Source organism: Rhyacophila brunnea, unplaced genomic scaffold (assembly GCF_057557595.1).
Source record: "Rhyacophila brunnea isolate RB1 unplaced genomic scaffold, BYU_Rbru_1.0 scaffold_19, whole genome shotgun sequence".
Lineage (NCBI taxonomy): Eukaryota > Metazoa > Arthropoda > Insecta > Trichoptera > Rhyacophilidae > Rhyacophila > Rhyacophila brunnea.
The window spans coordinates 4,926,209-4,984,425 of record NW_028232848.1 but is presented as its reverse complement, the minus strand read 5'-3'; the positions used below and the strand labels follow the sequence as shown (position 1 = coordinate 4,984,425).

General features: G+C 35.1%; 2 protein-coding genes across 2 annotated transcripts; one reads left to right on the top strand and one right to left on the bottom strand.

Annotated features, from left to right (window-relative positions):
* Positions 1-22,694: 22,694 nt before the first annotated feature.
* Positions 22,695-25,331, bottom strand: LOC147072665 (uncharacterized). Its single transcript, XM_085945930.1, has 3 exons — positions 24,942-25,331; positions 23,962-24,056; positions 22,695-23,077 (listed from the first exon to the last, which is right to left on the bottom strand). The coding sequence occupies exons 1-3, from the start codon at positions 25,276-25,278 to the stop codon at positions 22,730-22,732; spliced, it is 780 nt and encodes a 259-aa protein (XP_085802056.1). The 5' UTR covers positions 25,279-25,331; the 3' UTR covers positions 22,695-22,729.
* A 1,114-nt stretch (positions 25,332-26,445) lies between these two features.
* Aldh (Aldehyde dehydrogenase) lies at positions 26,446-57,498 on the top strand. The gene is made up of 11 exons (XM_085946203.1): positions 26,446-26,571; positions 28,864-29,012; positions 38,421-38,517; positions 44,414-44,582; positions 46,352-46,603; positions 47,469-47,648; positions 47,950-48,068; positions 49,907-50,071; positions 50,601-50,735; positions 54,920-56,672; positions 57,259-57,498. The coding sequence occupies exons 1-10, from the start codon at positions 26,476-26,478 to the stop codon at positions 55,088-55,090; spliced, it is 1,533 nt and encodes a 510-aa protein (XP_085802329.1). The 5' UTR covers positions 26,446-26,475; the 3' UTR covers positions 55,091-56,672; positions 57,259-57,498.
* Positions 57,499-58,217: the final 719 nt, after the last annotated feature.

Below are 58,217 nucleotides of genomic sequence, written 5' to 3'. Positions count from 1 at the left end.
AAATCCTCTTTCATCAGGACAATGCCCGTGTTCACACATGTTTACGATCAATGGCTAAAATTGAAGAATTGAAGTTCGAATTGGTCGACAACCCACCGTATTCGCCAGATTTAGCCCCCAGTGACTTTTTCCTTTTCCCAAACTTAAAAAAATGGCTAAGTGGACAACGTTTTTTTTCAAATGAAGAAGTCATCGATCGGACAAATGCTTATTTTGAGGACCTTCCGAAAACTTATTTTTCTGACGGTTTAAAAAAAATTGAGAAACGTCTAACCAAGTGTATTGAGCTCCAAGGAGATTATGTTGAGAAATAAAAAAAAAAATACAAAAATAAAAACTGTTTTAATGCTTTTTTCTAAGGAATTATTGACCCACCCTCGTATCTTATCTTAAAAATCTGCATTTCGTCACCGTTTTAGCAAAACCATCTATGTGTCACTTTTATCAAAAATGACTTTTAAATACCAAGTCATTCCTTATTTTTTTCTCTATAGGCCAGTAAAATGATCTATGTGTTGGGTAAACTCGCTCCGAAGTTATTTCAAAAAATAAAAAACAGCTATGTGTAAGGTTCAAAAACCACGGTTCACAAAAACAACTATGTGTACATTATAGTAACATATAGATGGTATTTTGATATCGAGAGTGTAATGTTTTTTTACAGTTTGGCTACACATAGTTTGTTTCTATGTTATATGCTATGCATTATGGTCTTGCATGACGGTTTGAAAGATGCTTTCTCAAAAAGAGAGGAAATATTCAATAATTTCTGGAAGATGCCTACATGGTCAATAGGGTATAGGCGAGAATTAATTTAAAAGTTGGATAAATAACTACAAACGTCTCGATGACAGTGGCCAATTGAAAGCAACAATGACAGGTAATAAGAATCTGACTGAAGATAAATAATTTGTAGTGCAACCAAAAATCAAAACGGAGAGATTTGTGGAAAAATGTTACATTATGGTTGGATCTAATTCCAAAGTTCCCAGCCATTATTGCAGAGAAAATACCTCCAGGGTGTATGTGGAATCGTGTTTCCGATCCAAAATACAAATGCATGATGAATATAAAAAATGGTCTCTGGAAATGGTCATAAAGCAGCAGAATATACTCCAGTATATTTACCACCAAAAAATCAGTATCCACCAACCACGTAAAGATCAGTGTGCCATCACTGCCATCTGCTGTAGTTATAAAATGAAGAATGTTTCAGAAATGAAATACAATAGCCACATTATTAAAAAAAAAAAGATGCTAGAAGACCAAAAATGAAATGAAGGAGAGTACCAGAAGTATTACTGGACGGTTAGTAATCACAATGGATCTCCAAAGTATGCTGCTATGTCCAAAACACAGGCACACATGTATTATAAACAAAAGCTGCAACTACACAATTTCACCATATACATTCTTCATAATGTATCTTCTAATGAATTTGTCTCATCTCATCGAAAGCAGGACAATACAATGAAATAATTCTAATATCGGATGGGTGTGGATATCAAAACCGAAATAAATTATTCGCTACTGCTCTAAGTTATATCTTTAGAGAAAAAAAACATCGAGATTCAACAGCTTTTTCTGGAAAAAGGCCACACCATGATAGAGGCCGATAGTGCACATGCCACCTAAGAAAAGTATTTTAAGCCTCCAATATATTCACCATCTGATTATATAGCAAGACCAAAACAACCTTATAAAATTAATGTCATTGATTTTAAATTTTTAAGAATTATGGATAAGATTAAATCTGGATTAAGTTCAATCAGACCAGGAAAACGAATCGGAGATCCTGTTGTATATGATATTAAAATGTTACAGTATCTACCAGATGGAACAATCTTTTACAAACTCAACTTTATCAGTGCAACCGTTTGACTGCCTTTGTAATATATATATAATGAATCATTGCCAACATCGCAGTCGAAATACATACATCTTCAGGAATTAAAAAGTGTAATAGAGAAAGATCACCACTATTTCTACGATAACCTAACATTTAAACCTGCTAATAGAAAGTAAACGAACTTATAAATATAATATCATCTCACTATTGCATTAATAATTAATAAAATGATATTGCAATTTATCACTAACGCACTATGTATATTTCAACTATTATTTATGTAACAGTTTTTCATGAATTTATTATTATTCACATGTTGATGAATAAATTAAACTATGTGTATTTACAAAACGGTCAAAACAACTTATGTGACATCACAAACTGTATATTTATTATTTTTGTATTAAAAATAAAAGATTTTTGTAAACAAAATAATAATCTTAGACCATTTTCTGATTATAATAAAGCATTCTTCATAATTTTAATGTTTAAATGTAACATTATTTTTTTATTCAGTTTTATCCTTCTCCTGCACAATTTGAGAAAGTGCACATAGATGGTTTTGCTAAAACGGTGACGATTTAAAGATTTCGTAACTGACTAGAATTTGTCAAATGCGACATATAAAAATTATGAGTTAAATACACCACATTGTAAATTGTATTATTATAGTATTTAGCCCTTTTTTGTTGATTATTTTTGGATTTTGATAATAATTTATTATGGAATATTTAGTTCTACCTGTCCATATTGTATTCATGTTTATCTTGATTTTAACATTGTTATAATGTACTAATAACTTCTTTGGCCTCAGTAGCAATTTTTAATTGATTTGTTTTTTTTATTTTGTTAATAATAATTAATTATACCGTGAATATTTAGGTAGTCATTCTCAATAATATTTCTACAAACTGTATTAAAATGTCTGTTTATAATTACCTTTATTACTTGTTTATATCCATTAAAAATTTGATAAAATAACATTTTATTGTTTTATTATAAATTAGATGAATTTAAATAAATAAAATATTTAAATGAATAGTTGATGAATGAACGTGGTAGTAAAGAGAATCTGGATGTTTCAATGCCCGGAAAAATATGAAGCTTGCAATTTGAGATTTTTTTTTTAATGTAAAGAAGATAAACTTACAATTGTAATATAATTTGAATTCGTTACAGGGTCACATCTTATTATTACATTATATTTTATGGTCATATTTGTTATTAAAATTTAGTTTATTAAATTTTCAATTTTTCGTCGTTTAGATTTTTGACTAATTCATCGTTTTAATATTTTTTATATTTATTTTATAAAAAATAAACTAATTTTTATAATAAATATGACCATAAAATATAATGTAAATAATAAGATCTGACCCTGCAACGAATTCAAATTTTTCTACATTTTTTTACAATAATTGTAAGTTTATCTTTAAATTTAAAAAAAATATCTTTTTAATGTTTTCAGATACATATTTATTAATTAATACAGTTAAGATTGTAAATTATCAAAAAAAATCTCAAATTGCAAGCTTCGTATTTTTCCGCTAGGTTCTCTGCTGACATGCCTCTCCCCCTTAAGTACCTCTTCCGATTGTAAATGCTTAGCGGCGAATTCAAAAATTAATTTAATTTAATCAAAGCCGAGGACTTTTTTGATGAACTTTTTTTCTAGGCTCGCCAATTTTTTTTTCCATTATGAAAGTATAGAACCCAATTTTTAATACGGAAATTACGAAATTATAGTAGATACTTTTAGCGTATTTTTTAAGATCGAACTTAAACCTTTAAGAAAAGAATACTTACATTTTTTCCGATATTGAAAATTATAGTATTTTGGACGTACTATACCTTTTTCATATCGTACATAGTACGCGGCCCAAAATTATATTACAAATACTATAATTATTATAGTATTAATTGTACAATAATTTTGGTCCGCGTACCATGTACGATATAAAACAGGTATAGTACGCCCAAAATACTATAATTTTGAATATCGGAAAAAATATGTAAAAAGTACTAAAATTTCGATATTTTCATTCGATAAATTGGTGAAAAGTACTATAATTTCGCAATATAAGAAGATTTTGAGTACTTGGAAAAAAATTGCTCGAAAAACGTAAAAAAACCCTTGACTGGTTTAAAATGAAATTTCTTGAATTCTTCGGTAAGCATTTTTGGCCGGAAGAGGTACCTAAATAAAAAGGGGTCTCGGAGTTTCTCAAATTCTCCGTTATTTTTTTCTGAGAAACTAAAAACCTATAGTCTATACATTTTCAACACTATGACAACGCGTACTATATTAGTTCTCTAAACTATAATTCCACTTTGAAAAGATAGCAACACTGACGGTTGGTAACACTGGACTAGGTATAAAATTTAACCCGGCGAAAGCTGAACTTCGTCATATAAAATTGAAACTACCTATGCGGTGTTATTTCTCGGCTTTTTTGCCGTATAGGATTGAATAGGCTAGGTAGTTAAAATATAAACTCTGTATTTATTGGAGGCTAAAATTATAAAGATTCCGTGAAAACATTAAAATATGCAGTTATATATCAAGTACTGTCATAATAATAAGTGACAGTATTTAACCGCTTGTAGGTAGTTATAAAAGTTATGTTAAGTAAAAGTATCTATGTTATATTATTATGATTCGTTTTATTTAGGCACAAGTTCGCATACCTACAACAGTTGTAGGTAGGTATATGAAGTACCATGTAATATGTTTGGTTAGTGCAACGGGCGCTAAAAAATCTTGCTAAACTCCTGTGAAAACATTACCTATTTTAGCATGTCATTACGGAGAAACTTGATTGTACCATTTAAACACACGAAAGTAGGTAAGTATACAAAATATAAATACACTATTACCATTTAGTGCTGCCGATTATTAATTGTATAATCGGCAATATATTCTGTATCCGAACATGTCTATCTTTGGCAACAGTGTCTGCAGTCTGCAATAACGGAAAAGGCCATGGACACAATCCTTTGCTACCTGCCTTCGCTGGCTTCAAACAAAACACCATCCCTTCGACTCATACAATCCACTGTTGCCCGTGCACACCTACTTGTATTCGCGCATAAAACTTTACATTATCTTGTATTATTTTCAGGCTTCAATTATGAACTAAAATCATTGAGTTTACCTTCGGAAACAGGCTAATAATGTGTACCTTTCCATTCTAATCTCTTTTTTCTTTCAATCTATCAATTGAGCTAGGTACCTACTTACCTGTAAGTACATAAAAACTTCACTTTAGTAGGTACCTACCTAAATGATTTGCTCATAACTTTTGTAATTAAATGGAAATAACGGTAATTTTTGCAGCACTAACCAATACTAATGTAGCACTAACGATTGGCTATGTTGGATTTAGAATTTTATTTGTTTTTCAAAAGTGGGCACTCCAACTAGACGCTTGTCATAATTTGATTTGCCCATAACTTTTTTAATTTAATGACAATTACAATAATTTTTGCAGCACTAACCAATACTAATGTAGCACTAACGATTGGTTATTTTGGATTTTGAATTTTATTTGTTTTTCAAAAGTGGGCACTCCAACTAGACGCTTGTCATGATTTGATTTGCCCATAACTTTTTTAATTTAATGACAATTACGATAATTTTTACAGCACTAACTAACACTAACGTAGCACTAACGATTGGCTATTTTGGATTTGGAATTTTATTCGTTTTTAAAAAGTGGGCAGTCCAACTTGACGTTTTTTATAATTTGATTTGCCCATAACTTTTGCAATTTAATGGCAATAACGATAATTTTTGCAGCACTAACCAATACTAATGTAGCACTAACGATTGGTTATTTTGGATTTTGAATTTTATTTGTTTTTCAAAAGTAGGCACTCCAACTAGACGCTTGTCATAATTTGATTTGTCCATAACTTTTTTAATTTAATGACAATTACGATAATTTTTACAGCACTAACTAACACTAACGTAGCACTAACGATTGGCTATTTTGGATTTGGAATTTTATTCGTTTTTAAAAAGTGGGCAGTCCAACTTGACGTTTTTTATGCCCATAACTTTTGCAATTTAATGGCAATAACGATAATTTTTGCAGCACTAACCAATACTAATGTAGCACTAACGATTGGCTATTTTGGATTTTGAATTTTATTTGTTTTTACAAAGTGGGCAGTCCAACTTGACGTCAAGTTGGACTGCCCACATTGAATTGCCTATAACTTTTTTAATATAACAGCACTAACGATGATATTGCAGCACTAACGACTGGCTATTTCAAAATTTTGAATTTCAAAAGTGGGCAGTCCAACTTGACGTACTTAAGCTTTGTTAGTCATACGTATTTGTTTTCATTGAAATAAGACAACAATTTACAGATGGTGTTGGTTAGTTTATAAAATTCAATTAAACGCTGCGAAAACCAAGCCAAAATAGATAATAGTCAAAAAATACTAATTGTCTATCTATAAAATATCTGAAATTACGCAATTAATCAAATCATACAAAAGTTTGGATATCTATATAAATATAATAATATTTTTTATTTATTACATTACTTTGGTTTAGGCAGGGCTTAATGAATTTAAAAAATGAACTAACGGTATGTGAAATATATTATTATTCTTAATCCAACGAATGAATGAAAAAGTCTGCATAATTTTGTCATATTGCCCAAAGTAGACGAAAACTATTATGGTTTGGTTTAAGCAGGGCTTAAATTGATTTTTAAAAACTAACCCAACACCATCTGTAAATTGTAGTCTTGGTTCAATAAAAACAAATACGTATGACTGACAAAGATTAATGTGCATTATATATGGGAGATTTTAAGAGCGTACCTCCACCCTTCGCTACTGGTAAGTACAATACTTAGGTAGTACATAAGAATATTATCCATCATGTTAAAAATAACAAAACAACTTTTTAAAAATGCTTACTTATTTTATTCATATCGTCGTGGTAAATGCAATAGGTCGTATGTCAAAGATACCAAACTTTTCAGGAGAGACAAAAAACTATCCCATCTTAACCCCAATGCACCGATTTTTTTCACAAATTTATTTACTTAGTAGAATTTGTTCCCTGTTAAGACTGTTATCATCATTTTGATGTAAGATGAATAATAAGAAAGTTAGGTTGACATACAACTATTTGATCGTCAATGTTGGCCACTTTTGTTGACATAAGTCCAATTTTTATGCAAACATACTTAAATTGAAAACACTAAAATTAGGTATTTATAATGAAACAAAATATAATATTATATTAATATAGACATATTATTATACACTTGTACATAAACGTTTAAAAAGTAAGCTTAAACTAATGAAAAAGTTTTTTTTTATTATAAATCTCTGTTTAATTAGGCACTTGTATAAAAACGATTTCAATGTTTAAAAGAAAAGATTAAAAGTTAATATTCAAAATAACACACAATAATTTTTAAAAAGATTTATTTAAAAATATCATAGTTTAATTATGTATTTGCATAAAACAGAGCAGGTAAATACCTACTTAAAAGAAAAAAGAACAGTTTTAAAAGAATACTTTTTTTTAGAAAAGTAATTTTTTTATTTAAACGGTAGGTAGTATTATTTTGTTTTCTTCCAAAAATTTGTGAATAGCAAGCTGCGTTGTTCATCACTGATTGTATCGCACTTAAAGGCTATTTTTGGCCCACCCTTTTGAGCATGTCACTATGCCCACCACAACGTGGACCTATGGTCATAGAATCTTTTTTAGACGTCTGTCTATACTTGCCGCCCTTGCCGGACTCTTCATGCTTCTCAAAACCCGCATAAGACTTGCCTAGCAATCGCAGTTGAGCTGATTGAGTTGAGTTGAGCAGTTGAGATGTATCTATAGTCTAAGCAGTTGAGAGTTTTTTTTGCCTCTTCCACTCTTTACAATTATTGCTTTGCCCTTTTCGTTTTCTTTGATTGACTTGCTCAGTAGGTTCGTCACCATGGGTGTCAGACTGCATAGCAAACTCCTCTAAGTCTTCTGATGAGTTTGATTGATTTGATTCAGGTTGATACAGAGCTTCAGAGTCACTACTGATATCAGATAGTAAATGTTCAGGGCCACTTAGATGTTCAGTCATCGTCATATCACAATCTATATTTTATCTCAGGGATGATTGTGTTGATACAATGTTCTCTGCTATCTTTATGTCCGAAGGTTGCCTCAGCAATGATTCTGCTTGTTCTAAAATTGGAGTTTTGATAGTCAAAGTATTATTAACCTCAGCGAAATCGAGTTCTATTTCTGAACCAATATTTTGAAAAGTGATTTCAAATGGATGCTCTAAGACTAAGATTTCGAGTTCCGCTGCATTCCCAGGTTCAACTTGTAACGCCATATAGTCAGTGGTTCTTACGACTTCACAGGTTATTTGAGGTCCTGAAGAAAATAATCATTTTTAAATTTGATAATCGTTAATGCATCTCAGCAAAATATCATCTCCACTCCACATTTGTGGCGACATAATCTTATTTATTCTTACCATTAGTATCCGGTGAAGTAATGTTGCTGACTGCTAAAGATACCAAGTACCGCCCACACCTTCCATTAATCATTTTAATAGCTTTTTACTAAATAATTTTTAACTAAATAAACAGTGTCTTATTAAAACTGTCAATCGTGATTGGTGAACAAATAATTACTTTGACAATAAATAAATGAGACAAAAAGTCATCATCATCAGGGGCACGACAACCCGGTGTGGGTCTTGGCCTCCTCCAACAGCTCCCTCCACCTGTCCCTATCCAGTGTGGCCGCTTTCCAATTTGGTACCCCTAGAACACGGCAGTCATTGGCAGCTCCATCCAACCAGCGAATCTTTGGCCTGCCTCTTCTTCTACGCCCGATTGGATTGCCGGACATCATACGTACGTACATTCATACGGTGCACATGACCTAGCCATCGCAGTCCCCCAATCTTAATTGATTGAACTGCGCTGCAATCTTCGTATAGCCCGTAGAGCTCAGCAATATATCTTCTTCTCCAATTGGTGCTGTCCCTGATCGGTCCATATATACGTCGGAGAATTTTTCTTTAGTTTGAGACAAAAAGTAATGTTAGATTATCTGTAGAAAGAATCTTGAAAATTTTACTAAATCTGACAACAATAATGTAATTATAAAGTAGATTTTAAAAAACAGTGATTGGTAAATTACTTACATCGTATTATTTGACGAATTCTTTAGTATAAAGTCAAGAACGAGGAATAAAAATAAACAAAAACATTACTATCATTATGATGAGCTCTGACATACGACTGTTTGGCGTGACCAATATCAATGACGTGTCGGTTCGTCTTATTGCAAGTGTTGGGATAGTCGACTTCTTATTGGTCTAACGACATAAGACCTATTGGAGATGGTGTAGATGACTGGGCTGGTCACTATGGTGCAATAAAACAAAATTGAAATTTTTTTGACATACGACCTATTGCATTTACCACGACGATATGTACCTATTTTATTCAACAAATATATAAAAATACAATCAAGACCAGGGACATTCCTCTTGGATGAAACCAGTCTTGTGTTGTAAATTTGCCTACTATAACAGTTTGATACTATGACATGAGTGTTTGAAGTGTGTGCTAATAGTGTATGTTTGTTGAGTGGTGCACAATCTTTTGCTTGTAAATACATCCCATCAGCATCTTGATTATTCTGCCACAGATGCGAATGCAGCCGGGTTGTTGACTGGACCATGGGTGGATCACCGTCTGTTCTCATCATGCTGGCCCTTTCTGCGCTGGTAGCCCTCCAATAATTGCACCTCATGCTAGCCCAGCATGACTCGAGCATATTGGTAGTTCGCTAGAATAATTATGTTCATTGACTTAGTATCTTATTCTTCTTCCACCCTGTCACGTCCTAACATTGGGGCATAGGGCAAGCACAAGTTGGCGCCACTTCCCTCGGTTCATCGCCAACTCCTGCGCCTCCCGCCATGTCAGACCTGCAGCACGTAGGTCGCTTTTGTAGCACCGCTGCAGGGTGAGGGAGGGCCGGCCACGGCGACGGAACCCTTGAGGCTGTGCCACAAGGGTACGAAGTGCCGCACTCTTTGGCAGCATCCGGAATACGTGTCCCAGCCACGTAAATCGTCTCTTCGTGATAACTTCAATCATGACATAGTATATGGTTCTAGAAATAGAAAATCTAACAAATAAAGCAGTTTTATGACCAATCGTTAAATATATTTACTTCTGTAATACATCGCCACCATACCATTAAGTCCAATATTATGGAAAAATTAAGTTTGTTCGACAAAATTTAAACAAGAAAACAAGGTAATTGTGCCGCAGATACCGTCATGAGCTATTATGATTTTTTTTACGAAAACAGTTTATTCCATGTAGACAATTATAATAAATACCTTTTTCTGTCGGCACATAGGATTTTCAATCCAATAATAGTTAATAAAAATTTGAAATTTTCATGCATCATTATCACAAACTAAGATTATATTAGGTTGGGGTAGGTTAGGTTAGGTTTGGTCTAAAAATAAAGTTATAAAATCTCATGACGGCATCTGCGGCACATTTACCGAAAACATTTTAAATCATATCAAAACCTCGGTTCTCTAGACTAGTATGCTGTTCATCTATCGACAAATTTTAAAAACTCGTAGGTCTCGTGGTTTCAAACATGGAATTAAAACCTCGTATTTCACAACCAGTGTTAGCAGATTCATCGTTTAGAGAGGTATTTAAAATATTGTTTTTATTACGTTTTTTCCTTCCCCTCAACATTCTTTTCATAGATTTTCGAGGATTTAATAGTAAGTTGATGATGTGTATTATTCATGGAAATGAAATTATGACATTTTAAATAACTACCTAACTACGGCCTGTCTCCGGCAACCACAAGGCAGAAGGAAACCATTGTTTACACGATACCAGTTGACCAGTGCGTAAGATGACCATAAGATAGTCATGACATTACCTTCTATTGAAATATAGCCCAATCTATAGTATAATTACTTACCGAAGATTCTTGGCTTCTGCTATTAAATTCAGCCTTTATTTTGACCCTAGTGGCACGCTTTCGCCCATTTCAAATGCCATTTTTGATTTTGAAATACATCCATCCACGTGCTACAGCCTTTTGTTTGTTTAATAAAGAACATCAATATTAAATTTGTCATTTGACATTGACAGTCCAATCAGTGTTGCCATCTTTTCAAAGTGGAATTATAGTACAGAGCCTCCAAAATTATAGCATTTGGGGGGAAAATATAGTACGCGTTGTCATCTGTTGAAAATGTATATATTAGGTTTTTTGTTTCTCAGAAAAAAAATAACGGAGAATTTGAGAAACTCCAAGACCCCTTTTTATTTAGGTAGGTACCTCTTCCGACCAAAAATGCTTCCCGGAGAATTCAAGAATTTTTTTTTTAAGCCAGTCACGGGATTTTTTCAGTTTTTAAAGCATTTTTTTTTCAAGTTCTTCAAATCTTTGAGATACCCGGGGTTCCAGCGGCTAGCTCAGGTGTTCATCGAACCCCGGATTCACAAAAAAAAGAGTTAAACGATTGGAGTGTAAATAAAACACGGCCTTTCGTGCTCGTAACGTGGTCTTCTTATATTTTCTTAATTTTTAGTTTTACAAATTATATTTGGGATTTTTACAGTTGTAGTCGTCAGGTCCGTACGATTTGAAAACCAGACGCTCACTCAGTGTTGCCAAGTCAAAATTTTTAATTTCAGTAGAATGTGTAAAAAAAATTCAGTAGATTCGACAAAATATCAGTAGATTTCTGTTTTAGGAAAAAATTTCGCCGCGGGCCGCAGGTTCCCGGATTTTCATAGTCGGCTTGTTTTTTTAGGAAAAATGTTTCGCCGCGGGCCGCAGGTTCCCGGATTTTCATAGTCGGCTTGTTTTTTTTAGGAAAAATATTTCGTCGCGGGCCGCAGGTTCCCGGATTTTCATAGTCGGCTTGTTTTTTTTAGGAAAAATAATATTTCGCCGCGGGCCGCAGGTTCCCTATTTTTCATGGTCGGCTCGTTTTTTTAGGAGAAAAAATTTCTCCGCTGGCCGCAGATTCCCAAGTTTTCAAAAATGGCTAGTTTTTTTCCCGGCTGGTGGGAATTTTGTAAAATGAAGAAATATCAGTAGATTTCAGAAAATATCAGTAGATTCAGTATATTGCCAAAAATATCAGTAGATCTACTGAAATTTCAGTAGACATGGCAACGCTGCGCTCACTAACTTTTTCTCTTTTTCAAATTTCGCGTACCCACGCCGTCCAGCAAAAAGGACTCTCGTGATTGGCCAAATTTTATAGCGTGATGCTTTTGATTTGACGACAATCACGAGGACCACCCCGGCGCAGGCGCGTGGAAATTTGAACGTTGCCGGCAAGCGCGGCAAAATTTATTATATATGAATACTTATATTTAGTCTTAAAATTATCTCTCTCATCCATCATCATTTATACTTTTTTAAGTCAAATTAAATTTATTTTAATTACACCTCCGCCCAGTATATGATTTTCACACACTGGACGAAGGCCTTTACTTATGAATAAAAAAAAAACGTAGTTGAGCAAGGAATCAGATTAGATGTTTTATGAAGCCGTTTCTAGAGGTCAGGGTTACGTTTCGACTTATGACTACTAAATGATTATTTTACACCGGGAGAAGCCCGCCTGTAACAGGGGTGTATCATCTTCTTATATTGTGAAATTATAGTACTTTGCACCAATTTATCGAACGGAAATATCGAAATTTTAGTTCGTTGTGCATATTTTTTCCGATATTCAAAATTATAGTATTTTGGGCGTACTATAACTGTTTTATATCGTACATAGTACGCGGACTAAACTTATAGTACAAATACTATAATTATAGTACGGTTGGCAGCACTGAGTCCAATACTGAATACTCTTTTGTTTTTTAAGTTTACAATGTTGACATTAAAATGAAAGTATTGTACTTGTATTGCCATTTTGAAAACATGTACTGGTAATACTTTATCCGTTCGAGCTATAGAATTATTAATAAATGTGATAAAATAACTAATAAATCATTATTTAAAGTATATATTGACTATCGGTCTATAATTGTAAATTTCATATACTACCGTTCGCACATTTTCACACCTCTTGACAATTTCAAAATTTAAAATTAATTAGGTATCGGAAATCGAAAATGAAAAGTTGGCCATGATAATGATATTATCATGATCCGATAGGACGTCACTATCTAACAGTGTAGCTACTGTCATTGTATTTCCGTTTATGCATATAAATTGATACCATTTAGATTGAAGATATCTACGCCATTGAATGTAAGCGGACATTTTTTTATAAAATATTCCAATACAATGTTATACCATAATATGGCCTAGCCCTAGACTGGACTAGTCTTTATTGTTTTCTTTTTACTCATATTATTAGTTGTTACTACATCGTGTTCAATCAATATTATTCGAATTTGACTTTGAAGTCCTTGAGATAGGGTTTGCTCTTCCTTCTTCGCGTGAGGCTATATTCTACTAATTTATTTTCCTTTTTTTGTCGTTGGTCATTCCTCTCTTTTTATTTACTGGTCATACCCGCGCGTCCCTTTTTTATGTAGGGAGTTTGGGACTCCTTTGTCATTCTGGATTTGGCTTCCTTATGGTTTAGATGTAGCGTCTGACATTTCGTTCTAACTATCAAAACACAATATATTGGACGAACGTTAAGTGATCAGTGATTATGGCGCAACATCTGGATGACCCTGAGGAGAATATTCTAAAAGTAATGGACACTAGACGGCGAAGCAGAACTGTTACAGGAGGAAAAGTTCAACGTACGCGCATCGATTAAGATGCTGATGTTTGAGGTATCCTCGTTACGTACCATATTTCACCAGGGGGACCGGCAAGGAGTGGCACAACGCCCAAAAACAATTCTTGGCGCCCCTACGTTCGTAGAGTTAGGGCTCAATGACTAGTTGCGTCGGTACGACCACTCGTCATCAGCTAACCATCTGGCGGAGAGGATCATCGCGGCCCTCCAGAATGCGATGTTTACCCAACGGGACACCTTCTGGAAGGGTATGCAAGGGTTAGTAGATTGGGCAACCAATTCTTAAAACATCATAACAGCGATGGGCCTGTATAAAAAAATCGAAGAAGGTTTTGGGGACAACGCATAATAAAATTTGCGTGGACATGACTCAGATCCTCACCGGGAAACGCGCCGAGATTATACAAGCTCGGCGTTAGGTGATTTTGTCCTCAGTGAAGGGTACCTTCACTCGGGAGGCACTATCAAGGATTCTTCTGAGCTCAGAGTCTCTCGAACTCACATTATGGCCGGGGACTCCCAAGGGGCGACGTTCTGTGGGAAGGGAGTTCTCCAGGGGAGGTAGGGGCTCCACCAGGGGTCCGTACTCCAAACAGAGGTGACCGCATCTTGACGACCAACATTGGGGGTCGCCTAAGAGACTTTCTGGGGGTCTGGATGGCGGAGGGTGCCCCCCCCCCAACATTGGTAAAAATTATAGCCGGAGCTTGCATACCTTTTGTGCGGAAACCACCATTGGTAAGTCCTCTTTACTTTTACGGAAAGAATTTAAAACTCGAATTTTAAAATAAATTAATTCAGTACATACCTAGTCCTGTACCACAGGTTTTCAGTAGGTAGCTCAAAAAAATATCCAACACTATATTATGTAACTTAACGCCCCTCCAAACATAGCATCAGCCTTTACTTTATTTATATAATATATAACCATATACTTACTTATAAATTTAATTCCAGAAAGCACGATCCGAGCGCCCGATAAATAAATATTCCATACATACCTACCTACAAAAATAATCGTCAGTTCAACAACCTTACAGCCTTCAAAAAAATAATTTATTCATAAAAGTCTTCGCTCCAAACACAAAGTTACAAATTCTCAGAACTGCAGCCCTTAAATCAATCTTTTTTTACCTACCTAATAACAATATCTTGAAACAAATTGGTTTTATATTCTTCATTTCAAAACAAACCTGTTTGGTGGTAATTATTATCAACGACGATTATTGCTATTGTGATGTTCTGAGGGAATTGAGTTAGCAATGCTAGTAACTTGTAATAATAAAATTAATAGTACCTACCAACGTATGCTCTAATAACGTTTAGTCACGCTTAGTAACGCCTGTCTACCTACCTACCCTAAATCGCAGCGTTGCTAAATTGATTTGATCCAATTGCTTATTTTGGAATAAATTTGTTAAAGTAGGTAACGTCTTGTTATTTTGTTCTAAAATGGGTAAAAAATCACCTGTTAAATCTGCCGAGGGCTCAACGATTGATTCCACTTCTCAAAAGACGCCTCCGTCGCTGACGATAGTGACCGTGACAGCCGTTACGTTTTTGGTAACCAACATCACATAGGTCACGAAGGCTTCCGCAGAACTGGAAGCCCTCAAAAATGTCAGTCGGTCAGCGAAGGAGTCGATATCGAATAGTCTGGGCGTAATCAGGCTCGCGTGTCAGGCTGCAGAGCTGGAAAAACGCGAGCTTGAGAGCGCCCTAATCAAATCGAAGGCGCGTGCTGAGGCGACCAGAGATCTGCTTAATCAAGAAAAGCGTCACACAACGCAGCTCTCAATTGATCGCCGGCCTGTCACACGAATCTTTAGCGGAGCACCTGCGCACATGGAGAGTGAGGTGTTACAGGCCGCAGATAGCTACGCTGCAAACAAAAGTTCAAATGTCAATCAACAGCGACCAGGTTTGTTTAAGACGTCCAAGGCTAACTGGATAGATTTTGGCCTTGCACTTACTTCCCAGATTCAGGATCGCGGCATCACTATAGATGGGTTGGATAGCGTCACAGACGCTCATTAGCTCGAAGACATTGTCAAAGAATGGTCATTGGCGAACGAGTCGGCATGCGAGAGCACGATGGTGCGCACTTCGGGCGAAGGATTCCAAAGAAAAGGTAATCCATGGTGGAGTCCTAAACTGGAAACACTGAAGACGGCTTTTAGAGTAGCAAGGACAAAATTTTGCAATTCAGGCGTGGTTCGACGGCTGTTCACTCGACAGATTTTTGAAACCGCAAAGAGTAAGTATGAAACTGCGATTGCGGAAGCGAAATTAGTAAGCTGGAAAAGCCATTGCTCGGCTCAGGAAAAAGAGAATGTATGGTCTAGTCTTCAGAGAATGCTCAAAAGTAAGGCGTTCAAACCGCTTGAAACTCTGACAATCAACGGTCGCATGACCTCTTCGGCTCTCGAATCTGCAGAGGCTCTTCTTGCGTATTTTTTTCCAGATGACAATATTGCAAACGAAACGGAGCAACAGACATTGATCCGAAATGCCACCTCGATTCCTTCAAAGGAAGATGACGACGAGAACTTCACTCTCGAGGAGGTCGAAAGAACAATGAGGCTGTTCAATACAGCTAAAGCTCCGGGTCACGACAGCTTCACGGCGGATATCTGTCTCAATTCCTTCTTAACTGTTCCTAGCATGGTTGTCGCTCTTTATAATGCTTGCTTGCGAATTGGTCATTTTCAAAAATCTGGAAGGTAGCTAGAGTGGTGGTCATTCCCAAGCCGGGAAAGGACGACTGCGCTAACGTCTCGTCATATCGGCCCATCGGATTGCTGCCCGTGTTCGGCAAAGTACTCGAAAAATTATTTATTAATCGAGTTTCCTGGAAACTTCAGACTAAATACCTGCTCAGCGAATACCAGTACTGTTTCACCCCTCAAAAGAGTACTGAAGACGCGCTTTATGCAGCAATTGATAGAATCAGGGGAGCTAACCGCGATGGTCAGCTCGTAGCGGTGGTATATCTTGATATCAAAGACGCGTTTGACAACGCATGGTGGCCATATCTTCTTCAACAGTTGAAATCTAAAAATTGTCCCGCTAACATTTTCAAGCTCATCAAAAACTATCTATCCGACCGAGAAGTCTTCGTCGAATATGCTGGAGCATCTGCTACCAAAGAGACATCAAAGGGGTGCATACAAGGTTCGTATTGCGGCCCTGTTCTGTGGAACATAGTTCTCGACGATCTTAGAAACCATGACTAACAGCGTGTTGGAGAGCGTCGAGGCCTGGGGAAGGAAGGTCAAACTGTCTTTCTCCGCGGAGAAAACGAAGGCCTTATTCTTTACTAGGAAGCGCGTTTCTCCGCCTTCGCTGTTGATGAATGGGCAACCTCTATCTTTTTCTAGGGATTTTAAACTTTTAGGTTTAGGTTAGGTCATCGGTAGTAATCGATGACAAACTAAATTGGTCAAAGCACGCGGACAGCATCTGCAAAAGAGCAGCGGTGACTTCGCTCAAACTAGCAAGAATGGCCAAACTCACATGGGGTGTATCTTCTGAAGCTCTTCGAATTCTCTACACTTGTGCTATTGAGCCTATGATCACGTATGCGGCCAGCACATGGTATGAAGCTGCCAAACGGAAAAACATAGCAAAAAACTCAATACGGTTCAGTGAGCACTAGAGATACAAATATGCAGAGCTTACCGCACGGCTTCGCTAAATTCAAAGCAAGCTCTAGCACAGGGGGGGGGGGGGCAAACTGCGGCCCGCGGGCCGCATGTGGCCCGCCTGGTATTTTTTTGCGGCCCACCACCATTAATTGTACTTCTGATTACGAATAACTTTTTTATCATTTTTTAAAAAATATTGACAATAGATTAAAATTTGAAGAATTATTATTCGTAAATGTATTATCTCAGTACGTCTTCCTCGCGTCTCGTCTCACACTATGTAACTACTATTTTCTATGTTGAACATCAATTTCAAAAGATATTGATAGTATGCCGACAGAGCTACAACTTGAGATTATTAATCTGTACTGTGACACTGCTTTAAGAGACTTGCATCGTCGTGAAGAAATCTCAAAATTTTACATTGCCCTTAATTCAGACAAATTCGACCAACTTAAAGATTATGCAAGAAAAATGTTCGTTATTTTTGGATCAACCTATATAAATGTGAACAAACATTTTCGATCATGAACCTCAATAAAAATTCTTTACGTTCAAATATCTCCGATGCCCATTTACATGCAGTTTTGAGAATATCAACTACAAAATTAGCACCTGGATTTAAAAAAATGTTCAAAAATGTACAACAGTTTCATTCTTCTCATTATTTTTTTTTGTAATGTTTATTTTTCGTCATAATAAATAGTGTATATCTAAAAATGGTATTTTACTTGCGGCCCGCCGCTTATTTTTAATTCTAGAATTTGGCCCTCCATCCAAAAAGTTTGCCCCCCCCCCCTGCAGTCTAGCAGGACTTATGCCTCTAGATTTACGTTTAAAACAAATCGCTCTCACTTACAGAGCTAAGAAGGGCGAGGAGGGCTTCGCAGGTTTTTTGCCTGATGATAGGCTTTATAAAAAACCGGTGGAGTATAGAAGGCTGCCACACCCAGCTAGACTATTTTCTGAAGTGGTTTCTTATCCTACAAAGTTAGAAAGCAACGAATGCAATAACATGCCGATTTTCACGGATGGGAGCAAAATTGATGACAGTACTGGTGCAGAGTTTGTAGCATACATTAATGGCGGTGGACAGCGGCTCGTAAGTACCGCCTTGCCAGTTATTGTACGGTAATGCAGGCCGAACTCTATGCCATCCAATGCGCTCTGGAGTGGGCAGGCTCAGATCCAATCCAACGAAAGCTCACCGAAAAGCATAATATTTGTATTTATTCGGACTCCAAAAGCTCAATCCAAGCAATTGGAGATCCCTTGTCTACTAATCCGATTGTCTTTTCTATTCACAGCGAGTCCGCAATACTGAGACGGCGCCACCCCGAGGTGCACTTCAAGTGGATAAGGGGACACACCGGGATAGAAGGAAATGAAAGAGCCAACAAATTGGCTCGGCATGGTGCTCTGAACCTAAGACCGCGATAGCTTATGACAAATTTCCTCTGAGCTACGCGAAAATTACAATTTCAGATATGCTGAAAAACGAATGGAACTCACGATACATAAACTCATCGCCAGGGGAGTTGACCCGAAAGTTTTTACCTTCGATTTCAGCAGCACGAGACGTCAGGGTGCATAAGGGGCTGTGTTTTGAGATGACTCAGATTCTTACAGGTCACGGAGTCATGCGAGCATAACTGCACCGGTTTAAAATAACATCTGATGGAAAGTGTCCATACGACGACGGAAGCGACCAGGACGTCCTACATTTCCTCTTAGATTGTCAAATCTTTAGCAAGGAGCGGCACAACCTGAACTTTTTATTACAGATGGCAGATGCGGACATTCGATACCTTCCGGGGACCATGGCAAACGAGGCCGGAAGAGATGCACTTTTTAATTTCTGTATTGATGTACCTAATAAAAAGAATAAAAATAATAAATGGTGGCATGTAATGATGATTCATGCCTTTCAGATCCAGTGACTGCAATCATATAAAATAGGATAAGTATATGCTCAGAATATCAGTCCTATGCGACATTTCTTTTACCACGGGAAAAAACTGGACAACAAGTCGCAGTCCTCAGTTCCCAATGAATACGACAAAATATTCATCAGAATCACCACCGCCTTGCGCTACAAAGAATTTTCCAGGGTTTTTGCAAGGTAGTTTCATAGGCCCTAGCAATACCCGATGCGGGTAGAAGAATAGTTTTCAATAAGGCATATTCTCTCAGCTGGCACAATTTTCATTATTTGACTAGCATCAAGTAGAGTAGTTTGCGTGCCAAAGTTCTTAAGAAACCTCGATAGTAAATGCGAGGTATCCATAAAGGCATCTAGAAAAAAAAATAGCTCTCAACCATAGACTATAGATACATCCTCTCAACCAATTGAATTGGCCATATACTTAGGCTACTTGCACAACATGGAGGGTTTGTCATACAACACCATCCTAGTGAATAAGTCAGCCATAGCCACATTTTGCAAACCGATGATCATTGGAGATATCAGCAGAAACGTGGTAGTACCTACAACACAATATGTTAAAAGCAATTTCAGTACATAAATCCAAGCCCGTCAAACCACCGAGACGAGTGGTAGATCATCTTAGGAAAACAGCACCGATAGGAGTACAACCAGGGCTCGAAATGGACTGGAGCGCACCGGAGCGCCGTTCCGGTTCGTGAACTCGGTAAAATTATCTCTCCGTCTCGTGGAAAAAATAATTTGACCGTTTGAGCTAGATAGGCTAGGTACATAACTTTTATAAAGTACACATACAATTTGATACCTAATTTGATGTAAATATCTTCAGAAAATTGTCGAGCGCTCCGGTTCGTAAACTTTTCCATTTCGAGCGCTGAGTACAACCTATACGAAACGTCTCGCAGGACAGCTACTTTGCTGCTTCTCGCATCGTGACGAAGGGTTCATGATCTCACACTACTCAGTAATAGTAGACAAAGGATCAGTGGATAAAGGTGAGCACATATTTATATGGCCAATGTTTGGCGCAAAGACAGATACCGCCAAGCATCGTCAATCGGAATAGAAGCTAAGCACTTCCACGTGTCAGAACATCGACCCAGTATTCTGGTTACGGAAACTCGTCTGCGTGTCAAACCCAAAGAGAGAGGAAGGAGGGAATATTTCGGATTTATTTATATCTTCAAGAGGACCACCAAAACCAGCCACCAGGGCTGTTATATGGAATTAGATAAGGTCAGTACTGTTAGAAGCAGGGGTCTAAGAACCACCAGGCAGTGTCCGATCAGCGGAGGCTTCCTTAAACTGTAAAAATACCCGATAGATGATATCTTAGAGAGACGTAACTGGCGTAGTGAGTCGACATTTTTCACGACTGCTACCAGAGAACGATGGACACACCACCATCAAAAGGAGAAAGGAACCCATTAACTTCTCTATTCAACCCTATATATTGAACGGCACGATGGTCTATTCCTCGTCAATGAATCATTGTCACATACAGGAATTTTTGGCATTCCGAACACCAGGTGATAACAAACAGATAAGTATCTCATTATCTCAAGGACTTCAAAGTCAAATTCGAATAATGAAAGGAGTTTTACCTACCAATAAAACTCTTATTATTCATGTTGACTTTGAAGTCTAGGTGTCCAGGTAACTTCTACCTGGTTCCTTGAGCCATATCATAATGACAAAGGAGTCCAAACTCCCTACATAAAAAAGGGACGCGCGGGTGTGACCAGTTAATAAAAAGGGAGGAATGACCAACGACAAGAAAAAGGAAAATAAATTAGTAGAATACAACCTCACGCGAAGAAGGAAGAGCAAACCCTATATCAAGGACTTCAAAGTCAACATGAATAATAAGAGTTTTATTGGTAGGTAAAACTCCTTTCATTATAGCGACTGTCATTGTATTTTCGTTTATGCATATAAATTGATGCCATTTAGATTGAAGATAACGCACCCGGGGAATAATAGTGGCACAAGTCGAAAAACCTGTTTTTTCAGGAGAGCAGTTTGAATATTTTATGTTTGTGTGTTAAATCAGTTTATTATAAATTTCAAAATATTTTTGCATCAAAATGTGGAAACTAGGTATTAGATTAGGTTACAAATCTGAATTTTTTAAATTTCAAGGGTATATAAGACAAAATTCGAGTTTGTGCCATTGTTATTGCCAAAATATTTTCAAAATTTTCACTTGTGCCTCTGAACAATATAATTATGAAACATGATGTTGTTAAAATATAATATAAATAAAAGCCAATTTGTAAACATTTTTATTTAAACCAAATAACTATAAACAAATTAAAAATAAACCTTTTTTCTTATTACAAAATTGCTTACGACACGCTTATGCCAGCGCTCCATTGGCGAGCCAAAAGTCCGACGACAATAAGTCTTCAGATTTTTCTACGTTCTGCTACTGGCCAACAGACGTTCAACGAAACGAGTATATAATTAATTTGACGAGTAAAACAGTCGACTTTGACAGCATAGATAATATACGTATATCTGACAGTTAAATCGTGATGGCGTTAAATGATACCGACGTTTTATGTTTTTTGGGTTATTGGGTGGCAGATAATGTAATAACGAAGCAAAGGGTACACAAATACTGGGTGAAACATTGGATAAGGAAACGAACGACATTATCCCACACAAATTTAATACGAGAATTGCGTTTGCAACCGAGCGATTTCCGCAATTATTTGCGAATGTCGGAGGATGTATACACAGAACTGTATAATTTGGTCTCCCCATTTATTAAAAAAAAAAATACTATGATGAGGGAAGCTATTTCTCCTCATGATAGATTATGTGCAACCCTGCGATTTTTGGCTGCCGGCGGAACATTCACTGACTTGCATTATAGAACTGCGATTGGAAGACAAACTCTGGGCAAGATAATTCCCGAAACTTGCCAAGTCATCATTGACGTTTTGAAAGGAGAATATTTCAAGGTGTGTATTATATTATACGTCATCTAATAAAGTTGGGCAAATTTACAAATATATCATTAACAAGTAGACATTGGTTGGTCTTATAAAGTGAACGCTTAGTGGATTGTTTTACCTATATAAATCATAGACGGCAACATCATAAGAATGGCAGACAAGATGCATTTGAGATAGGTATATATATAGTCACAAATAAGGCCATCGTTGACATGCTAAATATTCAATAGACGATTAGAATGCTGTACCTAGCCAGGACTCTCCATATAGGCTGTAAGCAAGCTGCTTAATTATTCCTGTTGAATGTATTGTAATACTAGTCATATTCTTCGAAAAGCAAGCATGGGATTTGATTTCTAAATGAGGCCACATAATAATATAGGTTTGCTAACATAGCTCAAATACTTACCATTTGTTGTATCGCTTAAGCTAAGGTTTATAGGCATAAAAACAAACAAAAAAACAAATATTTTTACAAGATATTTATTCATACAAAAAACATTAATTTATTATACCGGCTTTTGTACATTTTTGCTTAATATACGATAAACTGGTTGAGTATGAACAGTAGTTGCTGGCATTATTTTGTCACTTTGTCCCATAAAGGCAACTTCATGCATCAGCTTCTCGGCCAGCAATCTTTGTCCCTGTGACATCGATCGTAGTTTCATGGCCATCATTTTGCCAAAAACATCAAATTCATCTTCAGTCTTGCTTAGTTTGTCGGTGATTAATTCTAACACTTTGTTGGCGCTATCATTCGATTTTTTTCGTTTGAACGATGGGGGTTCTGGTGCTCTATTGAGATTCGACCTTGGAGTAGTCGACAACGTGGATGTTGAAGGCGAATATTCTATCTGTAAATAAAATGTTGATTATTTTTTGTTGCAGTTCCCTGATACGCACGAAGAAATGGAGACGATTGCAGAAGAATTTAATAGTAAATGGCAATTTCCAAATTGCCTGGGCGCAGTTGATGGGAAACACATTGCAATCGTGCCACCTGCAGGCGCCGGCTCCCACTTTTATAATTACAAACATTTCCACAGCATTGTTTTGATGGCGATTGCAAATGCTAATTATGAATTTATTTATGTTGATGTTGGAACAAATGGACGTATTTCTGATGGAGGCGTACTGAGAAAATCTGATTTTTTCAAACGTTTAGACGAAGGCAGATTAAAAATACCTGCACCAAAAAAACCTACTGCTAATTCTGATGCACTGCCATTTGTTTATATTGGCGATGAAGCCTTTGCATTACGTAACGATTTCATAAAGCCGTATTCACAAAGGCAATTAAATCACAGTAAAAGAATATATAATTCTCGGACATGCAGAGCCAGGCGAATTATAGAAAATGTTTTTGGCATTTTAGCTGCTAGATTCCGCATTTTTCAAGCTCCAATAAACATGAAAATTGAAAATATCAATACAGTTGTATTAACTTGCTGTGTGCTGCACAACTTTCTTCGTCGCAAATCAACACATACTTATACTCCTTCTCATGACCTTGATAGGGAAAATCCTGAGACAGGTTTAATAGAGCTCGGACTGAGGTCACAGGACACCTTAGCGCCTTTGGAAGCAACGACTAATCGGAACTCGACTGCCAATGCTAAGAAAGCGCGAGGAGATTTCGAAAAATATTTTAATACTACCGGGGCTGTCACATGGCAAGAAAGTATGATAAGCAATAGATAAATTAAACCAATGTAACAATTTAGTTAAAATGTTTTACCTCAATACAATCTTCGTTGTTTAACGAGTTGGAGTAACTCTCATCAGGAGACATGTTTTCCAAATCGTCCACCATGCTGGATATTGAGCTCGATTCTGTAAAACAAAATGTAAATTGTTAAAATACAACATAATACTCAAAATTGTTTTTTATTATCTCTCCCCTAAGTACCCATTCCTTCATACGGTTAATATTGATATTGGTATAATTGGTGTAATCCAGTATATCGGGTATTTTCAAAATGTGTTTTCCGCTGTATTCTTCATAACCAAACTGTACCATTAATTTTGATTGATGATTGACGATTTATTGATTGTCTCTGAAGGAACCTAACTCGAGCGATTTTTGATTTTATGATCATTTCTTTTCTTCTTCTTTCGACCATGTCCGATCATAATATGGACCTCCACGGAGTGGAGGTTTGTATTGACAGATTTTGTTTTTACGAGAAATGGATGTCAGCCACTTGCTCAACATATTAGGTCCATACTCTGACTCATACACAAATTGAAATTCAATGTGTACTTGTCAGACCCAGGATTTGAACCTGGGACCCGACCACGACTCAATAAGCCGCGCTTCCACCGCCATGATCGTACCTATATATTATTATTTCTTACCTACCTCAGCAAAGAATAAATAATTTTATTGTGACTAGAAATGATTCATAGCTGTATGTTTTAATTGCTTAATAGTAGCTAATCTAATGCGATGTCACTTTCAGAGATACGACAATGTCATAGTCTGCACGTGTATAATAAATAGCTTTAAAGCATTCCCTCGTACCTATATATTATTATTATTTATTACCTACCTCGGCAAAGAATAAGAAATTTTATTGTGACTAGAAATGATTCATAGCTGTATGTTTTAATTGCTTAATAGTAGCTAATCTAATGCGATGTCACTTTCAGAGCTAGGTACGACAATTTCATAATCTGCACGTGTATAATAAATAGCTTTAAAGCATTCCTACGTACCTTCCATTTGGTCGTTCAAGAACTCCAAATTTTTATAGTACCACAGTTTGGGTAGATAAACTGCGTCTGTGCCGGCTCCGCTTCGATATGATGTCCTTACTTTATTTCTCTCCTTTCTGTAACCCGACCTCAATGTCTGTATTTTCTTTTTAACATCGTCGACCCTTGCCTGCGGCTCCACCTTGATTAAAATCTCCAAAAGTTCCGCATACGCCAAGGACTTGGCATCACGATTCTTGTATAGTGGGCTGGTCGTCTTCCACAACGATGGGTTGTCTTTAAAACAACTAATAAAATCTTCCAAGAAACTTTTCGAATGCACTCGTAGATCTACCATTGTTGTTATCGATGTGAGATGTCCGAACACTTTGAATGACAGTAAAATAATGATGGCGCTGTCGTCCGTCGGCATAGATATAAATAATGTGACGGTAAAGCGTGGTGAACGTACGAATTTCAGCGGCTCGGCGAGTAAAATATCAAACATGTTTGAAATCCAACGAGCCTGGTCTGCGGATTAAAAAGTCCGCAGACCTGGGGTGCTCCACGCGAAAAAAAAGTCCGAAGACTGTAAATCGTCTGACTTGCGTGCCAATGGAGCGCCGGCATTATAAATTAAAAATTGTCATTGAAAATTATTATTGAAACTAGTAGGTACGTAAGTCATCAGCATAATTTCAAAATAGCTGGAGAAACATTTTAATTATAAGAAACAATAGTTTATACTAATAAACCACAACATTGAAAAAAATATAGAATAAAGTCAATAATACATAAACAAAATAGCGAGGAAATCAATTATCATCAAGAATATTATCAACCCTATCAGCATCGGTAGTAGTGGAAGCCTTAAATTTTTTGTAAAACTGATGATAGTGACTTGTAATGAGTTGTGCTTCGAATAAAGACCATATATTTTAAAAGACATTCGCAAGAATAGAGGCACAACTTTATATAAGCGTGAAGTTAGCAGACTTGCGTCATCTGATTTTGAATTTTATCCGCAATAACAATGGCACAATGATCATTGTGCCACTATTTCTGTTTGAATTTAAGTAAAATTTTATAATATAATAATGATAAAATTGCTTTTAAGGTCACCATTATATTTTTAAGAATAATTATGCCGCTGTTTGTGCGTATAGAAATGATATCTAGGAACATTTCTGCATACTTAACTAAAAAATGACAAATTGGACTTCTACCACTATTATTCCCCGAGTGCGATAATATCTTCGACATTGAATATAAGCGGACATTTTTTTTATAAAATATTACAATATAATGGCCAAAATATGGCCTAGCCCTAGACTGGACTAGTCTTTATTGTTTTCTTTTTACTCATATTATTAGTTGTTACTATGTCTTGTTCAACCAATATTATTTTAAATTCAGGAAACCATTTTTGACAGTATAGCAACACCGCTTTGTTGACGTTTCTGATAGGTACCACCGGTACATGTACTTATCAAGTTCGAAATTATTATTTTTATCATTTATTTTTATTCGCACTCGTCAGCACGCCGCGTCCACAATGTTGCGCGTTTTGTCAAATGTGGTTAGACAACAAAAGGCAGGATTTTCTTCTTTTCCGGCACCCCAGCTCAAACCTGAAATCTTATACAGTGGGGTAAGTAAAACACTGAACATAATAACAATATTATTAAGTTTTATAAACTTTGTCAAAATGTCAATCTTGGCTTGTTGATGCTATTTTAAGGTAATTTTTATTTAATTGATACTGGCTAATATCACACAACTATAAAATTACCATAATTCTGACGTTTTTCATGTTCGAAAATTTAAAAAAATACCTATGTCAGAAACAAATGACAATCAGAAAATAATGACAGAACAGCGGCTCAATATAATATCGCCTTATAATATATGACTACTAATTCTGTGGGTAATTCATCCCTTAAATAATCATTATGCCGGATTATATATATTTGACAAACATTTTAATTTAAGAAATTCATTTTTGCATGTAATGTCAGACAATTTCTGATGGTCGATCAATTAATAGATAACATCTGGTCTTTTGTAATAATATTGTACCCGTTTTGCTCATTGTGTTTGTTTACAATGACCTTGCATTGCTACTGTAATGTATATTTTATGTTAATCGGAATAGAATAATAATAATAATATCCGTACGAAAAGTTTGACTTAAATTTACATTAAATAAAGTAAAATTAACATACTTAATATTTATGAATGTAGCTATTTTTGGATGTTAATAGTACGAAAACAGGTTGATAGTATTCCATAATGTTTGAAATACATATATAATTTCCGAGACACAGAATATAGACCGCTTAGCCGGCTCGCACATCACGACTCGCCTCGTGTGCCTGACTGCCATAAATCAAAACTTCCGAGAACGGGCGGCCAGTGTTGCATGACACAACCTCGCACATCTATCTAGCGTGTAGCCTTCGAAACGTATTAACATTTTATGCTGGTGATCGGTGAGCCGGTATAGGAATGACCAATTCGTAGGTGTTTCTTTGTGACTTCGACCCTCCGACTCGGAGCCCGAGAAAGATGCAACATGTCGAATGCAACAGCCAGGTGTTTTTTTCAGACGAAACAGTTGTATTCGATCATTCCAATCAATCTACGAAGCTCCATTTGGCAACACGTGTTATGTTGTTTCGTTAAATAACGATGACGTCACATCAACGTATTCAACGCATTTTTAGGCGAGACGAGTTCCAATGTGTGAGCCGACTTAATCCGCAAACCAGCCAACTGCACTTTTGACCAAAAATGAGATTTTCATGGCATTTTGTTATAAAGCATGTTTTCTATGCTCACACAAAATTTCAAACTCCTAAACCTATAAATAAATGCATTATCGTCCTTCACACGAAACAGCAAACTGCATGTGCCAAATTTCCAATATCGTAAATGTGGAACAACTCCGCTCTTTATATAAATTTTCTTTGTATATAAAAGGGAAGAATAAAATAGTATAATATAAATAATATTCTCCAAGTGTTTTTTTGGAATTGTTAAATTCCGTTCGATAGTTGAATTATTAAGTGTTTTCTCCTTCGTGAATAATTTGTCCAAGTGGAGTTAGCCGGTTTGTAGATTAAGCAGTCGATATGTACCTCAACAGTGTGACATCGAAGAAACTTACTTACTTAATCTGGCGCTACAGATCATTCAGGTCCTGAGCTCTCTCTCTTCAGTCGGTTACACTCAGCCTCTCTGCGTCCCTCTTGACGTTATTCGCTCATCTCCTCCTGGGCGGCCCAGGGGACGAGTGCCTACTGGGGTTCCTTCATAAACTCTAGATCCATCGCATCAAATAACGTAACCGGCCCATACTTATTTGTTTTCATTGAACTAAGAATACAATTTGCAAATGGTGCTGATTAGTTTTTAAAAATCAATTAACAAAGCTATGGGCGATTCACGCAAATATGTAGTGCTCACTTTTTCAGTCATATTTATTTGTTTTCGTTGAATTAAGAATACATATTACAGATGATGTTGGTTAGTTTTTTAAAATTCATTAAGCCCTGCTGAACCAAACCATAATCGATAAAAAATATTTTTCTATCTATAAAATATTTAAAATTATGTATGGTTTAATGGCACAATTTTAGTTATTTTATAGATAAACGAATATTTTTTAACTATTATCTACTATGGCTTGAATTAGGAAGGGTTTAATTGACTTTTCAAAACTAGCAAACACTATCTGCACATTGTAGTAATTAGTTCAATGAAAACAAATCTGTTTGACTGACAAAGTTTAGTGCACACTATTTATGTCAGATCTTAGCAGCCTACCTCCACCCTTCGCCACTGTTGCACATAGACATTTGACGTAACCGTACCTTAATCTGAACTGAACGACACTAAGCATAGTTTACGTCAAGATTAAAAATACCTCTGTTTCTTTCAGATCTTCATCAACAATGAGTGGCACAAGTCAGTATCGGGAAAGACATTTCCGACTGTGAATCCGTCGACTGGTGAAATCATCGCTGATGTCCAGGAAGGCGATAAAGCTGATGTCGATAAGGCCGTCAAAGCTGCCAAGGACGCCTTCAGGTGATTGCTTTAAATGCTTATCCATTTTTGATCCAATTATAACGTATACAAACATATACACACATAATATACACAATCATTTTAAACTAATAAAGAGGGAGCTTATCAACATTTTTGTATTACAATACTTGATGGCGATTTCACAAGGTTTTTTAGTTGTTTCATTGTTGGATTGGTGACTGTAGAAATGTTGAGATTACATATCTGATCCTAGGTAATTTTTGATAGTATCATACTCAGTTTTCTGGGGTTTTTTCAGGGTTTCCCAAACTTTTCCTGCGATGGAACACTTTGAAAATCCTGAAATCTTAACGGAATACCTTGTTTATTCTGTAGAGTTGGTAAATAATACATAATCAATAAATTTAAACAGAAATGAGAACAAACAATAATTATTATTTATTTACTAATTATTTTTAAAACATAACACATAATAATTACAAGATAAAAAGAACTTTTTATATACAACGTTTTTAAATTTTCTGTTGTATCATATAAACTTGACTTGACTAGCTTATACGATTAAAAAAATTTGTACTTGATAGGAATAATATTGAAATGTCATATTGGTTTCCATAGTAATGCACGTGTATAATATTAATATTAACTAGCAGAGCCGGCTGGCGGTCGCCAGTTTGTCTCGCTAGGTCTTGCAGACGGCTTGGCGGTGTTGGATATTAATATAATTGTGAAGTATGCATAGACTGCGCCATAGTTTTTCCTTCGGGATGGATTTTCATTCACCTCAGACATTTTGCTGATTTGTCAGTTTTACGATTTGCAAGTCGTCACTGTCAATATAAATTTGGGATCATATTATGCGTAGTCTATTCTGGAGTCTGGCCTTCACAATATCGTCTGACACCACTTCAGACTGATAGGCCAAGCAGAACAGCTGGCAATCGCCGATTGCTACCACTGACATTTTAATAGAATATACCTAATATGTTTAAATATTGCACTTTTTCATTCATACTTATTTGTTTTCGTTGAACCAAGAAAACATATTACACATATTGTCGGTTAGTTTTTTATAATTCATTAAACCCTGCCTTAACCGAACAACAGTAGTAAACAATATTATTCTATCTATATCCAAAATGATGTATGATTTAATGGCATAATTTTAAATATTTTATAGACAGATGCATATTATGGCTTGGTTTCCCAGGGTTTAATTGAATTTTAAAAACTAACCAACGCCATCAGCTATAAATTGTAGTCGTATTTCAATGTAAACAAATACGTATTACTGACAAAGCTTAGTCTGTACTATCTATGGTGGATCCACCCTACCTCCATCCATCGCCACAGCAGGATCAGTGGCGCACCCAGGATTTAATATTGGGGGGGGCCCAAGGAGGAGAAAGTAAATTAGTCCCATAGGCTCTTTTTCTTCTTCACAGCCTAATTTCTCGTTGTCTATTGCACTCGGTGTACCTACACCATGGTCCCCACATCCTGAAACGGGCCCTCAGGCTAGGATATTTGGCGGGCCCCCTACCTACCGCTAAGATTAAAGGCAGTGTGAAACACTACATTAACGTTTTTCAAATTGTGTTTTAGTTGAAATTAAGGGTAGTTACACAGTGAATTATTGGCGATTTTAAATACATCCACATTAATAATGAAGCTGTCAAGTATCGACACATAATAATCAAAAAATATATTGCACAATTATATAAGTAATTGAAAATTTTCATGGCTATGAAATATAATAGCGGCGCCGCAGGCGACTTTTTTTACTATTAAAGCTAATTATTTGTGATGTGTGTTTATCTCACTTATCTGGTCAACCCGACCCGCCGGGCCCTCCACAGCCCGGGCCCCCAGGCTAGAGCCCTGTCAGCCCTCCCTATCCATGACCTACACCACTCCGGAATTCGAGTGGACACCGAGAATTTTTTTGACAGTTCCATTAGGGATTGGGTTTCTAAAAAAACTTGACATTAGTGTTTCGAAATTAAAATCTAAGAAATTGTTCTAAAAAGGGTGCTGGAGAATTACAAATCATTTTTTTGCCAGTGTTTTTATTTGTTTAAGCCAGCGGTTTCCAACCTAGGAGGCGCGCCTCCCAGGGGAGGCGCGATCTATTGCCAGGGGAGGCGCCAAAATTTTTGAATAAATTATTTTTTATACCATAATATCTACAAATAAATAAAAGTTCATATCTTAACGTAACAGTGAAAATTCAGTGCATGAATGTTTATTTTAATATATAATACAAATATTTAAATCCTATTAAAAAAATATTTGGAGCGGAGAAATTTAAAAATGGCGCTTTTGCAAACGCTCTGTTTCGGTAATGCACAAAACGACCGCTGGTTGCATGAAAACAATAACCTCAAATTTAAATGTCACTCGTAGCTAAAGTGTCAACTGAAGCGTGTAGGCAGGGTGTGATATTTTTTTTTTAAATTGTTTTTGACGTGATTTCTTTAATATAATATAACAATAATACATGTCTCCACTTTTAAATGATTTCTACGCCAGATATATTGAAGCAAACAAAAATCTATTTCCTGAGTTCTTGGTTAGTTTGCTAATGCATTTTTCATATAATTTTATTAATAGTAAAAAAAGTCGCCTGCGGCGCTGCTTTGTTTCAGGGCTATTAAATATTTTAATATATGGGTGAAAGATCCTGGCCTGTGGGCCCTATTCACTATGTGGAGCTCATGATAGAATCCATTAATTTTTGTCAATGAACGATGATGAATTTGGTTGACTTCTTTTAAAATTGATTGTGGTAATAAACAAGCTCATTCGTCGCATGAAAAAAAAATTAATTAAAAAATGAATTTGATATAAGTAAGTAGTAAAAACTTGTGTGTTAAAAAAGTGTCTGTATTATTTAATGAAATAAAGGGGGGGGAGGCGCCAAGATTAGATTTTTTTTAAAGGGAGGCGTAGTAACATAAAGGTTGGAGACCACTGGTTTAAGCCCAAAGGTTTATTGGTTTTCAATTTCAATGGTTAAAATCATTCTGATAATTTTCATGTTTGGGTGGTGTCAGGGCCCCTTGCCCCCCCCCCCTGGGTGCGCCACTTTAACCACCTCACTTCAGTGTGAAAAATCAAACATTCGTACTTAGCTTCCATAGAAAATAAATGCAAAGTTTTTTTTAAAAATGCCTGTTTTTAAAGGTCTGGATTTGATATATTGGTCTATTACAGGTTTTAGCACTGCGGTAATAAAACTATAGATTCCCTGTGTAAATAAAACAGTGCGTAGATATTATAATGTTAGGGTTTCTTGTCTTTGCGAGGGTAACAAATCCTTTTAATGAGCCTAACATTGACGGAGCACCATCCATACAAATTCCTCCATGATATTTTAGATTTTTCTAAATATGAAGAAATAGAATCAAAAACATCTTGTCATGTCGTACGCTCGGTGAGTTCTTTGCAGCATAGATATTGATCCACTATTTTGTTTTCATTTATGAAACGAAAACCTGTGAGGCCAACGGTAGACGCGTGCGATCGATTCGGCAACATCGAAATCACATTAGATCTTTCATCGGCTTTCATAATTTCATGAAGGACTTTTTCGGTTTTCGCTATTTCGCGGATTTTTCTGTTTTTATCACTATTTTCGCGATGCACTTGCAACAAGCCAGCGGTGCACCGGTTAAGAACCACTGGTCTAGAGCCACAATATTTATGCTGAATTCCACCGAAAAAAATGTTTTTTTTTAATTTACACCACCACCGACTGTGGTGGGCATGGCCCCCACATCATGAATGTTTGGCGGGCCCCCTTACCCATCACCAGGGTTAAGGGGAATGTGATGTTCTACAGTAGTGTTCCCAAATGGTATTCCGTGGATTTAACTATATTGTTAAATAATTCCCTTGAATTCTTGATTTGTCGGACCTCATATCATATTATCGATCGTTATCATACTATGAACCACTGGTCGCGACCCTCTCTTGTGGTAGCCAAGTAGCATTCGACCCTTCGATATTGGATAAATAACCATTTTTATTTTTATAGAAACACTAAAAATAATTGTAATATAAAAAGATACACGTGAATTATTATCATGTAGTTACGTATATCATATTTTCATCATACTTCATATTTTTTATGTTAATTTTGATGAAGTACTGAAGTAGTATAGCGCCACATGCGATTTTTTTTATAATATAACAAATTTCTGGTGTGTGTTTATCTCACAATTAGACGAGCCGCCACGCCGGGCCCTCTTAAGCCCGGGCCCCCAGGCTGTAGCCCTGTCAGCCCATGGTGGTGGGTGTAGTCGTACTTTTCGCCGAATTTGTATCGTCGATTTTGGGTTTTTTAATAGTGAAGTTCCAAAATATTAATTGAAAATGGAAAAAAAAGTATTATTGCATTTAACTTATAGGTACACAAACCTACCCAACAGAACACAGCCTAATTTCTCGTTTATCGCACTTTTGTCTATTGCACTCGGTGTACACCACTCCGGAATTCGGATGGACACCGATAATTTTTTGACGTTTCCATTAGAGATTGAGTTTCTAAAAAAACCCGACATTAGTGTTTCGAAATTTTTGTGTTAGAAATTAAAATCTAAGAAATTTTTCTAGAGGGTGCGGGAGAATTTAAAATCATTTTTTGCCGTGTTTTTATTTGTCTAATCTATTGGCTTTCAATTTCAATGTTTTTGGGGGGGGCCAAGGCCCCTTGGCCCCCCCCCTGGGTGCGCTACTGAGCAGGATAGTCTAATTTTTCATATATTTATGTTATGGCGTTACAATACGTTTTATTTATTCAATGGGGGAAGATCCCATTAGATTGAGAAAATGTAAAAACTATCTCTCGTAATAAGTTTTTTAAGATATACTCATAATTACCACTCTGAAAGGGTGTGTCCACATGCTTTGCTTAGGAGCAAAATGGTATTTTATTTTATAATTAGTAGGTTCCTAATAATACTACTGAATAAATCCCAACATGCTTAATTTATTATTTAAGGAGGGACATGCTCGTCGAAGGTCAAAATTGATTTTTTATTGTATTTTCAAACCATGATCCTGGACACTCCTTAAACGTTGTAGATGATCTATTTATAGAATTTTGAAGCCTTATTATCCTTTATAGTTATTTTAAACATTTGATGACTGCATGAAGTATTTTTGTTACATAAAATAGTATTCTTTTAAACCTCTCGCTCTAATATTTTAGAATATAGTCATATTTCGGTACATAACTGTGCAGATTGCAAGATTTGTACCAGACAAAGAACCACCGGACAAATAAGAATACGAGCTAAGAAAAACGTTGTAATATAAGTGAATGATTGCAAATGTTCTCAATGTCAGACACAATATTAGAAAATTGTATTCGTATATCTGGTAAAATACTGCTAAAATATGTCATTAGTAAACGAAGTAAAACAATAATAGCTTGTTCTGACCATTAGGGTACGCTTCTGAAAAATTCGCAGAACACCTATTCATGTTCGGGGAACACTGGTGAAACACAGTTTGGCATAGACAATTGAAGTTTTTAGATGAGTTTAGACCAGGGGTCCGTAAAGTGTGTCCCGCGAGATTTATGTTAAATCTGTATTATTTTTTATTCTTCATATTGAATATTAGAAATTATACTTAAAATTAAATATCCTCTGGCAAGAAACAATTATTTAAATAGTATTTTTTAGTGTATTAACAATTTATTTACGGGCCGCACAAAATTGTGTTTTTGCTAATTGCTTTTCAAATGCAAATTAACACGTTAATTATAAAATTAATTAAAAGGGCCTGTAAGCATTGTGTTAATAAGAGTAATAATAATGTATATTTAGTTAAAAATATAAGTTTACAGTGTTTACACAATGAAATGTTTTTTAAAAACAAGATATTTACAAAAGAAAAGTTTTTGATTTAAAAATTGTCCCTTTGACGAAAAAGTATGTGAACCCCTAGTTTAGACAATCTGCAAAACTCGTGAATTTGCTATAAATAAATGAACAGTTACCAGTGAAGATGACATGTTAGATTATTCCAGATACATATCTTTATCATTAACTAAGAATCACAAGAGAAACTTTTGTGTACTCTGGTCAAACTTTTTATCATTTTTAGATATAAAAGTAGTGTCCATCTTGATAATGTAATAATTGCTTAAAATGTTGTGTATTACATTATATGTATTTGGCGGCTGGTCTAACATCATTCAAGTGCACTGCACTGCTTGCATTGCTATGAAACATCGTTCAAAATCGTAAATCATATTTTTCTTCTTAGGTTTTTAATATTATCGCTCACTTATTGTAATGCAAACCATAAATCGATGTGCCATATTGCCAATCGGCGATAATACAGGCACTATGCACCGTATACGTCATCCTCACTGAAATCGTTTGCGCCCTGGCAATATATTTTGTTTACTTAAAATGAACCCAAAGCTTAGTATGAACTAAAGCCTTAAAAAACAACTTAAACCGTGCTAATAGTTTTCGCCATGCGTAAGTTCCAGAATATCGTGCGCCGACCGGGTAAAATGACATCATATTGTTCTGAGTAGAGAGCAATTACAGATTTGAATTATGGTTTATTATTATGGACGCTGCGACTTACTGTTCACGCTCAATTTATGTTTAGTATCATATTTAGCAATCTCGTATGTAAAATGCCTGTTAAACTAAAAACAATAGAATTCAGTATTTACTAAATTTAAAATGGGTAAGAAATATACAATGTCGGTAAGATATTTTGATTTATGTGTACTGCAAATTAAATCAGTGAAGATAAAAATAATTTTGGTACCTACCGCATTTTTGGAAAATTAATATTTCATTATCCTGTGTGTTGACTAAACACGAAATGATGTCGGTTAATTATAATAGATATAGAAAATTATTAATTCATGAATTCTAGTGATAATCTAATAAATCTTAATACTATTTCACATAGTGCAGTTTCATAATAATCATTATTGATACAGTGTACAAATTGCTAAAGACAATGTACTTATATCGAATAAGATGGCTTACGTTAAAAGCAAGAGGTATTTATCTATTATAAGAGATGCAATCGTTTCTTAAAACTAATCCAATAAAGATTTAAGTAACTCGCAATATGTTTTATTAAAAATATAAAATATACAGGTAATTTCCCAAATGTCAATAACGTTCTGTCAAATCAAAAATAACGCCGAATTGTAAGTTTCCAGCACACCCTCAAAAATTACAATCCAAAAAATCACCAGCCGCCACTGGCCATGTCTATTCAACATCTTTGGGTGTGTCTTATAAACGGTGCAATATAGTATATAAATTGTTGTATTTCAAAAAATCATTCATAGGTAAGTATGTACTTCAGGTTACATATGAATTGAATGTTGTCATCTAATCTAAACACTTAATTAATAAAATCAATCAATTGAAATCAGTACCATTAAAATTGATGTAAAAATTTATCATTAACAGTGATTGATGAGTATGTATACTATCAATCATTGGAATTGAAGATTATCATGTTTGATAAATTAAAATATAATTACATTGTTAATTATATTCCTATGCAAATTGAAATTTTGATAACAAAATCCACTTATGTCTGGTACTTAAATGGTTTTATAAATAAAATTATTGATAGTAATTTGATAAAAGTAAACAATAGGAATTTATTGAACATACATAATTTTGAAAAACAGTTCTGAGAAAATATATTATAGCCAATAGAAAAAATCTTTTTGAAAAAAGTAAGACGCCCGGCAGGAATCAAACCTGCATCTCTTGGGTTTACGCCCCGCCCCGTCCGCGCATTGTCCACTATGCTACTAGGTGACATACTAATTATTACAAATTTTACCTATTGGCCTTTTCATACCTGTTCATCAGCGCTCTTCCAAATCAAGCTTACTATTGGCAATCGGTTTTTGTTTATTAAATCAAAGTAGGTACCTACTACTTCAATTACTAATCGACGTCACGGATCTCTCCAATATTTTATGATGTAACGTACTCGAACTTGCTAATCATTTTTAATTAAATATTTGTACAAGGCATAAACCCAAGAGATGCAGGTACAATTCCTGCCGGGTGTCTTACTTTTTTCAAAAAGATTTTTTCTATTGGTTACAATATATTTTCTCAGAAGTGTTTTTCAAAATTATGTGTGTTCAATAATTGGAATGGTACATTCTTAAATCTTGTGAATTATTCATTGAATAAAAGAAATAGTTAATTAAAAATAGGACTTTACTTTGAAATAAAATAAAATTTGACTTTGAATTTAATTTGTGAACATTAAGGTGCTTTTAAACAATCACTTTTGCTGTCCTATCAGTCTCCGTTTCAGTCGAGCTGTCAGTTAAACTGATGTGTAAATGCAAAACTGGAACCGAAAACAGAGACGAGACAGGATCAGTTTTCCATGAGTTATCGTATCCGTTTTTAGAGTCGCCAGCTAAATTGACGTGTAAATTACTATGTTGCCATATTTATCATACTACTTTTCTAATTTTGATTGAAATATTATTATTTCTTTAAATATAGGTAGAGTTGGGTATTTCCCGAAAAAATCTCAATCTCGAGATTCGGGATTTCCAGAAAAGAATTCTCGGGAATTTTCGAGATATCGGGATATTTAAAAAAAACCTGTAAAAATCATAAAATCAGTGAAAAACAGACAATACAGAAAGAATTAAAAACATTACATTAAAATGAAATTTCAAAAAATACAGACTGTTAACCGCTGCGTCTGACAATCGCGTACGCTTTTGAGATAAGATATTCCCTGATGTTGCAAAAATTGTGCCCTTTTTGAGTCGACGTTGGCTTAATTGTGTGAAATACCCCGATCAGTCTTTGAACGTTTTGTGTTTTCTGTCCACTTTTTTTATATAGAAAATCGTTTTTTCAATTAATATTTGATAATAAAGAAATCCCGAATCCCGAGAAAAGATTCTCGAGATCCGAGATTTTCCGAAATGTTAAAAATTTCTTTTCTCGAGATTTGGGATGGAAAATTTCGAAAATTTATCGAGATTTCCCGTCGGGAAATTCCCGAAACCCAACTCTAAATATAGGTACTGCATTATACCAACCACTATGTTTAGAAAGTAATTATAAAAATAATAAATATTGTTTAGTGGATATAAAATACGTAAATATACATCGCTGTTTCCCAACTGAGACTGAACGGACAACTAAACTGATTGTCTAAATACACCGCCATTTCAAATCTGAACGGACCAAAACAAAAACCTCGACTGAACGGACAACAGAACTGACGTCTAAAAGGACCTTTATGTAAACATAATCTGTGTCAGTTTTATATTTATCATTGTGCCTGAAGATGCTGAAAGGCAAAACCGCGGTTGCTAAAAATGATTCATACTGAATAGTACAAAACTAGCATCGATAATAATTATAAACACATAAGTAACGCAATTATTGCATTTGACAGATTGGGATCACCATGGCGCAGGATGGATGCATCAGACCGTGGCAGATTGCTGTACAAGTTGGCCGACCTCATCGAGAGAGACCACGTTTATCTGGCGGTGAGTATTATTACGATGTCGTTACCGCTGTTATCACGCCCAATATGTAAAGGTCAATATTTTATCACTCTTCAGGACTTTTAAGTTGAATAAAATCAATTCCCTCTCGTTTTTTTTTTTTTTTAAATTATACCAATCGTCTGCTTCTCTAATATATCAAGCGTCTATTTTCAAAAACCGATAAGTATTGCAATTATTTAAAACAGTGATTCCCAACTTTTTGCGTTTGGCAGAACCATTGAGGCAGTTTGTAAAATCTCGGGACTCAGGGGTCCCAATATTATTTTTATCAGTAGCATATTTAAAGCCAAAATTGGAATGGCGTGCAATTTTTTTTCCCAATGAAACTTACATAACTTGGACAGAGAATTTGATAAATAAATATTACTCACGGACCGCTGCTATAGTGGAACAATTAAACCTTGAATTTGATTTATTCTACTGCGCACAAATTATTTTTCTTTTTCTTTTGACCATGTCCGATCCTAATAGGATCACATGGGCCTCCACAGAGTGGAGGTTTGTATTAACAGATTTTATTTTTACGAGAAATAGATGTCAGCCACTTGCTCAACCTATTAGGACCATACTCTGACTCATGCACAAAGTGAAAAACAATATGTGAACTTGCCAGACCCAGGATTCGACCCTGGGACCCTGGACACTATAGACCGGCGCTTAATCCACGCGGTCATCGTGGGTGTTATATAGGGTAAATTAAATTATTGTTATCGTTATTATTCCCGACTGCTCTTACATGAAGCTTATTCCATCATTTTCTCTCGCTCGGCGTCGCTCTGACTACGTCATATTTTCTGTCAAAACTATCGAACTTCATGCTAATGTGGTATGTTTACCTCATCCTTCCATCTGTGCACCCGAGAATTTTCTTTTTTGTCTTCTTCATCTGACCACATCCTCAATTTCCTGAGTGTGTCGGATGTGCTTATTTAGTTATGTGATCTATTCTCAATAATAATAATTAATTTATTCCTATGATTTATAGGTTTTTCCGAAAATATCAAGGCTCTGAAATACTGTCAAGTTTTTATATTATATTTATTAGATAAGTAACGTTTATTACCTCATTGATAATAATAAATATTGTGTAATAAGTATGTGTGAACAGCGTAGGATTGTGAGATTGTTTTTAATATCTTCGACTTGTCGGTAGTTCTCAAACTAGGGGACCGTACAGGTCTATTTCAACGTGGCATTTAACCCCGAAATCATTAATAATAGTGATTGAAATACTGTAATATATTGAAAGGATTATGAAACATGACAACTAACGTTTATTAACAGCGGCCCCACCAACGGTGTTAATTAGATAGAGACCGGCAAGTATTACTTGAAGTTCGGCGGTTGGGACAACTAACTAACTCAATACTATACTGGGTGCCACTGTTGCGCCTCAAGTTATAATAATTGTCACCATATAAGCTCCATATAATGTTGTGATCAAATTGAGGTGCATGTCGCCTACTGTCACGGCAACAAATTTAGTCTATGGTTTTATCATTTTGCAGAATATTTAAACGATCACCATCTCTGTAAATTCACTGAAGAATGACACTGATGAAGAGTGCCAACTATAATGTATTAGTAATTTGAATTATTATTAATTATTCATGCTAATTTCAATTAATTTTTTCTACGTGTGCGTATGTTAAAATTACTTGCGACATTATATCTATAGATAATATTTTGAACAGAACCCAACCTGCAGACCATAGATAACAGACAACATTCTTATAGAAAAGACATAGTGCTAAAAACAAAAAAACCTGATTTTGACATGATTCGAAAAGTGTAGACATGTGTAATATGATAAAAACATTCAAAACGTCATGCAGGTGTCGATGCAGTGCGGTTCAACGTGAGGTGACCTCATTGTTGTTTTGATGATTTCGGCAGATTTTGCCAACCGTTTCAGTTTGCCAGTTCGTTCAAAGGTTTAAAATGTACTATAGGGTGGGAGCATCAGTCTGATAACATTTTAAACAACGAGAAAAACGGCGTTATACACTTTTTTCCAGTAGCGGCAGCTTATTGTATGTTACGTGATAGTAGGCGACATGCACCTCAATTTGATCAGAACTGAAGTGTTTGATTTTTATGCCACTTAGATTTCAGAGGATATAATATGGAGTTCGAGAAGTACTGATTTGTCGATTAAGTGGATTGTCAGATTGTAAGATTGGTACGAGATTATTTTTAATACCTTGTACTTATGTCATTTAGGGAATTAAGTTTTGTTAATATTATCAATCGCTTTCACAATTTGTTTGCTTTAAGATTATCAGCTATCACGTAGGTGAATGATATCACAGAAAGATATAATAATAGAGTGTACGTGTAATACTTTTAAACCCTGCGAAAACCATGCCATAACATATCTAAAATTATGGAATTTTTGATATTTTATAGATTAATATTTTTGATGTATTATAGTTTTGTTTAGGCATGGCTTAATGAATTTAAAAAAATGAACCAAAAATGTGTGTAATATGTATTCTTAATCCAGCGAAAACAAATAAGTATGAATGAAAAAGAGTGCACATTTTTATCGTATCGCCCAATGTATACCAAAACTATTATGGTTTGGTTTAGGCAGGGTTTAATTGATTTTTAAAAACTAACCAACACCATCTATAAATTGTAGTCTTAGTTTAATTAAAATAAATACTTATAACTAACAAAGTATAATGTGCACTATTTATGGCGAATTTTAACAGTTAACTTGTTATCAAATAAATGTTCAGAGGTAGGTATATTTAAAAGCCATATCGAACGAAGTAACAAAGAAATGGTCCTTTCATACGTACTATATCGTAATGATATTGTACCATCCATGAAACTATTTAATTTTTCGTTACTATCTAAACCAGTTTGACATTTGTGTGCATAAATGTCAACCATATTGTAATGTTGCAATGTTTGCAATTCGAGTATTTATCCAATCCCTTTTGGGGATACTGTACTACAACTGATAAAGCAAGTGTTAAATTGTTTATTCTAACTGTTCAATACTAATGGTAAAGCTTATTAAAATCATAGATTGCATAGAGAATTACATGGGAGAATTTATATATTATTATAGTTACACAATAAAAACAATGAGAAAGGGTGTAAAATTAAATTATATAAGCACATACATGTTATAAAGTATTATTTGATATCGTAGGTAGAGTTGGGTATTTCCCGAGAAAATCTCAATCTCGAGATTCGGGATTTCCCGAAATGATGAAATTTTGAATTCTCGAGATTCAGGATTTCCCGAAAAGAATTCTTGAGATATCGGGTAATTTAAAAAAAACTTTTTTTTTATTTATGTAAGAAGACAAACAAAATAAAATTAGGAAAACAAAAATATTTCAAAACATTACTTTTTTTTTACATTAGGTTTCCTTTAGTATAATAAATATCTCCTTATGTCCCTTGGATAGCTTAAGAGCATACATAAGTGAAACGGCAAATAATTTTCAACAATAGGTGGGACGAAATTTCGCACTCATCAGCGAGTGGCGGTCGAGGTGAGCACGTCAACTTGTTTTGTGATGGCGTCGGAGGAATATATTCTTATATCGTGTAAAGATGACTAAAAAACGTTATGCATGTTGTACTCGAAAAAGAAAACATTTCAATGAATACATTATTGTTATTACTAATATCACAATAAACATAACACTAAATGGACGGATGTTGAATTTATATGACAAATTATGTTTCGTTCGGCACGCGTCATCTGCACAATCCATGCGTCGCACAGTTACAATCTTTTTAGACCATGCCTCAGCTGAGGTATAGCCTTAAGAGTAGGTACCCAAAACAGTGATTGTGTTAGCTCTTTGGATTTCTATGCTTATTCGCTGTCTCAGGTATTCAATTGAATGACACACACCTGTTTTATTAGTCAGTGACGACCAATCTCAGCCACCGTTTTCGAAGCCTTTCTCCAAGAAGTTTTCTCCAGGGTACACCCGATATATAATATAGTCACGATTAAGGAATGCGTGGTACGTGTTTAGGAAGAATGCATACCCAATAACTTGCGATCAGCTATTTATTACTGTATGCAACAATTGAATAATGCCCTGACTGTAGATTATTCAACTGTCGCGTTGCTGCAATCTCACGGTGTTTGCACTTTACATTCCAGTCTGTTGCTTGCATTCCTTACCTTATAAGGTAATGTTCGATGCATGTAGTTCGACTGGTGTTTGCTGACAAGGTTAGGGTTGTTGACTACCACAGATGTATAGAAAGGATGACTGACCCCATAACTGTAAATTCTAATTATTATAAATTTATATTATCTAGACATTTTATGACTAAACTGTAACCTTGACAGATAGACAATTGTTTGTCCGACATATTTGTTATTTATTTTCATGTATCATTGTTCAAACACGGATTTCGAAATAAGCAACACTTGACAACGGCAGTGCTATCTTGTGTACACAGAACAAAATAAACTCTCGAGTTTATTTCCAATCACAGTTTCATTTCTATCATATTAAAATATATTCTCATGGCAGTGATTTTAAAACTTTTCCATTTCATGGCACCCTAAAAAATACCAGCCAATGAAATGGGTGAGTATGTTATAACAAACTCCGTCTGAAATTTGTTTTCATTTAATGGAATAATTATTATCAGTAAGTATATTGTAACAGGCATGTACAACGCGTCGATCGATAAAAAAAATACAATTTGAAATATTTTATACATATAATAATATTTTTATCTGGGTATTATGGACAGGATTTAATTGAATTTTAAAAACTAACGAACACCATCTACAATTTTATTTTTAATTCAATGAAAACAAATTGTCTCTGTTCTGGCAGAACACACTAACTGGAGAATACAAGTTTTGAGTAATTTGACTTTGAAGTTGTTAAAATGTTTGAAATGGTCTATCATGTGAGTTTATTAAGTAATCGTAAAAAGTATGACTAAATGAAGACTGTTTATTTATTAAGAAGGTTTCCAGACCGTAAAGCTTAAAATAAGGAACATTTTGGTATAACTAACTCAATATGTCATTATTTCGAATTAGTGTCTTCTGCTAGAACAGTGACGAAATAAGACATGCCTGACAAAGTTTAACGTGCATTATTTATGTCGAACATTCACAGCATACCTCCACTCTTCGCCACTGATGCAGGATATGTTATTATTATACATTGTATTTTCCCATGCTATAAATTAACGTTTCGTGATCAGGTGAAATATAATAAAATCATAAAAAATGTATTATTGTAAAGTTTACACTAATGCATCAGTTTTACAATATATTTACAATGTAAACCACAGTTTCTCAATGAACAGAATTATTGTGGATTAATATAATAGTAAATTATATTCAAAGTAGTGGTAGATGGTGCTGGAATTAATCTACAGAAATGAGAAATTTTCCGTGGGCATATTCGCACTATATATTTCGTATTATATAGAGGTACTTATATAAAAAATATTCTATTTTTTTGGAATGAGATAGTTAAAAAACCAAACATCCTTGGGTGGAGCATTAAATATTTTTTCCTCTAGCCATTTCTATATGTGTAGTGAGCTCTCTTTGTGAAGTGCCATAACTATAGTGGAACAACTTAACTTGTGCAGACTGCGATTTCTTCTACTGTGCACGAATTACATAGGGTAAATTTATTATTGCTACTTTTATTATTTCTGACTGCTCTTACAATAAGCCTATTGCCTCTCTTCATTGTTTTCTCTTGCTCAGCATCGCTATAACTATGTCATTTTCTGTCAAAACTATCGAACTTCACGCTTATGTGGTTTATAGTGCATCCCCAGCTATATAAATCTGTCCTTGTTCAAACCTTAGTCGGTGCAATTTCGGTAATCGGTGGATTTTGTATTCTTTCAGAGCTTGGAGACATTGGATAATGGAAAGCCTTACCTGATGGCTCACCAGGCTGACTTGTTGGGAACAATCAAGAGTCTCCGCTATCATGCCGGGTGGGCGGATAAGAATCATGGCTTCACCGTACCGATGGATGGAGACTACATGGGCTATACCAGGCTGGAGCCAGTCGGTAATAATCTTTTTTAAATACACACTCCAGCAGGCTTATTCTAACATATCACTTAACATCGAAAAAGAGCTAATTGTGATAAATATATCACAATTATCACTTTACATATCCCGGCAATTAATTATGTAAAAAAGTTAACCGTCTGAACTGTCAAAAGGTTATATCTTTTAACTGCGCCTCTGTTGGGCATGCTAACGTGAGAACGAGACAGAGGATGTCAACTTTACATATTGAGAATTGAGATGCAAGATGTTTCGAAAAATAATTACGTCAAAAACTTCATGTCCGGCTGATATGACTGGCAAAATTATAGGTTATGTTGACTGTTTGAGGTTTAAAGGTTTAATGTTTATTGAAAAAACTTTGCGCATTTCGACGTTTGGGAACCAAAACCATATGACATGACTAATAAAATTGTAGGTTATGTTGATATGTCAATACAAAATTCGGTACAGTTCGGTTATGAGGAATACTGCGGAAAACACATTTTGAAAATAGTCGATATACTGGATTATTTGTTAGGTTAACCAAACCTAACCTAACCTAACCTAACCCAACCTAACCTAACCTAACCCAACCTAACCTAACCTAAACTAACCCAAACTAACAAATAATCCAGTATATCGTGTATTTTCAAAATGTGTTTTCCGCTGTATTCCTCATAACCGAACTGTACCCAAAATTCTTGTGTTCGGCCAGCGTCATCTTTAGTATAGTAATAGAGTCTGCTGTGGTTCAGAGCATTACCGATTAGATGGCGTTAGTTCAGCTTTATACGCTCGTGTTCGGTCTTATCGGCTTGGGTTCAGACGTACGAAACATATTCGAATTTGACCAACATGTCTACCAAGAATTAAAGATAGCCGGTCGGTAACCGGTTTATCACGTTTAGTGTAAAGAATTCCTAACGTGTTAATTTTGATCAATGATAATAACGGAAACATGCTAAAGTGATAACTGTTAAGAATAGACCTGCTGGTGGTTCTACTCAGAAACTCTTGGATATACAGTAAAACCTCGTTAATACAAATTCCACGTGACCGAAAATCGAAAAAAAAAATAATTACAAAATATGAAATGTATGGGGGAAAAATATAAAAATATTGAAATTTTTTATTTTTATTAATTTCGTTTACGGTTATAGATGTGTCTACGAAATTTCCGATTCCGTGTGTGTTAATGGGTCATAAAATGTCAAATGACAATTTTCAATGACTGGCCCATGAAATAGTGTACTTTATTACGATTTATTGAATATTTTTGTATGCCAGGACTCAAATTAAAGGTACGGTTTTATATGAAAATAATGTTCAAGGGACTTTTTTTTTGCAAAAATTTCGAATTACGGCGAATTTCGAATTATCCATGTTCTTATTAACGAGGTTTTACTGTATACCAAGGCGTGTACCAAGTAGATGGACAATAGTGGGAAAACACTTATTGGAATCGATAGGAATGAAGAAATATCAATATTTTTTCATGGAATTACAGTAATGCATCATTTGAAAACAAGACCTCATTTACACTTTCTTGGAAACAGTTAGATATGTAGAATTTACAAACATATATATAACTTTGATGTCGATTGGTTACCATTGCAATTAGATTATTTTAATTCTCTGCTTCTCAAATTATTTATCATAGATACAGTACAGCTACTGTGGATCCTGTGCTAGAATTTAGTCTAGCCCATAACCATTTCCAGGTCTCTACCGTATCGTGTATTTTGTTATGAATTCGAACAGTATAAAATGTGTCTTAAATCTCAGGTGTGTGCGGTCAAATAATCCCATGGAACTTCCCTCTCCTGATGGCGGCGTGGAAAATCGGACCCGCGCTCGCCACCGGCAACACGGTGGTTCTCAAGCCGGCGGAACAGACCAGTCTGACAGCGCTCTACTTGGCTCAGCTGATCAAGGAAGCCGGCTTTCCACCAGGGACTGTGAACGTTGTGCCCGGTTTCGCCGCGGCTGGACAAGCCCTGCTGCATCATAACGATGTTGACAAGATTGCTTTTACTGGTAAGAACAACTATATAAGTTCCATGTTTATTTAGAAAAAGTATTTTGACATAATGGTGATTGTCCGTCATCGTAATTATCAAACTAATATTCACCTTTGAGATAGAACAACGAGGTTATGCTCTCATGAAACCACGTCTTTAGATTCTTTAGCTATTATATTGACCTTCAGTTAGAACTTCATTTTCCTGGGGTTGAATAGTTGTATATAGGTACAGTACACTCTCAGTAATCCGCCACACGAAAAACCAGACAAGTGTCTAATTAGTGAAAGTGGCGGATTATAAAGTGCATACATACAAAATATGGTAAAAATTAAAACAGGTATTTCGTAAAAATAGTTTTTTTGAGAAATCTGTACTAGCAAATTACGGTTTTATTTATAATCAAAATCAAGAATTTACTAAGTTATACATATTTATCAAATAAGTTTATTAACTAAATATTAAAAAGTAAATCACTTGACACAACCAGTAGTTCAGTGAGGCAGATATTCTTGAATGGCTTAGGATTCCTGGTTTCCCTATGACCAAAATCTTCAGTTTGTGTATCCCGGTTGCATGGCCCCCACAAAGGGGGGGCCGACAAGGCTCTAGCCTGGGGGCCCGGGCTCACGAAGGGCGCGGCGTGACGAGTCGACCAGATAAGTGAGATAAACACAGATCACAAATTTGCCCTAATAGTAAAAAAAGGCGCCTGCGCCGCTATTTTGCCTCAATATTATTAATTTAAAAAATTGGTTTTACGATGCAATTTTTAACTGTGTCCTGTGTCATTTCTTATCATGTCTTTCAGATCCAGATATTTAAAATTTACATCTACATGTGCGTCCAGAACTATATTTCTTTTTCTTGTAAATCCAAAGGTTCTACAGAGGTGGGCAAAATCATTCAACAAGGCTCGGCAGTGAACGGACTGAAGAGGACCACCTTGGAACTGGGCGGGAAGTCTCCGAACATCATCTTCGCCGATGTTGATATCGAGCAGGCCGTTGAGCAGGCCCACTTTGGACTCTTCTTCAACATGGGGCAGTGCTGTTGCGCAGGTAATTAAAATGTATCTTTAATTCAGTCAGGCTTCACCGCTGTTTATTTTCTCAAATGTAGAAATGTGTCGCAGTGGACGAGTCGTTACATGTCCATTTCACCCAATTCCTTTCTCGTGTAATAGGCTCCCTCTTCAGAAGTCCAAACTCTAGATAAATATCATACTTCTTCACTGCTGACACACTCCGTACATATTTAGGTTTTTGCTTTAATTCAGACTCCGGGTTCATACACACGGAATGAAAAAATTACCACAAATTAGTTTTCAGTTATAAAAAAATAACACATACTTTCTTCAAGGTTCACGTACATATGTGGAAGACAAAATCTACGATGAGTTTGTCGAACGGAGTGCGGAGAGAGCAAAGAAACGAGTTCTTGGAAGTCCCTATGAACTCACCACAGAACAAGGACCTCAGGTAGATTTTTAATTTTGTTATGTCTCTGAAATATTCTTTCTCTTGACATATTGACAAGTAGAGACACCGAATGAATGTTTATGTTCTTATATTAATTTAAATTTAAACCACAAACAACCTCAATTTATTACTTATTATCTATGTAACAGCTTATGAAACTATTTGTATATATTATATAAAAAAAATCGATTTATCTTTGATTTGATTTTAAGTATTTGATTTCCCATTTTTATTATGTGCCGACTTACCTCTTTTTACACAGTTATTTTTTGCATGGTAGCTTCTGAGAATTGGGTGTGCATCATTTTTGCGTCTTGATTATCTCTTGATGGTGTCAGTATCAGCTGCAAGCATCTGTTTCTTGTTAAGGGGGGACATGCTCGTCGAAGGTCAAAATTGAGTTTTTATTGTATATTCAAACCATGATCCTGGACACTCCTTAAACGTTGTAGATGATCTATTTATATAATTTTGAAGCCTTATTATCCTTTATAGTTATTTTAAACATTTGATGACTGCATGAAGTATTTTTGTTACATAAAATAGTATTCTTTTAAACATCTCGCTCTAATGTTTTAGAATATAGTCATATTTCGGTACATAACTGTGCAGTGGTGTTAAGATTTTTTACATTTATTAATTTTTAAACGCATTTATAAAACCATTAGCATAATTTATAACGAGATAATTTTTGTAAAATATTCACGATAAAAAATTATATTGATAATCTCTGTGATCCCAAATTTGACAAGAATTAGGCATTTTATTATTCAAAAAATCGGCAAGATTAACACATTTGAAGATGATTCTAAAGATACTTATTATAAGCTATGTCTTTGACCATTCAAGTGTGATAAAAATCTTATGAATAATGATTGCTTTATAATAATTATTGACCTAAGAATAAGGTAGTGTTTTTTTGAAATACGCCATTTCTTTTGTCATTCCCTAGTGATTAAGCTACAACATACGGCCGTAGCCATAAATTGACAAACTATAATTGAAGTAGGGAGTAAAATGATATTGACGCGCGTGTTTGAACATGTACCGTTTAAAAAAAAATAAAAAAAAATTCGGTTAAGTACATGTTCAAACACGCGCGTTAACATAATTTTACTCCCTACTTTAATTATAGTTTGTCATTTTATGGCTACGGCCGTATGTTGTAGCTTAACCACTAGGGAATGACAAAAGAAATGGCGTATTTCAAAAAAACACTACCTTATTCTTAGGTCAATAATTATTATAAAGCAATCATTATTCATAAGATTTTTATCACACTTGAATGGTCAAAAACATAGCTTATAATAAGTATCTTTAGATTCATCTTCAAATGTGTTAATCTTGCCGATTTTTTGAATAATAAAATGCCTAATTCTTGTCAAATTTGGGATCACAGAGATTATCAAAATAATTTTTTATCGTGAATATTTTACAAAAATTATCTCGTAATAAATTATACTAATGGTTTTATAAATGCGTTCAAAAATTAATAAATGTAAAAAATCTTAACACCACTGCACAGTTCTGTACCGAAATATGACTATATTCTAAAACATTAGAGCGAGAGGTTTAAAAGAATACTATTTTATGTAACAAAAATACTTCATGCAGTCATCAAATGTTTAAAATAACTATAAAGGATAATAAGGCTTCAAAATTATATAAATAGATTATCTACAACGTTTAAGGAGTGTCCAGGATCATGGTTTGAAAATACAATAAAAACTCAATTTTGACCTTCGACGAGCATGTCCCCCCTTAAGGCACCGTAAAGCAGCATCGTTACAATGTAAATATTAAACTCTTGAGTTGATAGAATAATGTTTGTTTGACAGATCGATGAAGAACAACGCACCAAGATCATGTCTCTGATCGAATCCGGTAAAAAGCAAGGTGCTCGCATTGTGAGCGGTGGAAAGACTTGGGGAGACAAAGGATTCTACGTGGAACCGACTGTCTTTGCTGATGTAAAGGATAACATGGATATTTCTCGACAGGAGGTAATCTTTTTTGATGATTTTTCTGACGGTTTTCTTATTTATACAAGGTTATCAAAATCGTGGTACGAATTTCACAGTCCTGTCATTTGTTACGTGCATGTTTTTTGACATGTCAGTTGAAAGTCTACCTATCATTTAACTCAATGGGTTTTTTTCTCTACCGCACAACGCATAAAAATCGTTTAATGAAACTACGAAAATGGCAAATCTTTGACGTTCATACTGTCAGAATTCGTTATAAATCATCGCTCGATTGAAAGCTGTTTTCTCTAGTCGATTGTGTGTTTGGGATTGTCTGACAACTCACATCTACGTCTAGCCCGTTCACGCGAAAACATTGCTGCCGTACGCGAAAGTGTAGCTGAAGAGCCAGAAATGTTGATTCGCAGGAATTTGGTCTCTCATACAGTTCTTTATGGCAAATTTTGCATAAAGACCTTGATTGAAGATGATTTTTCAAAAGAAAACGGGTCACGGGGTGTCATAACATATATTGTTAAATGTTTTAGTGTTTTGTTTCTATTTCCAGATCTTCGGACCAGTGCAGCAACTTCTGAAGTTCTCAGACATGGATGAGATCATCGAGAGAGCCAATGACTCTGATTATGGATTGGCTGCTGCCGTCTTCACAAAAGATTTGGACAAAGCCAACCACATGATTCAGGTAAATTCCACCACTATCGACACACTGTCGAGTTTGAGCTATACTTAGGGTTATTTTTAAAGACTATTTCCTGAATGTGGAATTGGTCTTTTCCCATGTCCGATCTTAACCCTCCTCCCGCTAACGGCATCTAGAAATGCCCATGATAGTTAAACCGTTCACCGCTAAGGGCATCCAGAAGTGCCCATAAGTTTCTACCTCCGTATTTTCGTAATTCGGCGAGTAATACAGTCGAAATTTGTTTGAAAAACTAGCTGGGTTATTCCTTTACTGACATCTGTGACTTTTTTTCAATAAGACTTCTTAGATAATTCGAAATTAAGCAAAGACACATACCCTGTCGATATTGGAGTAAAACAGATTTCCAATGATTGGTTTCAAAATTTACCGCTAGTTGCTTTGCGCAATTTGCGCCGGCGCGAATTGATGTTAATGATCTCATACATGAAATCGGCTAGTGCGGTGATAATTTTCAACAGTCGATTGCTTTCGTGTTGTGATTGATACATTTCAAAGTTTTTTACGGTTTTCTATAAAATTATTATTGATGCGCCATTCTGTTAATAATTAATTATGTGCGTTAATTCTTTAAATGAAAAGTGATTTTATGAATTAAATCAGTGGTTGTAAAGTGAAAACGAAATTATTAACACATAAATAATTTAAAATTCCTATAATAAATCTTTTGTACTGTATGGAAATACATACGAAAAATTGAGAATAAGTAAATAATAATCTGTAAAATATTTAAATTTAAATTAAAAAATGTAGAATAGATTTTCAAAATTCACGGCCACTCATTTTTATTTCAAGGAAAGTGATGATTAAAATTCTTCTCATTTTAGTCGAATAAAGAACTAAGATTAAAATTTAATATTATTGTGTAGTGAATTAAAACTTTAAATTTCCTCAAAACTGTTAAGTTATAATAGCATATTTAGTGTTTAAATAAAAATGTCTATCCCTGATGTTGAATGTTTGGATTCGGACTATGAGATGGAAAGTGATAATGAAGAAGCTGCGCTAGTAGAACATCCCGACGATGTTGACGAGCCTTCCAATATAGGCAGTGATGAAGGAGTGGCTGAACCGTCTACCAGTGCAGCACCAGACAGTTTACTCCAATCGTGGACTGCGGGTCCCTTCGTGCCGATCACATACGATTTTGATAGTTTCAACTCAGGCGTTAACCCTAGTGTACAGCTCAATGAAAATTCCACAGAAATGGAATTTTTTCGTCATTTTCTTAACAAAACAATAATGAATACCATAGTTAACCATACAAATAATTACCACAACCATATGCTCAACACACAAGCCCACACTCCGAATGCAAGGATCCATGCCTGGTATGATACATGCCCAGAAGAGATGTATGTTTTTTATGCTGTATCAATGTTGATGACAAGAAATCGCCATCTCACAATTGAAGAACATTGGAGTGCTGATCCATTATTAAATTCTAAAATATTTGGCCAAACTATGATAAGAGATCAGTATGAGTTGATTCTACAAATGCTACATTACTCTGATACCCAAATCCCTACTGGAGATCGTCTTTATAAAGTGCGCTCACTTCTTGACCACTGCAGAAAAATATTCAAAGAAACAATGCTACCAAACGAAAATCTCTGCATCGACGAAAGTATCATTGTTTTTAAAGGGAGATTAATATTCAAACAATTTATACCGTCAAAAAGACATAGGTTTGGAATCAAATTATTTGTGATTTGTGATGTGGAAACCGGTTATATTTTAGACTTTATTATTTATTGTGGTGTAGAAACCGAAATAAGTGATAGTGAACTTTTGGGAATATCTGGGGCTGTTGTCACCACTTTGATGAAGGATTATTTTGGTAAAGGGCATAAACTATTTTGTGATAATTGGTACAGCAGCCCAGAATTATTTCAGTTTCTACATAAAAAAAAGACAAATGCTTGCGGCACGGTACGTAAAACACGAAAGTCAATGCCAAAATTTGATAAACTGAAGAAAGGACAAGTAAAATCTCTTAACCGTGGCCCATTGCTCGTGTTAAAATGGCATGATAGGCGGGAAGTGCATATGATCAGTACCATGCACGATGACTCCATGGTACCGACAGATAAAATTAATAGGGCCACAGGACAACCCATTATAAAACCACAATGCGTTGTGGATTATAATAAAAATATGGGCACGGTAGACAAAGCTGACATGATGTTGAGCAGCCTCTCGTGTATGCGAAAGAGTCTTAAGTGGTATAAAAAGGTTGGATTCCACATCATAGATTTATTTTTATTAAATAGTAGCATACTTTACAAAGTTATCACCGGTAAAAAAATTAGTTTAGCTGAATTTCAATTAAACGTAATCCGGCAATTAATCGAAACATATGGCAGTGCCTCAAGACCATCGACATCACAAACTACTCGTGTAGTTAATAACCCAAAAAGAATTTTAAAAACAGAACTCCTAAGACATTTACCCCGTAAAATTCCTCCAACAGTAAATAAAACAAAACCATATCGAAGATGTCGTGTGTGTATTGCTTCAACTACTAAAGATAAAAAAAGAAAAATGACGAACATTATGTGTGAAGCATGTGATGTCGCTTTATGCTCTGTGCCCTGTTTTTATGACTACCATGACAAAATCAATTTTTGAAATATAGTTAAGCCATAAACATTAATTAGGTGTGACTGAAATATGAGACCAAGTTGTAAGGAAATAATATAACAATAACGATTGTGTGCGTTCTGTGTTGGTGTTAAAAAACGTGTGAACATTAATCATCGGCGCAAGTGTCTACCACTTATCCGGTATCATAGAGGCCACTTCACTCTGCGGTATGTACTCCAAGCGTGCTTTATTATGTATGACAGAATTTCTTAAAGCTCTGTTGCTTAATTTACGATCTTTTTGTTTATTTTCACATGCTGTAAAATTAAAAGGAATGTTTTATTATAGCTAGAGCCACTCAGTGGATTTTTAGGTACATTTTTAATGACGTTTCGGTATGATTTATGAATCGTAAAAATCGCAGCGCGCCCGAACAAGTACATGAGCGAAATTATGTCGCGATAAAAAGGTTAATAAGATATAATAAGTTGAAAGTTTGTATTAACAGATTTTTATTTTTATGAGAAATTGATGTTAGCCACTTGCTCAATATATTACGTCCATACTCTTGACCCCAGACAAAAGTTGAAAAACGATATGTGTATTTTCCAGTCCCAGAATTCGAACCTGGGACCCACGATATTATAAGTCGACGTGTAAGCCGCTCGGGCATCGTGGGCTATGGAAAAATTCATATTCCTGTTTTTTTTGTGATTGATTATTCATTCATCTGAATATTATAAATAATAATAGTTTATTTTTTTTACATTCGCAACATTAATTAATGCAAGATATTTTTATCAACACAGAAATGTGATATTTGCTACAAATAAATCTGCTATTAGAAATGCAAATCCAAATGTTACTAAGGCTAACAATTAAATTAGCTGCAAACCATTTCGTATTGTGGAATCATCTGTAGCAAACTTTTCACTTGTGTAATAAGATTTATTTTGCAGGGTTGCATTCCGATAAAAACACATTGCATTAGTGTTACAAGCCTAAAATAAGTTTTTTTATTAAAAAACAAACTGCATATCATTATTTAGATGAAAAGTCACAAATAATAGTATGTAAGTAAGTAACCAAAGCAAAGTATCACGACAGGCTCCCATTTGCATTTTGTTCACACATAGTAACACAGTGCTGCCAACACGAAGAATATTAACTCTTCTATAGTTATCAATTCAACCATACTCAGTGATGCCAATCGTACTATAATTATAGTACAATACTATAATTTTAATTCCACGAAAAATGTAAAATACTATAATTTTACGCCAAATATACCAAAATAGGTACTATAATTTTAAAGGTTTCAAGACGAAAAATGTTTTTGCTGTACTTTAATTTTTCAGAAATACTATAATTTTTATGCCTTTGTCCTATAATCAGCATAGAAAAAGATGGCAACACTGACCATACTATAAATGTTGGGATCACTATCAAATGCTGTAATAATGTTACAGTAGCTCAACAACTTTGCGATGTAATTTTTTAATACTCAGTGAGTATTGATTGACCTTCTCCAGCATCTGCCTCCAAGCAGGTCTTTATTCATATGGGTCTGTGTTTTCTAGGGTCTACGAGCTGGCACAGTGTGGGTGAACTGCTACAACGTCTTCTCGCCCCAGGTACCCTTCGGCGGGTACAAACTGTCTGGCCACGGCCGAGAGAACGGACCGTACGGCATCCGCGCTTACACAGAAGTCAAGACTGTCATCACCAAGGTCCTGCAGAAGAACTCGTAAACGTCCTTTGATACTTTCCAATAAAAAAAAATCGGTGCCAAAAAAAAACCAAATTTAATCTCACGCGAAACGAATGATATGTAAACCTATTGGTGCTTTTTTAAGGTCACAGTATAATTTGTAGTAGTATGGCACAATATGGTGATCATTATTTGATATAATTGTAATTTTTTATTTTCAATACCTGAGACGTGAAGGGCAGAATGTGGCAGGTGGTGGGCGCGAACATGGCTGGCGAACGAATGGCATGTATGGTCGTACAAACTACAATATATCACTGCGTTGACTTTGCGGTATGGGAAGCGGGTGGTTCACCACCTCGCCACATGCGACGCAACCAAAGTGGCATGAGTACGCGCCACTTGAGTTTTGTTATTTAAAATGATAGGCGAGGTAATGAATATAACGTTAAATTTGTTACGTTAATTAAATTATAGTCTCAGATTAATAATATCATTCAGTGAAATTTGTAACACAATTCGGGTTTTTAATTTAAAACTGTTTAAATGCATAAAATGTATTTATGTAATTATTTTTATTACCGCTTTTCTTTGGTAGAAGGCTGTAGTTAAATGCATATCAACTATGTATAATAAAACAAAATTCTATACGGTCAACGTTCTTCTACGGCCATATCCGCCCCTTAGTTGGAGCATATGGAGACCACGCGGCGCCTCCAAGAAGTTATCTCAATTAATAAAATAATAATCATTATTTTTTTTTGTTGTCTCGTATTAGATTTTTGGGTTTTCCTGCGTGTTCTTCCCCTTTCTTTACTTGAGTTTTTGGGTTTGTTGCGGAGCTATTCTCAAGAGATGATGAATTGAAATGTATTGTTAAGTGTATGAATGTGTTACTCTAAGAATGGAATCTGCAACGACCTCAAAATGTCAAGGAAAGAAGGAGAAAGATCATGTGGTGACAACATAAAAACCTAATAGGATTACAGACAAGTTGATTAGTTGGACCAACTGAAAATGTCACAACAGACTAAACTGGTATTGGTTAACTTGTTAAAATGAAATTAAGTGTTAAAAAAAAGAGTAATTTAATAATTTTTTTTTTATAAAATCTATTATCTTCATTTTGCCACGGATGAATCAAGAAAATCAAGTGAATTGAACGATGCAATAGTGTCCTTATGACGCTGACATTGTGGAAAAACTGGTATGCATTATGCGTGTTACGCCACCGCAATGCCAGACAAATGCTGTGTTAATGCCACGCCACTTTCTGTGTGTTCCCTGCCTAAAACTTTTATGGTTCTACGTCAGCTGATCTCTCTAAATGTTGGCCCACCGTAAATATTATGATATTGTTTTGTGTGATCATAGAATTTTCAATTTAATAATTATATTGTATACCTTTTTTTTTATTAATGTACGACATTACTCATAATATTATTTGTTATATTCAGATGGTGCTGTACTCTGCTTTTAAAAAATATATGTAGTTTTTTATTCTGACGTTTTGTGGATTCTATATTATGACGAATCTCTGAAAATCGGTAAATAATATGTATTAGTTCTAAGCACAAGATATTTTTTGGTTTTCTCTCAAGGCGCATTTACACCGAGCGACAGTGGCGAAGGGTGGAGGTAAGCTGTTAAGATTCGCTATAAATAGTGCACACTAAACTTTGTTAGTCATATGTATTTGTTTTTATTGAACTAAGACTACAATTTACAGATGGTATTAGTTAGTTTTTAAAAATCAATTAAACCCTGCCTAAACGAAACCATAATAGATTTGGTCTAATTTGGGCAATGCGACAAAATTGTGTACAATTTTTCATTCATAGTTATTTGTTTTCGTTGGATTAAAACTACATATTACACATATTTTTGCTTCATTTTTTTGATTCATTAAGCCCTGCGTAAACCAAACTATAATAAATAAAAAATATTATTCTATCTATAAAATACTCAAAGTTATGTATGATTTAATTGCATAATTTTAGATATTTTATAGATAGACATGTATTTTTTGACTAATATCTATTATGGCTTGGTTTCTCAGGGTTTAATTGAATTTTAAAATCTAACCTACACTATCTGTTAATTGTAGTCTTATTTCAATGATAACAAATATGTATGTTTGAAAAAGTTTAATGTGCACTATTTATGGCGGATCTTAACAGCCTACCTCCACCCTTCGCCACTGCCGAGCGAACATTGCTTGGTGAAATCTCACCTTTACTCATTTAATAAAGAATTGATTTTATCATAATTTTGTATGTATGTCAGTGTTGTCGTCTGTTGAAACACAATTTTCGCCATAATCCTAGTCTATACCGTTAGATTAGGAAGATTTTAATTTCTGGAGAAAAAAAAATTACAATGAAATGTAGTTTGTACTTATTTTTATACTTTGAAGAAATGTACCAATAAAAATGTTATTAATATAAATAGCAGTGTTTTATTTTTAGTTAGGTACCTACTGATACCAGGGATTAAGACTCACGTGTATCTTGGTAGATGTCCTGATCCAGTAACACTTCGGGTTGGAGGTTATGTGTGACATCAGGACAGAAAGGATAAATTGACACGAAAAATTTTAATTTGACAGTTGTTCCGCGCGGAGATGTTTAATTACACTAAATTATACAAACATCGATTGCATTACAGTAGGATGAACATTAATAATTTTTCAATAGTTTGCCGAGAACTTTCACTTCACACGGCGCCGACATTTCAAGGGTGGGTTTGTTTTTGTCACATTTCACAGTATATTTTTTTTCCCGTGGACGTGTTTACACATTGGCGAAATTGACGTCTAAGCACTTTGTCGGAGGTGCGATACATGTTTTAGGGTAGTTATAGGAATTAATATTAACACAATATCGGTAAAAAAAAAAGGATTCACTAATTTATAATCATGAAACAAGCGCGACCTGCATTTCGCGTCGAGAAAGGCCGCATGACCACGCCAAAGCGTGGTACGAGGTACCTCCTGCTTTCACCGGAGAATCTACACTGGGCAACCATTATCTAAATCAAAAATATAAGGGCGGTAGGAGATGGCGGGGAGAGGTGCAAAGGGAAGTTTTCGGCTGGCCGACCGTACCTTTTTCTTAGGGTTTATAAAATGACATTGGCCTCGACCGTCTCAGGTATAATGCGTTTTG

Excerpts from the sequence above, each read along its gene's own strand:
- LOC147072665 (XM_085945930.1), bottom strand. The coding sequence starts at position 25,278 with ATGGTAGATCTACGAGTGCATTCGAAAAGTTTCTTGGAAGATTTTATT. Across the intron at positions 24,057-24,941 it reads CTTGAACGACCAAATGGAAG|AATCGAGCTCAATATCCAGC; the intron begins GTACGTAGGAAT and ends TTTGTTTTACAG. Across the intron at positions 23,078-23,961 it reads ACAACGAAGATTGTATTGAG|ATAGAATATTCGCCTTCAAC; the intron begins GTAAAACATTTT and ends TTTTATTTACAG.
- Aldh (XM_085946203.1), top strand. The coding sequence starts at position 26,476 with ATGTTGCGCGTTTTGTCAAATGTGGTTAGACAACAAAAGGCAGGATTT. Across the intron at positions 50,072-50,600 it reads TGGATATTTCTCGACAGGAG|ATCTTCGGACCAGTGCAGCA; the intron begins GTAATCTTTTTT and ends TTCTATTTCCAG. Across the intron at positions 50,736-54,919 it reads AAGCCAACCACATGATTCAG|GGTCTACGAGCTGGCACAGT; the intron begins GTAAATTCCACC and ends TGTGTTTTCTAG.